This window comes from Chenopodium album, chromosome 26 (genome assembly GCF_948465745.1).
Source record: "Chenopodium album chromosome 26, dcCheAlbu1.1, whole genome shotgun sequence".
NCBI lineage: Eukaryota > Viridiplantae > Streptophyta > Magnoliopsida > Caryophyllales > Amaranthaceae > Chenopodium > Chenopodium album.
Window position 1 is genome coordinate 29,102,397 of NC_137859.1, and position 72,089 is coordinate 29,174,485.

At 33.2% G+C, this 72,089-nt stretch overlaps 3 protein-coding genes and 1 long non-coding RNA gene across 6 annotated transcripts; 2 read left to right on the plus strand and 2 right to left on the minus strand.

Annotated features, from left to right (window-relative positions):
• Nucleotides 1-8,062: 8,062 nt before the first annotated feature.
• On the minus strand, nucleotides 8,063-18,562 carry LOC145616621 (serine/threonine-protein kinase PCRK1-like). Of its 2 annotated transcripts, none has more exons than XM_081671375.1 (5): nucleotides 18,291-18,562; nucleotides 16,645-17,060; nucleotides 12,170-12,430; nucleotides 11,798-11,920; nucleotides 8,063-8,996 (listed from the first exon to the last, which is right to left on the minus strand). In XM_081671375.1, exons 2-5 carry the CDS (start codon nucleotides 17,026-17,028, stop codon nucleotides 8,493-8,495), a joined length of 1,272 nt encoding a protein of 423 aa, XP_081527501.1. In that variant the 5' UTR covers nucleotides 17,029-17,060; nucleotides 18,291-18,562; the 3' UTR covers nucleotides 8,063-8,492. The 2 variants fall into 2 exon arrangements, with proteins under 2 accessions (XP_081527501.1, XP_081527502.1); XM_081671376.1 differs by lacking the exon at nucleotides 18,291-18,562 and adding an exon at nucleotides 18,032-18,186.
• Nucleotides 18,563-23,103: 4,541 nt separating this feature from the next.
• LOC145618324 (ABC transporter G family member 28-like) lies at nucleotides 23,104-33,196 on the minus strand. The gene is made up of 14 exons (XM_081673102.1): nucleotides 32,952-33,196; nucleotides 32,801-32,877; nucleotides 31,838-32,110; nucleotides 31,210-31,273; nucleotides 30,977-31,123; nucleotides 30,759-30,793; nucleotides 30,345-30,418; nucleotides 28,454-29,331; nucleotides 27,424-27,720; nucleotides 25,942-26,421; nucleotides 25,495-25,643; nucleotides 23,788-24,077; nucleotides 23,436-23,569; nucleotides 23,104-23,284 (listed from the first exon to the last, which is right to left on the minus strand). The coding sequence occupies exons 1-14, from the start codon at nucleotides 33,194-33,196 to the stop codon at nucleotides 23,128-23,130; spliced, it is 3,300 nt and encodes a 1,099-aa protein (XP_081529228.1). The 3' UTR covers nucleotides 23,104-23,127.
• An 8,730-nt stretch (nucleotides 33,197-41,926) lies between these two features.
• Nucleotides 41,927-47,335, plus strand: LOC145617685 (uncharacterized). The gene is made up of 7 exons (XM_081672421.1): nucleotides 41,927-42,326; nucleotides 42,650-42,746; nucleotides 42,855-42,970; nucleotides 43,664-43,708; nucleotides 46,241-46,266; nucleotides 46,626-46,761; nucleotides 46,900-47,335. Exons 1-7 carry the CDS (start codon nucleotides 41,963-41,965, stop codon nucleotides 47,010-47,012), a joined length of 897 nt encoding a protein of 298 aa, XP_081528547.1. The 5' UTR covers nucleotides 41,927-41,962; the 3' UTR covers nucleotides 47,013-47,335.
• A 2,587-nt stretch (nucleotides 47,336-49,922) lies between these two features.
• On the plus strand, nucleotides 49,923-52,289 carry LOC145616245 (uncharacterized). 2 transcript variants are annotated; one of them, XR_014107609.1, is made up of 3 exons: nucleotides 49,923-50,207; nucleotides 50,295-50,502; nucleotides 52,195-52,289. It is a non-coding gene; the product is annotated as an uncharacterized LOC145616245 (long non-coding RNA). The 2 variants fall into 2 exon arrangements; XR_014107610.1 differs by having other exon boundaries at nucleotides 52,203-52,289.
• The last annotated feature ends 19,800 nt before the right edge of the window (nucleotides 52,290-72,089 follow it).

Genomic DNA, 72,089 nt, shown 5'->3' on the forward strand with positions numbered 1-72,089 from the left:
GATTGTTAGTGGCATCACTTGTAGCTTAAGTCAAGGAACGGTAAGCTATATATGTGAACCAAGATATTATGTAAGCCTAGAAGATTCATATGCTTCAAAATTTCTAGCGATCAAGTTATTAACTCTTGGAGTAAACATGCATATAGGGACTCGACCTATACAATTAAAATGGAAGGTAGTCTATAAGTTAGTAAACACTATAGATTCATCTTTCAAAAAACAAATAGTAGACGCTCAGAAGTATGAGCAAGGAGGAGGTCCTAAAAAGAAAATAAGCCCTATAAAGGTAAATCCTAATGATATAGAAATTGAAAAAACATGGGAAGAGTTCTTTATGAATCCTACGGTAAAAAATAGGTCAAGTAAGATGTTAATAGATGAATCAGGATACTCCATATTGGAATAACTACGAATCCTAAAATGCAGAGAAGTATGAGTCTTAGAACACCAAGTCTAAGCAGACAAAATTCAACTATAATAAGAATGGAAAAACAAGTCAATGAGAAACCCGAAGAAGATGAAGAAGAAATATTAGACTTAATTTTAAAGTTAAATGAAAAATATGAAGCTAAAAAGGCCCTAAAACAACCAGCAAGACATAGTATAGATATTGGTTCATGTTCTAATCTAGAAGTGCATGAAGATCCGAGTAATTCTATTATTGATAAAAGAAAAGTAATTGGATATAAGACTAAAACTGTGAGTGAACCAGTATATGAAGATGAAGTTAATATGCAAATGGAAGCTTGTAATGAAGTAACCAGTACTAATCCTAATAGCATTTATATTCCAATTGATATATGCATTGAAGACTATAATAAATATAAATTATGTGCGTATATTGATAGTGGTTGTTCTACGTGTTTTGGAAAAAGATCATTATTTCCAGAATTCTTATGGAAAAAGGCTAAAAATCCTATGCAAGTTAGAATTGCTAATAATAGTGTCATGATGCATATGGAGATAATTGAAGATTTAAAAATAGAAATTGGAGGAGTTCTATGTGTTATTCCTATTTTATGGGCAACTGATCAACCAAGTCATGATATGATAATAGGAAATAACTTTCAAAGGTTATACTCCCCATGCACTCAAACTATTGATTAGATAATCTTTACTATTAATGGTCATTCTGTTCCTATACAGAAAATATCAAAGGCTTATACCCATCAGACTATGGAATTTACGCGCAGCCAGCGTGGTGATAGAGTTACACCTACACAACGAGAGGTTGCACTTAGAATTTCTGAGTGTGAATCATCATTAATAGATCAAATTAATAAGCAACAAAAAAAGTTATGTGAAAAATTATATTCAACAAATCCTCTAGAGCATTGGGAAAGGGATAAAGCATTTGCTAAGATAACTTTAACAAATCCTAATAAGATTATCAGAGTAAGACAAATGGGTTATACCTACCAAGATATATTAGAATTCGATGAGCAAATAAAAGAATTGTTGAAATAGAAGTTAATTAGGAATAGCAAGAGTCCTCATAACAGTCCAGCATTCATGGTTAGAAACCATGCAGAAGAAAAACGAGGTAAAGCTAGAATGGTCATTAATTATAAACAACTAAATGACAATACTGTTTTTGATGGCTATTACATTCCTAATAAAACTGTGTTATTTAATAGAATACAAGGAGCCACATGGTTTTCTAAAATGGATTGTAAGAGTGGTTATTGGCAAATTAAAATGGAAGAAGAAAGCATTCCATTAACTGCATTTAGTGCTCCTCAAGGGCATTATGAATGGTTAGTCATGCCTTTTGGATTAAAAAATGCTCCACAAATATTTCAGAGAAGAATGGATAATATTTTTAGAGAACTTAATCATTGTTGTTTGGTTTACATAGATGATATTTTAATCTTCTCAAAGGATTTAGAACAGCATAAGAATGATCTTAAAGCTATAACTCAAAAATGTGCTGAACATGGAATAATCCTTGGAAAAGATAAATGTGTATATGCTAAACAAGAAATTGAGTTTTTAGGGTTAGAAATTAAAGCAGGACAAATAATATTGCAAAAGCATATCCTAGAAAAGATTGAAAAATTTCCTGATAAAATTGAAGATAGAAAACAACTAGAAAGATTTCTAGGATGTTTAACTTATGCTTCTGATTTCATAGAAAATCTTGCTCTATTAGGAAAACCATTACAACAAAAACTCAAGAAAAAATTAACTTGGAGCTGGAAGGATTGTGATTTTAAAATTGTTAAAAATTTAAAAACTATGTGTAAAGATCTTCCTGTACTAACACTACCTACCAGTGAAGATGATTTAATCCTTGAAACAGATGCTAGTAATGAGCACTGGAGCGTTGTCTTAAAAATAAAAGAAGGAGAAAAACTTTGCAGATATAGCAGTGGAAGTTTTAATAAAGCTGAGTTAAATTATCCTACAATGCAAAAGGAAATCCTTGCAGTCATTAGAGGGATCGAGAAGTTCTTAATCTTCTTAGCCCCTAAACAGTTCTTAATAAGAACAGATTGCAAAGGCATACTCGGTTTTGTTAAAAAGAATTTGTCTAATATGCAAGCGCAAGGGAGACTCCTGCGTTGGCAATTATGGCTTAACCAATTCTCTTTTACTGTTGAACATATACAGGGAACAAAGAATTCTTTAGCAGACAGCTTGACCAGAGAATTGACTAATGACGAAGAAGCACAAGACGTCGGAAAAACCTCCTGCCCATCAAATAGAAAAGATGGAGGCAGAGAGAAAAACTCTTATTGAAGAGACTAATAAAATAATGGAGCGGGTTTCACCCTCCACTTGGGCCTTGATGGAGGCCATGATCGTTTCATCAAAAAAGAGATCCCGAGATGGTTTGATTAAAAGTTGTCATGTAGCTGTTCGAAGATTCCTAATGTATGAAGTAATGATCATAATCCTGAGGCTCATTCCTGATATTCAGGATATTATACTAAATAAAATACAAGATAATAATTTTAAGTTCTGGTATGATCTAGTCGTATCAAGGTCATACAAGATGTATGATGTCTATGATTTATGGGGAAGTAGAATAATGTTCAACACCAATTCCAGAGTGGGTACTGTGTCAATTCATCCACATTCACCTAAATGGAGGGCACCTTATGTAGCAGAGCACTACAGAGCTTGGGATTACGGGATGGTCCATAGTATTGTGCCATTTCCAGGTAGTAATACCACGTTCTTTGAAAAACTCACAAAATTCCAGAAGTATGTCTTTAGGAGAATTTACGAAGCTATAAGATACAAAGGAAGAGTTGAACAAGTCCAAGTACAAAGTGCAAACATCGAAATGATTGAAGGAAAAATTAGCTCTCCTCATTTCCTGATCATGTTTGAAGAAGTTCATCGCAAACTCAAAGATCCAATCTGTATCCAGCAGAAACGAGTAAAAGATCCTACAGAAGCAAGAGCTTATGGATTTTTCTATATTGCTCAGTATCTTAACCAGTTCATAGCATTAAAGGAAGAACCACCAGTCATAATACATGTGGGAAATACTACTATAGTGGCACCAGAATGGTTAAAGAATTATCTAGAGGAAGGAGTATTACATGGCGAATCAGTGTATGATTATTTAGAACAAGTTGAAGCTGGGAGATATTTATCCTTAGAAGGAAAAGAGCACTTATTGGAGATCTTTGTCACATGGGATGAATCCTATACAGCTAAATATGTGATGGATCTAGGTATAGAAGAAGACAACCCAATGTATGTCCAATACGAAGAAAGTATGGACAACAAAGACAGTCTACAAAATATGATGGAAACCTGAGCCCACACCAGCAATAATGCAAGGAATCTTCACTGTAGCCACGTTTTACTAATGGTTTCTGTTTTAAAATATCTCTGTAAAAAGCAATGGTATAGAATTGCTTGGTAGGAATCCTATGTAACTTTGTTCCCCTATATAAAGGGCATTAGGCAAAGAAGTGAAGGCAGAGTTGGAAGAGTTAGCTAGAGAATTACTCTGAAAATAATAGAGAGTCCTCTAGAGAAAAATACTCACCTTAAGAGATAGATTGGTTCTCCATCTCTCTTAAAGTAGAGAAAACTCTAGTTCAGCTTATGTCTGTTTAAGCTTTCAGTTTGTGTGTGTGTGTGTGTGTTGTAATATATGAGTGTTGTAATCTTTTCAAATTAAATAAAAAGTTTCGTTCAAGAAGGGAACGTTATCCCCTTGAACCTTATATATCAAATGAGTTATCTTTCTGTTTAAATATTTCCATCACAAACACAGTAAGGATTGTTTAGTTAGAGATTACGGTCTAAGGTAGGAAACGAAATAGATCTGTGCTGAGCCTGATCTAAGGAAGACAGGGTTGAGGTTAGCTACCTTGGTAAAGCCGGAAGCTCAGAACGCCGGAGGTTCCATTGTCGACTAAGTTCAGGTATTGGTCAAAACTCTCTAGTTAAATAATAATTATTGCAAAGCATGGTGGGCTATTAAACTGTTAAAATAACTTATTTTGATGTATAAGTAGTAGAGTTGTGATAACTAGTACCGTTAAAAGTCATTAATCAAGAAACAAGTAAAAGTTAGTTGATATAATATTATATATAAGTTTGTAAGTACCAGTAAGGTGTTCGTTGGTATTAAAAAGGTATTAGATAGTATCAACTGTAGGTACCATCTAAGAGACTGAAGGTATTAAAAAGAAGTACCATCTAAGAGACTGAAGGTATTAAAAAGAAATACCATCTAAGAGTTCGTAGGTATCAAAGAAGAGTACCATCTAAGCTTAACTTGGCTATTGTTGGTATACCATCCACGTTGAAACCAGAACCAAACCACTAAAGACAAAAGTGTCGGCAAAAGCACACTTGGTCCCCACTTGGTAGAGACCAAAGTGGTATCAAGTAGGTAGAGGTTTAGAAATCCTCGATACCTGATACCCAACCCACTTCTCAATTTAGCAACTCATGTTAAGTCTAATTTCCAATGGTGAGACATTCTAAAGTATACTAATCTCACTTTCAAGTTTCAATTAATGGCCCACCAAATCATATAATAAGTTTTTTTACAAAAAAAAAATAAAACTAAAACTTAAATAAATTACAAAACATATTATAATATTAATATAGGCCCACACTTTTTGTCAAATGAGACTCAAAGTTGACTATTTAAGCAACTTTCTTTTGGAGTTGCTAAGTTTAGTAACCAACTTAGGCCCCGTTCTTTAGAGCTGCTCTGCTCTGCTGAAATCTGCTCTGCTGAAATCTGCTCTGCTTTGCTTTGCTCTGCTCTGCTGAAATCTACTCTGCTTCAATCTGCTCTGCCCTGCTTAAAATTAATACTTAATATTGAATTATTATAATAATAATGTATATTTAATAATAATAATAATAAATAATTAATACTTAATGATAATAATAATTAATATTTAATAATAATAAATAAACAAATAATATTTCATAATAATAATTAATGTTTAATAATAATATATAATTAATATTTAATAATGATAATATATAATTAATATTTCATAATAATAATAATTAATATTTAATAATAATACAATTAATATTTAATAATATTAATAATAATTAATATTTAATAATAAAATTTAATGATTATAATAGTAGTAGTAGTAGTGGTAGTAGTTGTTGTTGTTGTTGTTGTTGTTGTTGTAGTAGTAGTAGTAGTAGTAGTAGTAATAATAATAATAATATTTAATAACAATAATAAATCATTACTACTATTATTATAGTAGTAGTAGTAGTAGTAGTAGTAGTTGTAATAATAATGATAATAATAATGATAATACAAATAATAATAATAATAATAATAATATTAATAATAATAATAATAATAATAATAATAATAATAATAATAATAATAATAATACTGATGATGATGATGATGATGATAATAATAATAATAATAATAATAATAATAATAATAATAATAATAAAATCTGCTCTGCTCTGCTCGGCTCTGCTTTGCTCTGCTTCAATCTGCTCTGCTGTGCTCTGCTTTGCTGAAATCTGCTCTGCTCTGCTCTGCTGAAATCTGCTCTGCCCAGAAGCTCAAAAGAACAGGGCCTTATTGGTATACATTGCAAAAAATATTCTCTCTCCTAAGATACTCACTTGAGTCTCACCATTGGAGAGGGTCTTACACCATTATTCCCTAAAAAAAAAAAAAAATAAATAAATAAATAAAATAAGAAAAAAATTACAACATAATTGTATTATTTCATATTTGTACATTATAAATGTAATAAATTGCACTTGGCTTATTAGTTATTACGGGCTTGTTTGGCATCGTTTTGGTTTTAAGTTTCATGTTTTTATAAAAACTAAAAACCAAAATCAAGAAATAAGAAAAAAAAAGTAAATAATTTTTTATTCATTATTTGACATATACTCGTATCATATACTTTTAAAAAACAAAAAACCAAAAAACAAAAAATCACAGTGATGTCAAACGAACCCGTAATAACGGTTTTTCTAGCGTGTGCCCATGGACACATATTAAAAAACTGAAAATTTAGGGCTCGTTTGACATTGTTTTGGTTTTCTGTTTTTTGGTTTTTTGTTTATTAAAAATATTTAATATATGTCACATAATGAATAAAAAATTATTAAAAGTTATTAAAATCATAATAATTTTGAAAACTGACAATAGAAAAGTGGAAACACCTTTTTCTTGTTTCCTGTTTTTGGTTTTTAGTTTTAAAAAAAAAACAAGAAACTGAAAACCAAAAATGGTGCCAAACAAACCCTTACTTATTTGCTAACGAGAAATATCTACCGGCTAAAAAAAACATGTACTTGTAGGTTGTTATCATCTGGAAAAAAGAAATTAAATTCATTGTTTCTTATGTTACAAGATTTACCACATTTTTTCAAATATATTATTTAATATACATTAGTCAATTTCCCAATACAACAACATTTTAAAAAAAAAAATATTGGTTTCCAAGAAAAAGTTGATAGCCTCATACTAGTATAACATACGTACTACTCCATACAACTGTTCATTTTTTTTTCTTAATTAAACCACTAGACATTAGAAAATCATTTTGTACTGTTTTTTTTTTTTTTTTTTTTTTTTTTTTTTTTTTTTTTTTTTTTTTTTTTTTTGAAAAGATCATGTACTGTTAGACAAAATATATGTTGAAATAAAATACAATATGCATTTTATTAAAAAGAAAAAAAGAAATTTATGTTACAACTTAAAATGAAATATAGTACTCAATCCCTTGAAGTTCATTTTTTATTAGTGCACCATTTAAATTAGGGTTCTTCTCCATGTTCACCTAACAAGCAAGTATTTTGGTTTTAGGGCCTGTTCACATTTACTACTGAGCTGAATTGAACTGATTGGAGCTGAACTGAACTGAACTGAACTGATTGGAGCTGAACTGAATATTTTATAAGAGAGGAAAATTAGAAACTGAACTGAACTGAACTGAACTAAACTGGAATTAAATAAATATAAACAGGCCCTTAGAGTAGAAGTGAGTAAAAATTTAGAATTACCACTTTACAACTAAAATAATGATGAATTTGTCCAATGGTGAACAAGAAAAAGGGTGGGGCCCACAACAAATGCAAACTTGTCAAAATGCTCAACTCTTCCACTTGGAACATGATTTTAGTTATGTTAATTGTTTTTGCTAAATACTAGTATCTATTAATTTCATAATGGAATAAATTATGAAAGCTAAATATTTAGAAAAAACACAATAATACATATTAATAAGACTTCATTTGATTATAAATATATATATATATAAAAAAAAAGACTTCATTTGATAAATTGATCGGATCAACAAAACTACAAAACTAAAAGCCTGTTCATATTTACTGAACTGAGCTGAACTGAATTGAACTGAAGTGAACTGATTGGAACTGAACTGAACTGAACTGAAATGAATATTTTATGTGAGAGGGAAATTAAGAGCTGAACTGAACTGATTGGAATTGAACTGAACTGAACTGATTGGAGCTGAACTGAACTGAACTGAAATTAAGTAAATGTGAACAGGCCCTAAGGTAAACTAAACATGTAAACGACGACAATAACGACGCTTGAATTAAGATTGGAAGAAAGTTAAAGAGTAACAATAAATTTCTCAATTATATTACACAGATTTGTAACGTACAAGCATACAACAGTAGTAGTACTTGCTAAAAACCTCCCAAAACTGCTACCTGCTGCGGCACCTAATTAGCTCTTCAAACTACAAAAGGGAGGAAAATTCATCGCCGTCCCCAATATTACAACCAATTTACAATTTACACTCATCAATGAATCTTTAGTTCCTCAAAATACAATACAAACAATAATTACTATCACTTCCAATATACACAATTGTTTTCCAATGCACGAATGATTCCTCAAAATGGCAATTCTTGCTTGTTTTACGCTATTCAGAAGACACAGGTTAGGGAAGGTACTGCCAATTGGCAAAGTGATCTATGTCTCAGACGTGTAAGTTTACACAAGAACAAGTTCGTAGCGAAGGCTATTACCAATGCTGTCAAAAAGCCTTCCTAAAGGCGTGTCTCCACAAACGGGCAAGCCAACTATCATCATAACATTTTGAGCCAGTAGTTCTTTGCTCACGGTTATCTTTGGATGCTTCATGTGTGTCTGAAGTCATGATTGGTAGGGGAACCGCTAATTCAGCTGATGCCCCTACAATATTATTCACCATTTCTAGGACATCACTCATCTTAGGGCGTGATTTTGGTTGTCGAACTAGGCATCTGTTTGCAACAACTGAAAGCTTATGTATGGATTTGAGAGGATAGTTTCTACCCAGCCTTGGGTCTACAATCAGCTCAAACTTTTTCAAGTCTGAAAGGTATGGTCTCACCCAATCTATAAGTCTTTGCTCACTCTTAGGGCGGTTTTTGTCTATAGGACGTCGTCCTGTGATAAGTTCATAAAGGAAAACCCCATAACTCCAAACATCATTCTTGCATGTTAGGCGTCCTGTTCGGATGTATTCAGGAGCAGCGTATCCCAATGTTCCTACAATCTGACAAAAACAATAATCATAAACAAAGAATTCGTCAAAAACAGGTCAGTAGGTCATTTAAGAATGACAGTACAGCTAGAATGACACCATACAATATTCCATTAGTTGCCCTACAGCAAAAGTATTCTGAAATGGTCTTTTGCACAAGCCAATATGAGACATCACTACATCAAACTTTTTGTCATCATTCTAAGTTCTAACTAAAAGATCATCCTCTAAAAGGATGACTGGAAGAAATCAATGAAAGTGATCAGATTTATTGTGAAGAACAGTCCATATGTAATATAGAGGCATATGCCCTGTTCTTGCCACCTTATTTCCACTTTTTCAAGAAAGTATGTCTGAATAAGTATAAAATAAGTTCAGCTCATGTATGTTCACAATAGGGTAAATAAGGAAGATAAGTTCAAATAAGTTCACTTTAGGAAAAATAAGAGCTACACCAGAAAAATAAGTTCAAATATACATTAAGTTCAGAAAAAAAAAATACCCACCAGTTCAAACTACTTCAGAAAAATAAGTTCCAGTATGATTTCATTGCAATGCTGGAGACTGAGAAAAAAGAAAAAAAAAAAAAAAAAAAAAAGCCTTGTAGTGTATGGGAAAATGAACCTGGACATGTACACCTGGTTGTTGAGTGGGTTAGGTTGGTGGCGGTGCGGTTCGATAGGGAATGGTCAAAAGAGGGTCACATTTCATTGGACCAACACGGGTTGGGTCAACGTGGATTGCGGGTTGCTAATGGGTGGGCTAGAATAGGCAAGAAAAAAAGATGGAGAAAGATAAAAGTGAGTACATGTAAATTCTATAAATAAAATTATTTTACATTGCCTATTTTCTCTTTCAATTTCGTATAAAACTGGGCTAACATGCTGGCCCTCAACAATTTAATGGTCATATCCAGAAACCCTTTCACGTTGGCCGAAAACCTATACCATTAGGCTACCATTTCCAACAACTAGCAGTCCCTTTTGGGCACTCCCTCCGTTGCAGAATAATTGACACACAGTTTGACTTTTTTCACTATTCATACATGAACTTTGACTATAGCTTTATAGTAACGTATGTAAAGCACTGTTATCATGTAAAATTTTTTAGATAGGTATTAATACGAAGTTTCATAATAATAATATCTTTTTCATAGTTTTTACTAATGTTTAATTACATATATTAATGATCAAACTCATGCATTGACATGTGTGTCAAGTTTGACTATGTCTTTGGAATGGAGAGGGTATCCATCTTTTAAGCATATTTTCTTTCTTTGCTTTTTCAATGAGGGTGAAAAGTCTAGTAGCAAGGAAGACTGAGAAGGAATATAAGCAAATATATCTAGCTATTGGTAAGGAAGTTATACATATATTTGTAAGGATTGTTTCTGATGCGGGAGCAATAGACCAAAATGGGTATTATTGAAAATTCATGGAATTTTAAAAAAGCCTACACTATCTTTTAGTCATTATTAATTATTAGGATTTTTGCCTATGGGTTTTTACCTTTCACTTGAAAGGATTTTTCCTATTTTTAGGCTTTAAGAGTTTTAGTCATTAGGATATTTATTTATTTAATTTATTTATGTTGGGATTGTAGTTGGTTAAAATATGATTAGTAGATATATTAGGATTAGGATTCTTATATTTTATCTTAATTTAGGATAAAATTATTAGTTTTCTATCTTATCATTGTACGATTTGTCACCCTATAAATATGGGTGTATATCAATAATAGTTTAAGAATGAGAGAGATTTGTTATGGGAATTAATCCTTTGAGCGTTGCTCGTTTGATTGTTAATCAAAAACATCACTTGTTGCGACTTGTGATCATTTTCTAGTTGCGACTAGTAAGAGACCCTTTATTCCTGCGAGAATTAGGCTACTATCCTTTTAATTTTAGTGTAATTTCTTTAGTCCTTATTAAAATCCGAAGATCCAATGTTATTATAGCTTGCGAGCCTTGTGAGAGTCTTGAGAGATCCAAATCAGTTTCAAAACACACTCTACAGTAATACTTTCATTTTCAAGTATTCAATTATTCCCAGTTATCCATTACCACTCAAAAACCTTTATAGTAATATTTTTCACCTTTAAGTATTCATTAATTCCTATTACCACTCAATATCACGTCTAAAATGGTCATGATTTGTAATATAATAAATTAAGAAAAACACATGCGTGGGAATAAAGTTGCATTACCATGGACATTAGCATGTCTTTTTAAATTCACATATAAGGTCTTTACTATTACCAGTGCCACCATTTACCTACCAAACTAGAAGTGGCAGTAAAGTCTGTCAAACAAAAACAATTTAAAAGCACATACTTTGGATTCCAGCCCTTAAATGTGAATTAAATCAGATAGTATTTATAAGGATACCGATACTCCCACTCTATCGAAATATGTCCTCTTTAATCATTTTCTAAAAACACCTTAGAATTCGGGTCAAACACATACATAAATGGTTTGAGTAGTTTGAAAAACCATCGTAAATACCATCATTTTATTTATTTATTTATTTGTTTTTTTTTATTTTTTTATTTTTTTATTTTTGTAAAAAAAAAAAAAAGTATTGCTACAGAGAATCAGATATTCTAAGTGGGATGATCGGATGGGTTAACAAGAATAAATGGCGTGATGATTTAGATTACATGCTAAAATTTAGTATTTAGAAAGAAGCTGAAGGATCCTAAGAATCCTGTTGCGTACGGGTGTCATACAATGCATTGAAATGTGCAATTTTATATCACAAATTCAGAGAGGTCAAGAAATGAGTAGCAAACACATGAAAGAATCAATAACATACCGCAGTTGAGACGTGGGTCAGCCCATCAGGAGGGCCCAACCTGGCAAGCCCAAAATCAGACAATTTTGCATTCCATTGCTCATCCAATAGGATATTTGAGGATTTAAAGTCTCTAAAGATTATCTGTTTGCAGAAAACTGATTAGAGAAAATGAAGATGAAAAGATTGATTTAAGAAAGCAACATTGGCTTCATATCCACATACTCCATATATGATATACAACAATACTAACGATGGAGAAATTTTGTCATATACAGTTAAAATAAGGGCCAAGCAAATAACAATTCTAGAATAGCAAATACTTTGATTTAAGAAAAGTTAAAGTGAAAAGGCACTACTTTGATTACTTGTTGATTTGGAATACACATTTACCTGAATATCCATCTCTTCATGAAGGTAGGTTAAACCACGAGCGGCATCCCTGGCTATTCTTAGTCTCATAGCCCATGGTAGAAGTGTCCTAGACCTAGAAGATAAATGATCTTCCACACTTCCATTAGGCATGTATTCATATATCAGAAGCCGCTGAATGCCTCTCTCGTCATCGTCGGCACAAAAACCCAACAATTTGACGAGGTTAGGATGCTCCACTACTCCTAGAACACTAACTTCTGTAACCCATTCTTTATGGCCCTGTAAGACAGACATAACACAAAATGAGCAGCTGTTTTATGTCTGGATAGAACATGAAATTTAGCATCATGTTAACCAGCCATGATCTTCGTCAAATATTTGTAAATTATCTATGTATTAGATTTTTTTTGAGGAATCTATGTATTAGATTTTGATGGCATAAAAGTATTAAAATCGTGCATTTTTCTGACAAAGGCAAGTTCTCGTCATAGTTGTAAAAAAAAATACTTTACTTAGCCAGTAATGCAGTACTTCTATATGGATCTCATTGAGTACAAACAAATAAAGTTCACCATGTCACTGAAAATGTCCATATAATCACACTACCTGGAGGCTCTTCAGTTTACTCAAATATCCATAGGGTTTATGCAATTCTTGCTGCAAGCATTATTGTTTCTCTTTTTTTTGAAGGGCTGTTTCAACTATTGACAAATATCTTAATCATCATCAGAGTTAAAAGTCTTAACGCATCCCAAACAAACTTCTAATAAAATACTATAGCATGAACATAAGAACTTCATTTCAAGAAAATTTAAAAGGCTTCAGATTGCCAAGGTTAAAGCCTCACAAATGGATTCCACAGTCAAAGGATATATGTAAAATGTATAAAGAAGAAGAACAAAGAAATAAAGATGATTCGGAGGGCAAGAGACTACCCATGATATCATACTTGTGGATATCATCCTGCTAAAGGCAATCTAATATCTTCTAAAAGGAGATTATTCTTCATCTAAGGAAACCATAGAATCACCTGACACCTGGACAAAACTAGCAACAGCCTAACCTTAATACCAGGACAAATTTAGAACTTTTAACCAATTTCACTGCTCCCTGAAGGACTTAAAAAAACTGTTTCCATGACAAGAACTTGCCTTCTATACCTTACATATCAGGATGCTAGTTCACCAAAGTATGAGGTTAGCTCAGCAAAGCAGACTGTAAGTTCTGCTGTAGGGTTGATATTGAGATTTTGCTCAACAAACTAACAAAGTATGTGCTTAGCTCTTCGTACCAGATTACACATCTTATTTTTCTTCAAAGAAATCTCTATGCCTTCTTTTCCTTTCAGTATGTTCTCACAATCACTTTTGCTTCTACCAACCTTTGCCAATACAGTACTTTCCCTGGGCTTCAACATGGTAACACAGAGGGAACCACGAACTCTAACTCTTTGATCAGTTTCTTTATCAATTCCTTAATACTTCTATATGCTTAAATTCACATTTAGCCATTTCCATCTTACTGAATTCTTCTGTTCGGTTTTCTCATTGTCAAAATATATCATTTTTCTGTTAATTTAACCAAGAGCAAGGTCCAACTCTTAAATAAATGGCAATTATACAATGCAAATTCCATCATCTTGATCCATGACATAATCAAACTTTATGATTTTTTTAAAAAAATTTGAATTAAAGTATGTGAACTCAGAAGTTAAAGTCCAAGGATATCAAGATATGATAATTTCATGGCTTATTGTTTGTGTAAAGAGGGATAATGCAGAAATCAGCTGAGATTTGGATTAAACTACATAGAGTTCGGGACACATGCACACTTTAAGGAACTAATTCTAAAGGCATTATGGTTAGCAATGTTATTTCCCAAAGATATGTAAAAAAAATCTTTTGCTTATTTTACGACAATTAAAAGGCTGTAGGTAGCAGATAATGCTCTTGCATGTGTTACAGATTGCACATGTGGCTTAATTGTAACACCATAACTCATCACTGCAAAATCAATATTCAACACAGCCTCTTACCAGTTTGAAGAAGTGTATTGTTATGTGAGATATGATGACGTGGTCAATTCTAGCTTAAGGTCAGGCTTACCTCATGATTGGCTAAAAAAAAGATGCAAGAGAGTAGCATAACAATTCTAAATTGTAACTGATCTAGGTGCATCAAAAGTAATTTCACTCATTTTATCTAATAGTGATTCATTTGACATCTTCAAAATGTTTAGTGATCCACTAATCTGCTGATTCGGTTATACACAAGCAGAATTCTTTCCTACACAATAAAAACATTGAGATTGACTACCATTTCTATTAAAGTGAGGTCTTGAAAGTTCTGGATAAATTGCAGTCATAGTTGTCATTAAGTTTCTAATATCCAACCTTGGGAATTACCTTATGCTTTATAAAGTAACAAACAACCAGCTTTCAGGACAGTAATGCTGAATAATGTTAAATCCAATGTTAAAGCACATCATATGCTACATCAACTGATGGTTTACAATATGTTGGCCCAAGGTAACATTGAGTGTATGAATGTAACAAGAAGTATAAATTATATGCATGGGTTGACATATACTTATTGTATGCAGTTTATGTAGGCTCACTGTACATATTGTATAACGCATTTCCTCTTAATAAACTAGTCATGGTCCTTTCTTCTCCTTCCATATTCCATACTTCATATTCTCGTGTTGTTCATTAATTCTTGTTAAGTTAGTCCTCACAAGCCTTATGAATTTCCTTCTGAGGTTATTGACCACATTGTGATCTGTGCAGAATTTGTTTTTTTAATTATAATCCAGTCAGACAAAATTTTATCTTTTGATGAATTAATGCAAATTAACAACTCAGATTCAAAGATTTAGTGAGATCACTCCAACTCATTCATTAAGGTGAGGATGTGACATTGGGATGGAGAATAATTGCTCTTAAAATACTAGCAAAACCTCCAATGAACAACAGCTTCATAATTAAGAAGAAAAGAAAGAATAGGTAATTCAACAACTTAATAAAAAAAATCCTTCAATACAATTATTCACTGTAGGAGTAAATATAATGTATCCTTTTTACTGCTTGATTTACACAAATCACAATTCTAGTTCCTTATTGATAAAGAAGACTTCTTTTTTATCGTTAGATATTACCCAATAAATTGCCTATCTTTAGCCATGGAGGGATACAAGCTACTAAGTCAACCTTCATAATGAGAAGCGGCAAACTACCCAAAGCTGAAAAACCTATATCAAAAGGCATAAATGACACGTATTTTAATCTAAAGTTTTAAACTTGAATTTTAGTTTCGCAAGAGTATATCCATTTCATCACATTAGTAATGAACAGTTGCACACTAATTATCAAAAAATCAAAATTATATCAGGAACGAAGAATTCTGAGTGATATAGGTTGTATATTGTCACGGATCCAAGTAACCCAAATCTCAATGCGGGTCAACCCTCGATCAAGGTCTATGCAAGGAGGAGGAAAGTCAATCAAGTGCAACCAAGGGCTGCAACAGGGGAGGACACTCCATGCTTTGACAACTCCAAATGATAAGATGACAAAAGTAATTAAAGATCAAAGAAGGAAAGGAAGGCAACTAGTTTCTTTGTGCTTTATCTATGTTTTTCTTAATTTAGCTTTAAGTAATCACATGTATCCTTAAGGTCAGCTTGACCATCTTAGTTAAATATTGTAGTAGTAGCAAGAGAGAGATTATCCAGAAATTGAGTGAAAACATTTGGAGAGAGTTGTAGCCTCAAGCTGCTAAGGAGAGTGATAGCCTCAAGTTATCAATTGTAATCTTCTCTTTCGTGATCAATCAAGCTTAAGCCTTCCTTCTCATTAAATTATTGCCAAATTGCTAGTATTAATCGATTGCCGTAGGTAGTACATTACACTACAAGGTATGTTATTCATGAAAAGGATCCCTCCACCTCCCGCACACCCCCTCCCCCAAACACACACACACACACACACACAAAGAAAATTTGATAATGAAATTCCCTTATTTCAGCACATTCATAAGAATTCTAAGAGACATCTGGGATACAAAAGTAAGATACTATTTAGATAGAGTGGCACTTGTAGTAGTTCTATTATGTAGTATGTTATAGTAGATGTCAACTTTCAACTAATGGTTCGATGTTATTGTTTAAGGTTGGCCGATGTTCAGCACAACTTGTTGGAGTGGTAAAATAAAAACAATAAAAGTTAAATACTAGACTAAAGGCTAATTTTGGTAGTTTTTAGGCAAGTTTTTCAAAACACTATCCTAGAATTAAAAGCTAGTGCTCACTAGACACTACAACTTTGCAGAACACTATATTCAGAGTTGACAATGTTTAGACTAAGTCAAACCACTTTAAACTAGATGTTATTGGTCCCAGAGTTAGAAAGTTTATCATCGGGAAGAATTTATATATGTTCTAGAAGCAAGAAAAAAGATGATCTAGAGAAGTGAGTGTTGAGATAAATTACTTGCCTGCAGACCTCTTTTTCCTAGCTGTTTTACAGCAACATCTACCTTCACAGACGAATCCTCTACACTCTTAATCATACCCTTATAGACACATCCAAATCCTCCCTCTCCAATTCTAACAGATCGACTAAAACCTTTGGTAGCAGACTTTAGCTCTTGAAATGTGAAGACTCTCAAATTGGATGTTGATCTCTGAGACATGCTAAAAAATGAGTTTTTCCTGATGGAATCTGTGCTTGTATCAGATACATTCTGTGAATTGAATTCGGAGCCTGATCTATTTACTTCTTCATCACCAAGGGCTGAATTTGAAGACAAATTAGATACGACCTTCATTGCCTTTGGCTCCCCTTTCTTGGCTACTTCAGAGAAGGGAAAACACCCCATGGCTTCTTATTAAGTAAAATGTTGTGCAAACACTGCGCAAAAGAAATACAAGAGAAAGAGCAGGTTAGAATGATAAACTGGAGAACATGATTCAGGTATATAAAGAAAGAGAATCAAACTAAAAAAAAAAATGTAAGAAGAACAGTCATTAATTAGCAAAAGCATACTAATCCAGAAAGATTAAGGTCCAGCATTGGCAGCTACCTAAGAACTGATTAGCTAAAGATTCAATTTTACAACCTAAAATGCGATTATTATACACACCAAGGAGCAAGAGAATTGTAACTTGCTAGAAAATGCCATTAAAAAATGGTATAGGTAGTACAATTCACACTTTGTAAGAGAATTTATACTTGCTTTTACTTCCTCAATGTTCTGCCTTTGCTACCAAGGAACAATTCATCTCAACAACATTTTCTATGAGGGGAACACATCTATGGAGAAGACGGCACCTCCGACCAAGGTAGGATGTATAAAAAACAAACAAATACAGACAATTTACTTAACCAATAGTTTTATCATTTATAGGAAGATTTCTTTCCTTTTCTTCTCCATTTTGAGACAAACTTAAACCGTAACTTCACTATCATACAGTCGAGTACGAATTATATACAAGCAGGTGAAGAAATCAATCACATTCATTAAGATTAGAGGTCAAACAAGCTCCTATCCATAGGAAAACATTACTCAAATTGGTTGTTACTATTTTGAACATGTCAAGTTTGCTAGACTATCCCCATACCCAAATGAAATCCATCATAAACACAATTGGCAATGATCTCCAAAATCATATATCCTTCCCCGCTTTTCCATATCGAACATAATACAAGCAATTATCTAAAATACCCCCAAAATCAAAACTCATTACCAACAACATAGAACTTCCTAATTGAATTTTTCATCAAACAAACTAAAAATTCTAAAAATAACCAAAAAACTTATAATCCAAATGCAAACAAAACTTACATAAAAGGAAACATACAAACAAGTAAGTATTTATTACCTAAAATAGAATCATAAACCAGAATTTAAACCACCCAAAAGCAACAAGATATAAAGTGATCAAACCCCTTAATTACCCAGAAAGCAACTAAAAAAATGCAAACCCAACAAAAAAAAATACGGAGTAGTGATCATATTAAAACCTCAACAAATTCAAGCCCCCATTTTTTTTTTTTTTTCCATATTTCAATCTTCAATACCCAAAAAAAAAAAAAAAAAAAAAAAAAAAAAAAACCCAGAAAATTGAGCTCGAATTTTACCTTGTGCTGAGTTTGTAAGAGTAAAAGATAGATTAATTTAGAGAAGAAGGATCATATTCAAAGAATGGAGCAAGTTGAGAGATAATTCATGAGAAAAGGAAAGAGCGCAGAAAAATCAGAGGAGATGACAAGCGATCTTCGTAATTCAGAAAAAACACGAGAAAGAGAGAAAGAAACAAAGAAAGAGAGAGAGAAAAGAGAGTGTTTAAAAGTCTTCACACGGCAGGTGGAAGTCAGCTTGAAGTACCAACCCAAATGAGACTCTCGCTTGGAAAAGACATCTCTATCTCCGAGGATTGTGCTTTTCATTTTTTTTATTTCCAAAACTTTTTCTTTTGCCAATATTTTGTCTGCTATCTTTTTTATATTGGATACTAGGTTAACCCCGTGCAATGCACGATTTTATAATAAGAATAGAATTAACTACTTCCTCCACTTTCCTAATTAATTTCTATTAAATATGAATATACAATTTCAAAAGTGCACAATTTCATATTTAATTAGAAAATTTCAATTAAATTATATTATTAACTATTGTTAACAACTCATAAATAACTAAGGGCCGGTTCACATTTACTTAATTTCAGTTCAGTTCAGCTCTAATCAGTTCAGTTCAGTTCATTTCCAATCAGTTCAGTTCAGATCAGTTCAGCTCTTAATTTCCCTCTCACATAAAATATTCATTTCAGCTCAATTGAGTTCAGTTCAGTTCAGTTCAGTTTCAATCAGTTCAGTTCAGTTCAATTCAGCTCCAATCAGTTCAGTTCAGTTCAGTCCAGCTCAGTTTAGTAAATGTGAATAGGCCCTAAATAACATATATAATATGTGTAGAAAACCCAAAATTTAAAATTTCAAATGGAATTTAATTTTCAAAGTAGTTAAATAGGGTAGCTTAAAAAAAATAACATGACATCATCCTTGCATTTTGGAGGGAAAAAAATTAAATAAGAAAGTGACACGTATACAGTAATGACATCAGCGGTTGTTATTTTAGTGTGTGTGTGTGTATATATAAATATATATATAGATGTTTTGCTCAAATTAGAGGTGTTAATTCGGATGTTTAGAACGGATTTGGTGAAATCAGGTCAGGTCGAGTCTAATTTAACACTTGAGTCATGCTTAATTATGTCCAATTGTCCACGCAAGTCAAAATCCAGATCAGATATTTTTAGAGTCGATTTCAGATCAAGTCGGGTCAGATTGGGTGTGGTTTTGTTTGCTATCTAATCTATATTGAATATGTATGTGTTGCTAAAAGTAAAGGTGTTAATTTAGGTGCTGGGAATGGGTTCAGTGAGGTTGGAACTGGTCGAGTCTAATTTCAAACTTGGGTCATGGATAGTTATTGTGCTCATGTAAGTCAATATCTGAATAATATATTTTTCGAGTCGAATTCGGATCGAGTCAGATGTGGTTTTGACACCTCTAGCTAAAACAAGTCATTGTTCATGTTATTGATGGACACGTGCTTAATCTAATAAGTTTACAATAAGATTATCCGTGATCTTTTTATCACGCTAATTAGCAAGAACTTCTCCCTCTAGCCGAGAGCATATCTCACTAAAACGTGTGTTTTGTGTTATCCGTGGTGTTTTCTAAATTCAAACGTGAGGCTTTTCAACTTCTTCCTCCAATTCAAATCATTTTCTATTCAACTTTCAAAGCAATTATTTTACATGCAACCAATCAGTGTTCAAGGTTGCCCCCTGTGTCAGTTTTATCCAAGAAATCTTTCTATCTTCCTTTTGTTCTGTTCCCTCAACCAATGCTGTGAAAGCTATCTTTACACTCTTCTGCTCCAAAATCTTACTTGATGAATCTTGGTAAATCATTGCAAGTACTATCAGAAGTAATCTAGCTACTGATTTAAATTTAATTTCATCCCTTTTGCCACTTGGAAGATATGCAATTGCTGCTCCTTACTATTTCAGATACACCGGAGCAGTATAAATAGCCATTGAAACCCTCCCTGCTCTTTCATCTCCCTCTTCCCCCTTCCTTCTCTTTTCTTCTAAAATGGCAAACTCTCCTCCCTATAGGCACCCAAATTACCAGGGTGAAGCACCTTCTGCTAAATCTCTCCGTTTGGGTGGACTAGCCGTAGCTCCACAAAACTTTAATTTTCTTGGCCTAATTAATTATAATATGAGTGTTGTGGGCATGTTCATAGGGTCGAACCCTCCCTCAGTTAAATATGTCCAAGATATTGTCAACAATCGTTGGAGAAGGCGAGGTGAAATCAGAGCACACATGTCTGGCTTGTATTACATCTTTGAATGCGCCAGGCCATCAGATCTAGCTGCTATCATCAGGATGCGTACAACAATTTTCAATGGGAGAATTATTAATCTCCGAAGGTAACATCGCTCTCTAACCCCTCAATATCTTAATTTTGATTCTATAAGCATGTGGGTTCGAATTCATGGACTTCCATTTCTTTATTTGACTCGTGAATGGGCTACTCAAATTCTCTCCCATGTGGGTTATATTGAGGAATTCGAATTCTCTAAGCAAGGTCTACCACCATCTGCTGATATGTGGGTGAAAATAGTGATTGACCTTCGCCAATCTATTATACCTGGTTGTTTTTTTCCCCTGGAAAACGACCGTATTATCTGGGTCCACTTCGGCTATGAGGGGCTCTTTCGCTTTTGCAAGAACTGTGGTTTTGCAGGTCATTCTGAACAGCGATGCAAAGTTCGTGAGGATGTTGCAAAAAGACGGCTAAAGTGTCGTGTTGCAGCACTTGAGAAACAGGGTATGAGGGTCCTTTATGGCCCTCGTGAGCACTCTTACTACTCGAATCTTGTTAGAGGTTTGCCCAATTACAGACGATACAGGGATCAAAAAGCTAATCTGGTGAGGCCGGAGGAACCGGAGGATGTGCTCATGGAAGATAGAAATCTGGGCGGAGATGGTGGTTCGGACTCTGACAGCTCCTCTGATGCTAATGGGGGAAGCGACAACTCTGAAAACTTCTATACTGGGTCAGAGCACAATTCTGACTCTTCTCAGGAGCAGGACCACAATTACTCTCTTGCACCACAAATTGGCAGCCCGCCAGGAACCCGATTGGGCCTCAACAGTGACCCATATGCGGCGTTTTACCCTTCTGCTCAGGGCCGTCAAAACGGGCCAGCTCGGGCTCTCTCTTTCTCTGAATGTGTGGTAAATCCTACCCCTAATGTTTGTTTATTTCAAACTGTTAATTCTATTTCTTCTATGGATGCTATTCCAAATTCTGGCAATGGATTTGTGACTCCTCAACACGATCTCTCCTTACATCTCAACTCTATGCCGAGGCAAAATATGGTATAGTGATAAGGGATGGGCCAGTTTGCTCTACTCCTCTACAAAACTCATCGGTGCCGGAAAATAATCAATGAATTATTATAGTAATAATAATTATAATTAATGTTTAATAATAATAATAAATAATCAATAATTAATAATTATCATAATAATAATTAATATTTATAATAATAATAATAATAATACTAATAATAATAGTAATAGTAGTAACAATAATAATAATAATAATAATAATAATAATAATAATTATTATTATTATTATTATTACTGCAATTATTATTATTATTAATGTTAATAATAATAATTGATTTTTTATAATTAAAATTAATATTTAAATATGATAACTAATTTTTAAAGATAATAATAATTAGTAATAATAATATATAATAATAATAATTATTATTATTATTATTATTATTATGTGGTAATAACAATAATAACGATAACAATAATAATAATAACAATAATAATAATTATAATAATAATAATAATAACAATAACAATAATAATAATGATAATAATAATAATAATAATAATAAAATTTGCTCTGCTGCAATCTGCTCTGCTCTGCTGAGATTTGCTTTGCTCTGCTCGGAAGTTCAAAAGAATAGGGCATAAGAAGGCTAGGAAAGATTTTGATAGCCTTTCGAACCTAAAATTAAATTTAAACATCCTCCAAATACTAAAAAAGTATCTATAGGCACACATAGGAATATATACTTCCAGTTTTAACACCCAGTGCAAGGGCCATGTGCTTAAGCAAAATTGGTGTTAGTCTCTAGAATTGCCAAGCAAACGAGATGAAGAATGCGGCAGACAAAATCTTTAAATCTGGCGAGTGGCGCAATGGGTTGTGCCTAGCCATTTTTGCGCTCATCACGAGACCTTGATTTCCTATTTGGAGATCAAATGGTTTTGTTTCCTTATCCCTTAAGGCATCAAATAGTTATCCTGCTCAGCTTACAAAAGGACATGATTAACAACATCTTTAGTTCGGTGAGTGGCTCAATGGCTTACGTTTGGCGCATGTTTAACGCTCATAGGTAGAACTTGATTTCTTATTGGGATACATCATGGTTTAGTTTCCTTAGCCCACAAGGCATCAATTAGTTGTCCTCCAAGACTTAAAGAGGGTCAACTAGCTTAAAGAAAGGCATGTTGCGTTTTCAAAAAGGTTTTGGTTCTGAAAAGTGGTTTTGGGCTTTGAAAGTCAGTGTTGGGCCCCATTAAACAATTTTCACTTTAGAAAAGTGATTTGGGGGATTTTCAAAAGTGATTTTGAAGTTTCAAAAGAACTATTTGAATTGCATAAACATATCTTGAGCTTTAAAGAGCGCTTCGTAGTTTTTTGAAAGGCTATTTAGATTACTAGCAATTACATGCTAGATATTATTTCTTACAATTATGAAAGCATTAAAATTCTAGATACTACTCCACAATTCAATGTTGTTAAAAAAGAATAACTAAAGGTACTCATATTTTAATGCTTATACACTAACTAACATTAAAACTGTTATTGGTTTCATTTCTTTTGGACTACAATCATAAAGATAAAAGCTATTATCCGACTAATAACCCCGCTTATAATAAGAAATATTAGACAACGATTCCAATGATTAAGACTATATCCACTTTGCATCAAAGATCCACAACGAGTTATTAGCCACACTCCATCATACCTACATTTATAGAATGAAACATGGTCATTTTCAATATAACATTATGTCACAACCAAATTTTGTCACTTAATTAAATGTACTTAAATCTCTACAAAATTAATGAGTTACCAAACTTTTTTTTTTTTGGTATACTTAAGCGTGAAAAACGTACTTTTCAGCATTTGCAATGACAAAAGCCTCTAAAGCCCATTTTGAGTAGGTAAATTTTCCTACTTCAAACATAATTTTGCTTTCTTTGTCTTGGCTTGCAATGAGTGATAATACTACTGGAAGAAGCACACTCCACTGCAATGTACATCAAAAATAAATATTAAAATTTGTAAAAATAAAAGGAAAGGTAATCCCTCCATCTTTTTTATTTGCTACATTTTTATGCAATTTTGTTCTCTTTGGGTTTTTCTTCATCAATTAATGTATCAAAATTGAATATAGAAAATTAAAAAAAATTATAGGGAGTGCTAAGAAATGGTGTGTTTTTTAAGAAGCTAATTTATATAATTTACCAGTTGTGCAGGCCCTGGCTGGAGAAGTATCGCTAAGCCGTAAGCTACCCCAGTCACACAATACACAAGACAAACCAGGACTATGTAATTGGCTAAGAAGCTTGATCTTGGATTGTTAGAAAAGTAAAACACTGAGAGGTAAACCAAAGGCTTAAAAAGAGTGTTAAATTGATCTATTGTATCTTTAGAGAGAAAATATGCCAAACTACTCATTCCGGACGAACTTTCTCTCCAATATTGTAATCTATCAAGCGTGAATGATCTCAAAGCTGAAATCTTGCATAATAGCGCTGCCAACAAACAAGATACACAAGTATTAGAAACATTTTTTCTTATTAATTAAAAAGTGTATATGTGGAGGTCAACTGGAAATAACTACATTTTCCGTGTCCTGTTGTTGTTCTTGTTTTCCTTTTTAGGTGTATTAAAATGATATTTATGATTAGAAGATTTCATTCATGATCTTACTTTTTGTACCTAAAGAGCCCCTACAATTTAACGAAACTACATATAGTTCCCTCATATTGTACTAAAAGTTGTGCCACCATTCATTTAATATTTAATAACCCATCTTTTTTTTTTGTTTAGTTTCTCAATTACCAATCATACTCAATTCATACCCTTTCCTTTTATTTGTTTCATTTCTCAATTTTCACCATTACTCAATTAATAATTTTTCATTTTTTTTTTTAAACTTCTAAAAAAAAACCTTGTCAAAATACCCCATCACTATTTTCAAAAAGTGACAAAGTAAGTATAAATTAATGGACTTGAAAAAAAATTTAATTAATTTCACATTAAATACTTTAGATTTATGTTTAACCAAAAAAGTTTGAAAATTCAATTTTGCTATGAATTTGTAATTATTATGAAGCAATTAATGGTGAAAACAATCTATGTATCTAATAGATTACTAATTCTATTATATTAATCAAATTCGATGCTACGTATATTGTGTAACTCATTAGAAATTCAATTAACAATGATTTATTGAAATATGTTCTTTTGGGAAATATGTGTTTCATTATATAACAAGTTTATTTTTTTTCTTTGATTACTACTCTTATTCTTTAGCTCATACTATTTGTTTCTCTATGACAAGCTTTGTACACATGTAGTAGTTAAATTAGAATTAATATTGAATTTCAATGCAAGTATAAAAAAGAAAAGTCATTTTAGCCATATTACTAATTTATTCCACGTTTTTAATAAAATATTAGTTGATTGTTGGTTGAACTCTACTGGTCATATCTAATAAAAAAAAATTTGAATACATTTTTATTATCAAGGAGATGATTATTTTAAATATAATTTGAAACTATGCCATGAAATACATTGTAAACTCTTTTTAATAATGATATCTTGTTATGGACTTATTCATTTTTTTTTAAGAAAAAAGAATTATTACCTTAGAAAAATAGTTACACATTTTCTAGTTCATCATGTTGCAATATATAAATCTTAAGAGATGACTATATGTAGGATAACAAATTTAGCGGAGATGAATTAATAATTTCTTGATTCAAAGATATGTATTTTAATAGTAGTCTAATCATAGGTTTGTTATTGCTTAGACCTGCATATGACAAAGAGATTTAAAATATGTGAAATCCCTATAGTATATAGAAAAATTTTAAATACATAAAGCCATATTGTCTAGGTTAATGGTGTAAATTTATGGGTTTTGGGGCATCAAAAAATACTTACATACGGCAATAACAGTGTAGTTATAACCAATTGCACCAAATGTTTCATCGCTCACTTTAGCAAGAGTTCCTAAACAAGCTCCGGCAAGTAAAAGAATTAAATAATCCACAGCTTGTAATTTAGCTTCACGAAGTCTTTGCTTTCCAACCCTAAAAAATAAGTCAAAAAATTAATCATCTAATGAAATAATTTGAATAACATGGATAAATATAACTTAGGTTAGGTAGAGTACAATTATATATGAAGGAATAATGCAAGTTCTTTAATCAACCTTGAGAATTTTTTTGCTAAAATATTTAATATTCTTTTTTTACAAATATGACCAATCCATTAATATTGTTCATCAATTTAAGTTTAATACATTAATAGTATTACATATGGTGATTGGAATTATAGATTCACAATTTTGATTATTTTTTATAATAAAGAATTAGAAACATAACATACCTTCCAAGAAAATATCTATATTGTCGCATTATCCCAGGGGTTATGCGATTTGACAAATCTTGTTTTTTTAAGAAGTTGTGCTTAAGGTGCTCTCGTCTTAATACAAGTGCACACTTAATTTCTTGAATAAGATCTCCAATAAAAGATTTATCATGTCGTTTATCAACATGAGGTTTTAGAGAGCTGTCAGGGGAAGAAGTGCTAGAAATTTCATCACAAAGATGCAACATATCTTGAGGTACTGGATAACCATTATGAAGCATCCATCTTACAGGAAGTTGTTCACGTGTAACATTAGATCCTGACTTAATTATTCCCTCTAAAATATCAATATAATGATCTGGAGGAGTAACTCGTTCAGGTACAATGATCCCTAGACCTGCAAAATATTCTTCGACTTTCTTTGTTGGGCCATGGTACACTGTTAGACCTCCTTTGGCAAGTAATATGAAGTCGTCGAACATTTTAAACAATGCATAGCTGGATAACACATGAAACATATGTTACCATACAACAAATCTTCATATTAAAATTTGATTATAATAATAACTTGGTGATAAAGAAATCTACAAGTTCTATAATACTTCACTAGGAAAAATACATTATCAACAATCAACCTAATTTTACTTTCCATCATGGAGAAACCGACTTATTTATAAATTTGTTATTGTAATTATATTCTTCTTCATGTGAATCCCCACCTTTATAATGTATGATACAACTCTTATGAATAACGTTTGAACAATCATACCCTCTAAAATTTTTATTTACTTATTTGCCCTTATTAATGTTTATTGCCTTTTTTTAACTCTTAAGAATAGTGTGTGGACATTTAAATCCGTAAAATATGTGTTTATGCATTTTCATCGTCAATACTATCAATAACTAAAGTTGGAAGGCCAAACCGAAAGAGCTTCTTGGACTTAGCTAACAATGATGCTCGCGTTAGCCGCCCTAGTATAAGAAAATTTATGTTCTTTAATAAGTAGAAATTTATGATATTAACACAAAAAAAAAAGTTTATCTTATTTGAGTAATCATTAAAAACCTACTCCCTTCCCTTAAAAAAATAAATAAATAATAACTAAAATAAATAAAAAAACCCTACTCCCTCTATCTTAGAATAATTGATATTGTCAAACTAAACACACACGTCAATGCATAAATTTGACCTTAATATATGTAATTAAATACCTGTATTAGTAAAAAAATCAAAAAAAAAAAAAAAAAATCCAAAAAGTAGATATTATGAAATTACTCAATTTTTTTTTTAAGTTAAGAGCATATTCCTAACCTTACTGTTGTTGGCTTGTAGTCTAACAACTTTTAACTTGCTTTTGTGTAAGTATTCACTAATAATGCTAATAACTAAGATCAAATGAAAAAAAAGGCTCTTAGAATTCGCTTAAAAAGGTTGTGGAGCTATATCATCATGATGATGATAAAATCCCAATAAATGAAATGGTAATAATTTTAAATTACCTTGGTTGGTGGATGACCATGCATATGTTTACTCCTTCAAGAGCTTCACGTCTAAGAGCTCTTAGAAGTAAAAGAGACGAAGAACTGTCTAAACCAGAAGTTGGCTCATCTAATATTAATAATGAAGGTTCCATGACCATTTCTAATCCTACGTTTACTCGTTTTCTTTGTCCTCCAGATATCCCTCTTTTCTCAACTGTTCCCACTAAAGAATCACGTATTGCTTGTAGCCCTAAAGCTTCTATTACTCTTTCTACAACCAGAACCTTATCGGCCTTTGGAAGATCACCAGGTAACCTGCATATTAAGATATACATGGACTCTTAATATGTTAAACAGTCATTTAATTTGTATTACACATAGACTTATCAATTAATTAAGCTAAACAAATTGAGCATTATAATAAGTTTTATATATGCTTTCTTTTATACAAGTTTACTTTTTAAATTAAATATTTTAATTACTATTTTAACATTTCTAATGAACTTATTTAATAACATGTAGAAAATAAGTAATAGCTTCGTACAGAAAAGTAAACATACAAATAACATATATATTTTATTGAAAATTTAGATATGAGATTGCCTATAATAATAATAATAATAATAATAATAATAATAATAATAATAATGTTTATTAAATAACTCAAATTTTAACTATTTTATAAACACTCAAACATATTGTTTATAGATAATATGTTTCCTTTTACAAAAATCAAATTCAAGTGATATTTACTTTAAAAATTAATTGTCTTGAATGTGCATATATTATATTTTTATAAATTTATTAATAGTTAAATTTAAAGTCACATAATGATTTGAAACTCTGTAAAGCAAACTAACTAACAAGATTATATTTTAGTAATATATCGATCCTTAATAATATATGGTGTGCTAATTACAGTATTATACTTCTAACTTTTACAGTACGTTGTTTATATGCAATTCACCACAACATAATATTTTTAGCTTGATTTGTCAATAAAAGAGTTTTTTTTTTTTAAAAAAAAAAAAATTATCATTTAGCTTACCTACAACGAGCACTGAATCTTAAATTTTCTTCTACAGTTAGGTTCCCGTGCACAATATCATCTTGTGGGACAAACCCAATGATCCTTTTGTAAGAGTGAACTGATTCATTTTTCCCATTGATGAGAATTTGTCCCCTTACATTACATCCTGTGGCTTTTCCCGTGACAGCCGAAAGAAAAGTAGTCTTCCCGGCACCAGAAGGACCCATGACTGCGGAAACTCGACCTGGCATTAGTTTTCCTGTAATGCACCGTAATAAATGTTTGTGTTTTCCTTTTAATGTTAAAGTTAAATCTTTAAAAGCAACCTCCAATAAAGGCCTTTTTCGGATTTCGGTATCAGTAGCCATAGAAATTATTCCAGAAAATGTAAGGTTCTTATTTTCTTGTTGCATGGCCTTCTCTTTTTCAAGTTGCCCATATGCATACTTAAAAATTTGGCTTCGTGTGTGTAATTCTTTAGCTTTGAATTGTTTTTTAATATTTTTATCCCCAATCTCCATATTAAAACCCTCATTACTATCCGGATCATCCTCAATTTGTTGCATCATTTTCGTAAGTTTGCTATGTCCTTTATTTTTTGATTTTGAATCTGAAGAACCTGTAACATCATTACTTGTAGATTTTGGTTGAAACCCTTTCGATGGGTCTTGCCTTGTAGATTTTTTCTTAGAAAAAGTGCGCGATAATTGTTGTTGTAACCCAATAGCGCGATTTCTAGCATTTTCCTTTGCTACTTTCCACCTTTCACGAGCTTGTGCAGTTTCTTTTGCACTTCTTATTGCACGCTCTCTAGATCTAGCTAACCTTCTTTCTCGAGTAGTAAGTACTTGGTCTGAACAATTATATACAAGAAGTAGACTGGTACTTAAAATAGCCTAAAAAATAAAAATTAATGCATTAGTGAATATGCATATGCTACGATAAAAAAAAACAAAAAATAAAGATACAATCATGATGTATATATGTAGTAATAATTAAGTCATCCATCTAGCTTCACCTTTTCACCCTTATTCTATCATATACTACCTCCGTTTCTTTTTAGTTGACACGTTTTGACTTTAGCACTATTCATACACCTTCCTTTGACCGTATTTTGTGCTTTATACGTAATGAAAAATATAGTCACGTGGGATCTTGTTAGATTCATCATGTCATATACTTTCAAAATATAAACTTTTCATAATTTTTGCTTATCTATAATTAAAGATATTGATGATTGAATAAGTGCATTGGCAAACGTGACTAAAGAAACGTGTCAACTAAAAAGAAACGGAGGAAGTACTTCTTATGCTCTCCAAATTCATCTCACTTTTGTATTGGTCTTTCTTCAGTATTCTTTCAATTTTGCCTATTTTCATATATTCTTAAATTAGATAATTGTGGTTTTCCCTTTCTTTCTTAAGCACATTCTCTTTTATATTACAAAAAGAGCTCAATTATCTCTTTTTTCTTTTTCTTCGTAAGCGTTGTTATAGAAAGTGAAGTAATATAGAGAATAGAGGAGGTGATAACTTCAACGTTTTTTTTATTATTATAAAATGTTGGATTTATCTCAATGTACAACTTTATTATCAATTATTTATCAATTTTACTAAAGGAATTAAATTATATGTATATTAGTGATTACTGTAGTGTGTTGATTGAAGTCAAAATAGAGTAACTAAATTGCTATATAAGGAATAAGGTTTTTGTACAAATTACCATAGTTTTGTTTTATTTCTTATTTTCCATGCACTTTGTACAAATCATATAAAGTGCTTAATCTCTTTATGTGTCAACCTTCGTATCAAAATAATATCAATTCAACATTTACATAAGTATATTTCCACATGGAGTATAATAGTAATATTTCTATGACAAAATGATAAAATGAATATCGAACACTTACAATGAGTAATATGCCGTAGGCATGTATATTTTGATTAGCAACTTTATCGTTACAACTAGCCAATTTGAAGCATGCTGTCATGAAAAGTTATGAATGATGAGGCTTTACAATAAGGTCATCAATCATGTTCTCACAATCGTTATGATTTGAATTCAAATCATTAAGTTATATAGATAGCTACATGGAAAATTATGAATATAAAATGCCAAAACAATTTTTGCGTTACTTAAAGTCAGTTGGTTACAAAAAAACTAAATAACAGATTAATTAATTTAAAATTTAAAAAAAAAGTGATTGAAGCTCTAAGAGTTATAAGAATCTGTGAAATCAAAGTGATTATGAAATATTCCATAATTAAAGCATAGTAACAATGCACCTGTAAATTGTTTGATATTTAAATAATTTAAAACTTACGTTTTTCTTGAGTTGAACCCTTTCTACAATAATGCCTGAAAATTCAAAAAATTATATAGTAAGCTCATAAAGATATTAGTATAAGGCATGTTAAACTTATTTTACACAAATAAGAGCACATCACAATTAAAAAAAAAGTTAATATCCTAATATATATTGCATTTATGAAACGAGTTCAAATTAAAATTATGACAAAGTTTTTGAACTATATACAATACCCGACACTACATGGAAGTTCTTCAACCGTAGATGGACAGTATGATCCTGGTGCGCAAAATATTTCATCACTACTAATGACATCGGACCATACATCAGCTCCACCACATGTATGATTAGGTTTTCCTGGCGGTATTTGGTATGTATAACTGTAAAACAATGTTTAATATAAAATCTAAAATAAAATCAATAATTTAGAGATGTATCATAAAACTTTAAATTTATTATGACTTACGGATCACATCTGCCTGTAGTTTTATTGAGGGTAGCAAATGGACAATAAGCACCTAGTGGACACGCTACATAAAAATTGAACACAAAAGTTATATTATTAGGGTGAAAAAAATATTGAATATCAAAATTAGTTATCAAATATTTAAAAAGGCTATTTTATTTATGAAAAATATGACCCTAAACTCAATTTGGAATATTCAAAGATAGTATTATATTCAATGGTGTAAACATTACAATTCTATATTGCTTTAATATTAATAATCTCTTCATTCCTATAATTTCCAATATAACTTTATTTCATATTTGGTAAAATGAAAATTATTCTATCATTTCTTGCCCTATTTAATTTGTTTGATCCGCTTTATTCTACACTATCTTTCAATCTAATGACCTGTTTTTTTTACTTTTCCTTTTTTTTTTTTTGAAAAGCACTTCTAATATACTATGAGAAGGTTAACAAATTTTAGGCGATACACTAAATATCACATCAATTTTAAAATTATTAATTAATTGATCAACACTCTAGGAATATCACCTTATTATAAGTTATCTAGGAGAAAAAAATGATAATAATATATCAACACTCTATATGTATATAAAATATGTCTTGGCTATAAGAATTTACTTACGAATCATGCAAGTGACACCCTTGGGGCAAAAAAAGCCAGCACAACAAGGTTGACAATCTTCGGTCCTATCTGGAATGATTTTTGTGTTTTTAATATCAGCTTTGCGATCTTTACCAACACTGCATGCCCACCCCGGCTCACATCCATCAATCCAAGAGCTTAAGTTGCAATTGTTATTTGGCTTAACATAACTTGAACTCATTTGGCCTCCACCAATTAAACTGATCATGTAAATCTTAACTTCTGCCGCAGTGCATACTCGTTTTGGAACATCTATTTACATACATTAAGAATTTTTTTTTAATAAAACATAATAAGAGATTTCATAAACAATATAAACCCTTTAATGAGTTTAAAGAGCATAATTACATGATGTAGAGCCGCAAAGTGTATTGAATTATAGTGGGATTGCATTTGACTTGGATTATTTCCGATCCCAATTTATAAAATGAATTAATGAAGATTAACCAATACTTTAACAATCCTAAAATATAGTGTGTAATTCATTTAGCACAATTTTCAAGACTTACCTTTAACCATCAAGGTCTTAAAATACACATGACGAAAAGCTATATAAAAAAATATATCATAAAACTTCATTTTGAGACCAATCTAACAATAACTTACATGATTATGGATTTTTTATACAATTTTTGCACAATTTAATTAATGTTTGATAATTAAAAAAAAAATAGACGCTAATTATAAAATGTTGGGAGTAGTATAGAATATAGATTTCACTTGACAAAAATGACTTGATTATCAAGAACCCCCTTATAGATTAGTATAATGTGTCATACATATTGCTATTGAAATGATTTATAGAATGTGACCATCATATCCATCATCATAATTTAGTTATGATTTTATGTATGCCAAATTATTTTTTGTATAGATATAGCTCCTAATCATAATTATAATGTAAAAAGCATGTAAAAAGAATTATGAATTTGGATGTTTCACCTTTAATTTTCTGCATGCAAGATGTTAAAAATCCAAGATCATTTGAGAAATTAAAAGCTGATTTCCAATCAGCTTGCCTGAAATGGAAAAAAAAATCATCTCAAAACCTTCAAATAACTGAATAAAAAAATAATAATTCAAAATCACGTACACGTCCTTTATACAGAAGCCCAAATGTCTTTTGATATCTGGTTCAAAAACATGAGTGATATTGGCTAGTTGATTATATAACATCTGCGCAACAACTTGAAGAGCTGCTGGATTTTTAGCTTGATTATTATCTTCATCTAAATCATCTTGAGAATAAACAACACTTGAAGATAAAATGATTGCAAAAATGATTACCAACATAAGCAATTGCAAAAGGGAATATTGACAAAATCTTACTTTTGTCATATTATATATGATTGTACAACTTTCAATGATAAAGATTTTTAGATTGAAATCAGATTGGAAAATGATCTAAAAAGTAATGATAAAGATGACATTCTATGAAAGTCTTGTTATTGGTAAGAATAAAGAAAACATATTCAATATATACAAAAGCAATGTATTAATAGAGTTTGAGGCATGTATAACTTTTTTCATAAAGCCTAAATCATTTTGGTAAGAATCAATCATTGGAAAAAAAAAAAAAAGAATAATGCGGTTTTAAAGATTCTTATCTTGTGATGAAAACCAAGATGAGTTAGTGTGTAAAAATGGATGAAAATGACATAAAATTTTATTTTATTTTATTACTTATTTAGTTTTTGGTTGAAGATAACTTTCTAACATGTGAATTGATGATGTAACTGGTAGGGAGTAATGATTGCCTATATTAAAGGAAGTTATATAGGAAAAATATGCACCTCTTTTTTTATAGGCATGAAGAAATATCTAATACACTAAATTTCTAATAGGTACAATTCTTACATACCATTCCCACAAAAAGATTATATAGTTTCAACTTCCTTAAAATGTGAATAATGGCTTGTTAAAAAAATGGCTTTTAAATTTTATTTCATTTGATTTTTATGTTGTACCTTACATAAAAATTTGGAGAATAACTTTATATAGATTTAGATGAATTGTTGTAATGTAGCATGTTTTTATAAGAGAATATCTAAACAAAGTTTCTATAATTCTATTACTTTTATTTAGTTTTGCTTACTTTTAAATGAAAAGAATATGACATCATCTCACCGTTAAACAAATATAATAAAAATTATAAAATGGTTTTTTTAAACATAAAACAAGCTGGCCGTCATTTTATACATGAGATTCAACCATATCATCAAAGAAAAAAAACTCATTACAATTATCAATTTCAAGTTTACCAAACGTGCAATTAAGTATGGTTATGAATATGCAATGTTTGCTAATACCTTTTTTTTAAACAATTTAAGTAAGTTTGCTAATAATTTTTGTAGTGGATTATAGTGTTTTGATTGGTCGAAAAAAGTTATAATAAATCACTACTTTATCATAGCATTTCGGGATTTGTTGGTAACTATACTGTGATTCTCTATCAACCAATAATAATAATGTGGGATCATTACCATAACATGGTTAAAACTTAAATTGTTTGAAGTCCAGATACAGCAGGGTATTCTTTCTACCACTCTGTTAATACTTAATCCAAATACCGAGACATTTATGTGTAAGAAATATGTGTGCTCATATATAAAAATAAAATTCAGTAAAATAGTATTAAACATACTCATGTATCATTGCACATTTCGTAAGCCTACAAGCACAAACAATGAAACTTATCTTTAAAATACAACTCGTGACACTTTTTTTTTTTCTGATGAAAACAACTCGTGATACTTTTAAGTTGTGATGTGTGCATAAGTATTTTTATTTAAAAGGCATGACGTGTATCGTAAGTTGACTAACAAATTAGTTTTTGTGAAAAATCCTTGACTAAGGGGCTAGAGTTATATAACACCTTCCACCACAAACGTTAGATAAATAAAATTATGTAAATGACTAAAAGATTTAGGTGATTCAACCGTATGATTTTTTTATCAATTAAAATCTTAGTAATATCATTAATGACATTATTTTTCATTATTTATCAAGTTTTTAAGAGAAAATAAATATTATTAGCATCATATTCAATTATAGGTTTCACCTTATTCTTTCATTAAACTTTATGCATGCGTACTCAGCTAAAAATTAATATGCTTCATCAAGGTTGGCTATAAGGAGAAGCAACCAGTGTGACAAATCAGGGGCCCCCTTGTAATGGGCCTTGCATTTATGAGATTCAAAGGTTGAATAGAACAAACTCTATCAACGCTAAACATTGAGCCATGTGTCACCCTTCCCTTGACATATTTGGCGCCACATGAGCAATGGCATGTCAACACTTATCAATCAATCAATACTATATACTAAAGTAATCACCATGAATATTCTATAATTACACGTGTCATGTTTACATTTAAAAATTTCCTGCCAAAATTTTTTATTTTTATTTTTTTTCTTAAAAAATAATAAGATAATTGATTGAAAAAAAAAAGAGAATATACAACCTAAATAATACAACAATAATAAACAACTTTAAATAAATAAAATATTAAATATATACACAATCTATAAGCAAATAAAAACTTATAATAATATATAAATATAATTTATTTTTTTTCTTGTGAATATGGAAGCATTGCACGGGTAATTTGAACCATTTACCATCAAAATATCAATGCCTCTTTATACTTATTGTGTTTAATAGAATGATTTAAATTATGCGTTGCAGCTTTCTAATTTGATTGTAACACTCCTTATTTTGCAACTTTGTATTAACTACTCAATATATTAGTAATGCTATATGTTTCGAGGTTTTTTGGAATCCCTTGGGATATTGGTCATCTTGAACACGGCCAGATGGATGCGGACAACTGCAAAACAACGAATATCCCGGTTGATGGAATATTCACGCTCCGACGATCATGTTAGTAACCAGCTGGAACTAACATGCATAGAGAGAAAGTAGAGATAAGTTGGAGCTATTTAGTGCTCTTTTTGATATGTCTCAATTTACCCCTCCTAACATAAATGATTAGGGTTTAGGGATGGGAAAGTGTGCTCCTCTAAGGTTAGGCCTAGGATGGCGTGCTCTGATAGGCGGTGCAATCAGGTGAAGGCACGTGTCCAAAGGGGGCGCCATTTTGCAGCTTTCTTGGGATTTGAGCCTCCTGGTGTGAAGAGGCCCTTTTCTCTTTTTTCAGATGCTCCTTATGTTTGACACCCGTCAATTCCCTATTGGGACAACACATGTCGCCTTTTAATTGGGCCACGTGTCACTATGGGATTGGACCATGTGTCTGGGTATTTTTTTTTACCCTAAACATTATCATGTAAGTATTAAATATCTTTCCTTATTTGGTATTAGTTTAAAATCACGCACAAATCAATATAATTGATGAATATATTTCACTAATTCTTTTCCCTTTTAGCTTCTTATTCATAGTCTTTAGGGCATGTATAGGCGTATATCATTTTTCTATTATTTATTATTCAATTAATAAGAAAGAGAGGTTTTAAAAAAAATTATATATATATATATATATATATATATATAATTGCAACTTTAATTCGCTATTGAAATTTTGTAATAGCTGATAGGCATCAAATATTAACACCATAAAACTCTTAGTTTTACATTCAATATTGAATTTACATAAAAATAACTATAATCAAAATACAAGCAATGACCTGCGACATCGTCTAGGCCAAAAACTAGTTCTTAAGTAAATAAATAGCTTAAGATTCAAGGGTAGAAACTTCGTTGTTAATTCCTCCATTACACCACCATAAACCATGAAGGTCTCCTTTGGATCAATACTGTCATTAACAAAGAGAAAATTGAAAAACCTTGCTCATCAATGATATTGCCATGTAATGTCATAACACTAACAATATGTTAAACCCGAATCTAAATTTACCATGAAAGAGTGTTTCAATGGCATAAATCGAAAACATTGCTCATCAACTCCTCAAATTAAATCTCTAATCAAGGTAAGTCGACATCAAAATTGATCGACCGCTACTATTGTTAAACCATGTATCTCCCTCTCTTCCCTTACTAATTTAGGAAACTTTAAATTGAGAGATTGAGAAAACTTTCATCGTATTTTTTACTTGCATCTCACTGAATTTTTGGAACACTTTGTTGAATAAATAACTAGCAAATAGAGATACATGAGATTATTTGTACAACAATTGTCCTTTTAGAATTTAGATCTAGATAAGGTAGAGATACATAGACCATGACCCGCCTAAAAATTTGCACCTAATACTCCCTCTTTCATAGAATCACTTAGAGCATGGGCATTGGTGAGTCACAAGCCTACTCACAACACTATCTCTCTTCTTCTGAGCTACCTTACCATTGCATACGGTGACTCGTTACATACTCACAAAGAGGGGAAGCAACGTCTGCTGATGCTCTGATGAGTAACTGACATATGCATGGGCTTTGCTGACTCTTTTATAAAGGAATCTCATATTTATTTGTTGGTCCAATTACCACATGACAACTCATCCAAATTGCTGAACATTTGCATGAGATGTTGTTTTAGTCCAACAGCTCTCCAACGGCTCTATTATTTGGAGCCTTTCGTGTTGATATTATTACTCTAACGGTAATTTTTCACTTCATTTAAACATATTTCCAAAAAATAATTTCACCAACGGTATAATTATAATTTTATCTATAAATAGAGCCTAATATTGATATAGTTTTTCACCCTTAAAATTTCACTCTTCTTTTTTTCATTATAAAAATATTTTGTGATTATGGATCTTAATAATCCTAATTACGGAAGTGGTTCCTCTCAAAATAATCCAAATAACCAATCTTCCAATTCTCCAAATTTTCAAAGTAATTTTCATTTTGATCCAAATAACCCTAATAATCCAAATGCTCAAAGGATGTTATATTATAACATTCCTAACCAACCAACGCATCCAAACCAACAATTTGTACAACAATTCCCAAATCAATTTCCAAACCAAAATTACACCCAACAATTCTCAAACCAATTTTTAAACCAAAATTTGCAACAAATTCCCCAAAATTATCCTTCCGGTTTTATGTTCCCAATGTCGCAACATTATGGTGTGAACCAAATAATTCAAAACAGTCCAGCAACTCCCGAGGGAGAAAGAAGCCGTAACTTAGCCCCACCCGATGATCCAAGGGTTCCACAACAAGCCAATGATGATGCTGATGGTGTTGGTGATGATCATGATGATGTTGTTCAAGGTCCCCACGGGAGCAACACTAATGTTAGGGCAGAAAAATGGGGTGCAAAAGAAGATGATGCCCTCGTTTCGGCTTGGGTAGAATGTGCAGTTGAAGATCCAGAGACGGCAACTGATCAAAGTTTGGCCATAATGTGGAGGAACATAAAATCCCTTTATGATCAAGCCAGAGAAGAAAATTCATCCACCATGCGCCCTAGAACTTTAAGATCTATTAAAAGTTGGTGGGCAAGAATAAATAAAGATGTGAGTATATGGGTTGGTTGCTATAGTGAAGCGAAAAAAAGGTATAGGAGTGGTACCAACACTCATGATGAAATGACCGAAGCTCATGAAATATATAGAGGTACGTGTAATGGTTCACGCTTTGGTTTAATTGGTTGTTGGGAGATGTTGAGAGAGTTAGACAAATGGAAGCCAATGGACCTGGATTTACCTTCTAGTGATGGTTGCAATTCAAAAGGATCAGAACCAGATACTCCAACTGATGAAGGTCCAAAAACTCATACTCGTCGCCGCCGTCCTGACGGGGTGAAATCATCTAAAAGAAAAGGTAAATCTGTTGTCAATTCTGGAATTCAAATTGGGGGTAGTTCTGAAATTAAAAATTTAGAGTCGTTTACTCAAGCCCTATCAGAGATGAATGTAATGAAAGGTCAACACAAAGATGTTGATGAAAGGCGAATTGATGTAGCAGAACGTATGCTAGAGTATCAGAAGGAGCGAGATGCCATCAAAGCTCGGAAGAAACAAGAAGAAAAAAGGTTCAAGCTATTTAGTGTCCTTCTTGCAAAACCAATTCTATCTGAAGAAGAAAAAGAAATATATCTAAAATTAAAGCAAGAATTTGCACATCTTCTAGGCTAGTTTAAATATCAATTAAGGTAGTCAAACTACATGATGCTCTTTGTTTATTACCCAATAAATTTTATCTTATAAATAATAATAATATAAAATTAGCTCAATAATGAGAAATGTTGTAAAATATGACCGACATGCAATGCTACATTGAAATGTCACATGTTGACAAGAAATCTATAAGCAATAATATCAGAGAATCTCATCTTTTACTATTTTGCGTACCCATACATTGAATTGTCATACAAAAGAAATCTACAAACCTTAGAAATGTAATATTTTTGAGTTGTTTATCCATTCAATGAATTACCAATGTAAAAAAATCTGTAAACCTTATCGAAAATCATATCTCATATACTTGTGTGCCCATATATCATAATAATTACCAGCCATTTTTTTGAATAATTTTAGAAGTTATAAATAAGGGGGCTACACTTCATATTTCAATACATAAATATAAGTATTATTTCTACAAAAAAAAAAAATAGTCTCTCTTCCTCTCTACCAAAAAATATTACAAAATGAACTCTGATTCAAATTCTTCTAGTTCATCTAGTTCTGGGTTATTTGATTACATGGTGAACGACTATGTAGAGTGGCATGAATCAATTACCCAAAGGCGAAAAGAAGATGAATTGATCGAGGAAGAGATCAATACAGCTGTTGTTCCCTTTGTAACATCAACTTATCAGACCCCTTTCACTCTTGAACCTACGTACCAAAGGTGGTATGTACCAAGAGATCGAGAATATGCTGATATTCAGTTATATAACGATTACTTTAGTCCCCAACCATTGTACCCTGCTAACATGTTTCGTCGACGGTTTCGCATGCGTAAGAATGTGTTCACACGCATTGTTAATCAACTAAGCGAAAGTGATGTTTACTTTCAACAAAGGCCGGATGCCACCGGAAGACTAGGTGCATCCCCCCTCCAAAAATGCACTGCAGCAATTCGAATGTTAGCATACGGTACATCTGCCGATGCAGTTGACGAGTATCTTAAAATCGCGTCAAGTACTGCAAGAGAAGGTCTGGCTCACTTTGTTGAAGGGGTCGTAGCTCAATTTGGATCAGAGTAATTGAGGAGGGCAAATACTATGGATACTGAACGACTCCTCTGTGAAAGTTATGCTCGTGGATTTCCTGGTATGATGGGCAGCATTGATTGCATGCATTGGGAGTGGAAAATTGTCCGCGTGCATGGAAAGGAATGTATCAAGGTAGAAGTAAAACAGCAACGGTGATCTTGGAGGCTGTTGCTTCGCAAGACTTGTGGATATGGCACGCTTTTTTTGGAACCCCGGGTTCTTGTAATGATATAAATGTCCTCCAACGGTCGCCGGTGTTCTCTGATATATGTGAGGGAAAAGCTCCAGAGGTTACCTTCAATGTCAACGGAAATACATACAATATGGGTTATTATCTTACAGACGGTATCTATCCGAAATGGGCAACATTTATCCCAGCAATCAAACATCCACAAACTGGTAAGCACAAATTATTTACCAAGAAGCAAGAGAGTTATCGAAAGGACGTTGAACGTGCCTTTGGAGTGTTACAAGCTCGATTTGCAATAATACGTCAACCAAGTCTAGCATGGTCGACCGAAATTTTATGGAAAATTGTAATGGCTTGTATTATCATGCATAATATGATTGTTGAAGATGAGCGAGATGGATATTTGCATTATGATGCAACTGAATTTATCAATGATCAACTGCAAAATGTAGCTGAATCATCAACTAGTAACAACAACCAACCATTTACTGTGATATAAAATAAAACAAGAGTGAGAAAGATAAAATGATGGGGTAGTTAGGAGAGAGAATGGTGAGTAACCTCATTAGGGATGGCAACGGGTCGGATCTGGACCGGGTCTGGATGGACCCGGATCCAGATCCGTTTTTGTATGAAGGATCCAGATCCGACCCGAATCCGTCGGGTCTAGAAACTGAAGACCCGGATCCAGATCCGACGGGTCCAACGGATCCGGGTCCAAAACGGGTCCAATATATTTTGCCTAATTTTTTGCAAAAATTTAATATTTGGGTCAAAAGATGCATTTAAAACTTCCGTCGGGGATTATTAAGTTCAACCTAAATTATAATTATACAACTAATCTAAAAACACAAAGTAACCAACTAATACACTTACATTTTGAAATAAAAATTATAAATAACGATAAAAGTACGATTTTCCAAATGAGCTAGTAAATTTGATATGAGGCATCCAAAATTCATCTCTTGAAAGGGGTTTATCAATATTAACATTATCAACATTTTTAATAAGGAAACAAACAATTATAGATTTTTTTAAAATAGGAAAAATAAAAAAACGGGTAAACGGATCTGGATCCGGGTTTGGGGGCCAGACCCGGATCCAGATCCGTTTTTTCAGCAGGACCCGGATCCGACCCGGATCCGTCGGGTCCAAAATTTGAAGACCCAGATTCGTGAAAAACGGATCTGGATCCACGGATCCGGACCGGGTCCAGATCCACTGCCATCCCTAAACCTCACCATTGTAGATAAATAAATAAGGTGACTCACACTAGTAGCTTAAGATAGTGGAAGGTGAGGTGGAAGATGATTTGGAAAAAAGATAAATAAAAAAGATAGTTAAAAGTGAGGTGGAGAATGGTGAGTAACCTCACCAATGCCCATGCTCTTATACAATCAACTTTACACACATGTCGATGCATTAGTTTGACTCTATTTTGTTTAATTAAACATTAATAAAAATTATTTTAAAAATCATGGAGTATTATAAAACTTTATATATATATCTTACATTCTAACAACATATTTTATCGTAAAATATATTTTTATTATGTTTGTAAATTTTTTTGATAAAAACTAGGAGTAATACATAAATAATGAAAAAAAATCCAGCGTTTCAATTATTATGGGACGGAGAATACTAATGTGGTCAATTAGCCGTTGTCCACCACATGCCCTCTTAGATGTGAATATCATCAGAATATGTGATTATATGAACAAGGAATGGGACTCCAACTCAATAGTCCCTAACTCACTACCGCGCAAAATGAAGGCGTTTCGAATCATACCCCAATTTTTGCCAAAGACCTTAAACCCTAACCTTTTCCCAATATTCCCTATTTCTTTCCCAAAACCCCTTCATATTCCTGTCTTTCTCTCTCCTCTAAGCTCAACAATCTCAGCGTTTCGCGTTTTTTCAAGCTCTTCTTCTACATCTTCAATGGCGGAAACTGGGAATCTTACCCCTTTTGATGGTACATTAGGCACCCAGTTCGAAAGCTTCCGAACCCAACTCGATGAGTCTAGCAATTTGCGTGAAAGAATTCGAAATGTTGCCCTGGAAATTGAGTCTGTCACTAGAATCATGCATGCAAATCTTCTTCTTGTTCATCAGTCTCGCCCTGTTGCCGGTATTTATTGCATTGCGTTTTTTTTTTTTTTTTCCTTACTTCTCAATTTTCCTTGATTTTTTCTGGGTATTCTTCTGTTTGACGAAATTATGGAATTTTGAGTTTGTTTTGTGTATTTTATTGTTAAATTGCTATAATTATGGTTGATTTTGTATCACATTTTAATTGGAATATTTCTATTCAATGATAATGTGAAGACTTTTGAGTTAATCTCAGAATGAACTATACTAGTTTATGAATTTGAGTCATATAAGCTGCATTTAGTTCTTATATCAATAATTGATTATATTTGTTAATTGGGTTCTTTTCAATTTAAAAAATAGAGGTGTTAGAGAAAGCCACGTCACAAATTGGTCCGCTTAAGGAGCACTTTAACCGGCTTGCAGAGATCATTCGAGACTGTCCTGGTCAGTATTATAGGTAAGTGAATATGAAGTAAAAATGTGGACTTTTCATTATCTATCATATATTTTGTGGTTCGGCGTTGTTTTGATTGTTTCTGGTGCTAATCATTTGCTTCTTTCTCAGGTATCATAATGATTGGAAGAATGAAACTCAGACAGTAGTTTCATTGCTTGCTTTTATGCATTGGTTGGAGACTGGAAATCTTCTTTTGCATCCTGAAGCACAAGAGAAGCTTGGATGTGAGCTTAATACTCGACCTTTCATGTTAGCAATCAATTTGCATTGTTGTTAATGTGTCATATCCAGATGTTGTTTAAGATGCCAGTCTAGGTTTGCTGTGGAATTTCGGAAAGATTTTCACTTAAAATGTAGTACCTTATATAGCTTGGGGTTATTATAAATTTGTTCTGAGTTAGGATTACTATATTAGTAATTCCTATATGGAAATTTAGGTACATGTGACTAGAAGATGGACAACATTGGGAACAACAGCATTATCTTTTTCCATGTTGGATTAAGCATAGCATTATTGTGCTGTGTAGCAGTGAAATAGTAGTAGGAAATATGGGTTTTACATAAATATTCATGATATATTTGTGTTCAGGTTTGGTCTTGTTCACTTGTGTCACAATGGATAATATGGCCCGTTATCGTTAACTTTTAATAGTAAATTTTGTTGATTAGCACATTTTTCTTGCATATAAATATGGTGATGGAAATTGACTAGCTTTAGAAATTGGAGTGTTGTTGATCAGTTTGGAGATAATTAGAATTTGATCTTCTTGGAGAGTTGGAAGTTGTTTGGAGTCTTTACAAAACTGTCTGGAAAACCATGATATGCTCTCTTACTGTTGGGCGTGTTGCCCAAATTTCTGGTATACATAGCACTCCCTAATACTAATTGAAACACTTGTTTTATTGGTGGTTTGCAGTGAATTCTCCTGATTTTGGTCTGGATGTTGAAGATTATTTAGTAGGTGAGTAATAATAACTGTACCTTGTGTGCACAAATGCCCTTCTAATTCCTTTTTTCTCTCTCTCTCTCTCTCTCTCTCTGGGTAAAACGATGTGCCTGCTACTGTCACCTTATTCCTTGATTATATTTTTCATGTTCTTTGAACAAAACTTCCATTGGTAATGAATTGCTGGTGCGTTTTCTAATGCATATGTTATAGCTTTAGGTGTGAATTGGCATGTTTTATCTTGTTCTTATACTTGGGTCTGGATGCTACAGGGGATGTTGATTGCAGAGTACTGAATACATTTTTAGTTTATTATTGATAAGTATTCCTTTTGTAATCATGTCCTGGTATACTGTTTAATTCATATGATATCTGATATACTCTATCTGGTGCCAAGTAACAAATGTCATTTAGTATATTATGCTCTTTAAGATAACTTGTATACTATTCCTGGTTTGATTTTTTATTATAAATCTGGGATTTAATAGCTACTACAACACATACTATTAAAATGCGACCAGATATATATTAAACAAAAAGAGAAAACTTAAGAAGTATGTTACTTCTTTTTAGCTAAGGATTTTTTTGCTTTAGTATTGTACTTTGGTTTGCTTAAATTCTCCCATTGTCGTATTCCTTATCTCTGTGTTGTGCCTTTTTCTCAGAGCACTTTGCATGTTTTACATTTTTCCAGCGTGTGATAGTTTGAAGCCGAAATATTAACCAATAGAGTACAGTTTGCTTTAGTTAATACTATTTGGAGTTGTATTCTATCTCCAATTTCTACCTTAAAAAAGGTTGTGGTGTCCAAGTTAGTCCTAGAGGCTAGAACCAACTTGTTGACACTAGTTCTGTGAAGCTTGGTCCCGAAAGTTGAATTGTAGCAATGACCCAAAAATCAATCAATCAATCAAAAGCCTTAATCCCATAAGTGGGGGCTGATGTCATGGGATGTGACAAAAAATAGTCTACAAAAATAAATGAGGAAAAGGGAAAAACATTGTAGCTTAATTTTTGTTTTTCCGGGGGGGGGGGGGAGAGAAGGTAGGGAAGGAGTACAGGGAAGATGGGGAACGCTACTGTGGTTTGCGGACCCATGCCTGCTGTACGACTTCTCATCATCTGGCCCCTCACTCGCTTAAAATTCTTGGTTGAACCTTAGTGTGACTCCTGCAGTTGTGAATAATTTTTTCTTAGCCTACAAAGCTTTGAGGTAAACACAGGTTTTAATGTTATATCATCAAAAGAATACACCAAACCTACTCCATGTTGACGTGGTCTATCTGACAGCTCTTGGATATGCCTTTTGATTGTATGAGAGCAGTGTCTTGCATGCATGAGACTCCAAACACACTTTAACACCTCATTTGCATAGTATATCTTAGTCATTGTTCTTGGTTCAAAATAATAATAAATTTCTGGAATTACATTGAAATTACTCGTAACATAACAAACATTAGCACCGTAATTCAATCCATTGGCCCTTGTACCACCTCCAAACACACTGTCACACCTCATATCTTTAATTTATCAGTCATTCTTCTTGGTTTAAATTAATAATAAACTTCAGGAATTAAGTTGAAATTACTTGTACATTAACAAACACTAGCACCCTGATCCAATCTATTGGACCTGCCACAATCTCCGATTCTCAAAAGTGGAATTATCAATAAAGATTAGTGTAGTCCTCACATTACCAATATAATCACCATTAATTCTTATGTTTTCTGCCATTACTAGTGCTGTCCACTGGATATTTCCATCTTTAGTTATAGGGAGAGAGTAAGGCTCTCGAAAGCTCATACTTGGGAGAGAATCCACCTTTCAAAAGTGGAATTATCATTCAAGATTAGTGTAGTCCTCATATTCCCAATATAATCACCATTAATTCTTATGTTTTCTGCCAATACTAGTGCTGTAATGATGTCAATTCCTACTGATAAATCCCTTATCATGCTCTGCTCTTATCTCATCTACATATTGTTCTTTCAGTAATACCACTTACTCTCACTTTGGCCAAGTTATAAACAAGCTGATACTTTTTCAAGCCAATATATTGGAACAGATGCTCTCTGTATATTGAAAAATAACTTGCAAAGGAAATTTCAAAAGTAAAATTGATGGCTTTGACCATTTGAAAACATGAGATTGGATAGACTTTACTTTAAGATGTGGGAAAATCCGAAGGTTAAAAATCAGTTTTGCACTTTTCCCTTTTCGTTAATAGACTCACAATTTTAGGTATATAATCATTTGTGAAGTTTACTCTCTAGAATACTTTTAGAACCCCATTTCCTTTATGTATTCTGCTCTAACACTGTTACTGGACATGCAATTTTTGGCTTTTAACATTAAAACTTTCAAGTACTAATAAAAGGAATAAAAAGAAATTTTCAAAGAGCTTTTTCGTTAAAAGTATGTTAAGCTTTTTAATGTTTCACTTATGTTTGCCAGTTTTGTGCTAAAAATAACCTTGTTATTCTTAAATTAGCTGATTAACAGCTTGCTGATTATGTTTACTGATGTAATATAAATTACTTTCTGCAGGAATCTGTTTCATGTCCAACGAACTGGTAATATTTCTGCTTCAAGTTGTTTTTTCAATATGTTCTTGTTAACATGTGCATGACTGTGCTTGAAAGAAAGCAATATAGCGCAATTGCCTGGAAACTTGTTTCGTGTCAAGTTTGCTAAATAGGCATTAATGATTTCTGAGGTGCTCTTTACTGTTGGTATATACTTATCAGATAATTTTTATTGATTGTTTCAATGGGACACTGACCTCTACTATTAATGAAGTGTAATTTGCTTTAGTCTTGGCTGTTACAATGGTCTGACAAGGTCTGGCTTGTATAGATGGTGCCTACTTCTGTTCTTTTTGTTTGCATTATGTATGATGATGGTGGCCACTGACATAGTCTGTTTACTGCAGCCTAGGTATGTGATCAATAGAGTGACTTACGGAGACTATGATTCTCCAAGGAAGGTGTTGAACTTCTTGACTGATCTCCATGCTGCCTTTCGGATGCTAAACCTTCGTAATGACTTTTTGCGCAAAAAGTTTGATGGTGTGTACACCTGAACTTTCCTTTTGTCTCATCTGTGCCTGCATTTTGTATAAGAGTCTGTTAATAGAGTCCAAAGTTTGTAATTGTTTGCATCAATATTGACCTGTCTAAGCATTGTCCCCTTTTTTCTCATCACAGGTATGAAGTATGACTTGAAAAGAGTTGAAGAGGTATTCTATGATGTTAAGATTCGAGGCTTGATAGATAATGAGGACTCAAAAGGAGATCAAGGAAGCAAGGAACAACCTTGAGTAGAAGATTTCTAGGGTTGGCTTTTTGGTCACTATCCTTGCCTATGCATGTTGTAGGTGTTCGATGCTGCTTGCTGCAGGACGGTGAAAATATAGAAATGAATATGCTGATAGTGGTGTAGTGAAATCTGTATGCTAATTTAGTAATTAATGACTTGTGGAAAGATCTGAGGTGCTATCAGTTATCATGCAACGGATAACATTTTTAGTTGCATGTGCACATGTAGCTATCAAAGAGGAACAGGAGGCACCAGGACTTTGCACTAATTCTGTAATTTATGAGTCAAGACATGTTTTTAGCCTTCAGTTGACCCATTTCTCTCTTTGCTGGCTTGTGATTTACGCATAGAGTAGCACCTTGGGAAGTTAGGATAATTCAAGGTAGTTTCTGGAATGGCACGTGAAGACACTTGCTCTATCATAAATGATTTTCTGCACTGCTTATTAAGGAGGCATTTGTGATTATTACAAAACGAATTTCTGTGAGTGTATCAAAGCCACCAATTGCAGTAATTGTCGATGATACTTGAAAGTTGTTGATAGAGCATGTGATGAATTGGCTTGCAATTGGTACACTTAACTTTGTGTGCGTGTAACTTAAATACAAGAAAAAGAGAGACAAATTACTTGAGTCGTGTTAAATATTTTTACCAATAGAAAGGATATTGGAGAGTAAAAAGTGAAGAAGTGACTGGTTATTTTTCCTTGTGTAGTTCAAAATAGTGAACTTGCCTTTTTATAGGCAAATTTTCTTATTAAAATATTTTGCATGATTATACTTTGTTACAAATTATTGTACTAGTTTACATGCATGCTCATGTGAACTTCACTTGTAATTTTTCTCAACACTCTCCCTTGAATATTCACATGAAATTAGGGGTGGCAATTCGGGTCAGTGGGTCGGGTTCGGGTTAGATTTCGAGTTATGCTTAGAAACAATCAAAATTAGTGTAAAACTTAATATTATTACAAATATGAAATTTTGGTCAAATCAGGTCGGATTCGGGTTTATTCGGATTCGGGTTTTTCTCAATAACCTCGGGTCGGGTTCGTTTGGGTTATCAGGTCGGGTCAGGTATTGCCAGCCCTACATGAAATGGGGTGTGAGATGCCTCGTTAAAACCTTACTAGGTAAGTAGGTAAAACCCTCGTTAACTATATACGTATATATGTATATATACATATATATGTACATATATAATATGTATATACATATATATGTACATATATAATATGTATATACATATATATAATATGTATATGTATATATAATATGTATATATATATATATATATATATATATATATATATATATATATATATATATATATATATATATATATATATATATATATATATATATATATATATATATATATATATATATATCAAACTAAGCACAAGGTATACCCATGATTAGAGGCACCCCTTGTAGCCATATTATACCTTTTACCCTTCAAAAATACAATCACCTTTCTTGATAAACTACTTTGAGCCTCATCTAACGACTGACCTTTCTTTCTTCAACTCACATCTACCTAACCTTGTGATGCGATGGTGTGCAATTTAGGCAATTTTCAGAGAACAAAAGCTTGAGTGAATAAAATAGCAAAAAATAAGCAAATAAAAATAAATGAAAGTGTGTAAAAGGGCAAGTGTTCCAATGTCTTTGATATGAAAATATCTTTGATAAGTACACGTCTTAGATTGCGTCTCTTATCGAGTGCTTGGTACCGTGCCTGAGAAACATGAATGCCAGTGAGTGATAGACCGCATGATCGATATTGCCCACACTTAGTAAAAAAGATATTCAAATATATCATAATAAAAATGCAAAAAATAAGGAGAGCAAGTATAAAACCTCAAGCATGAAAATAGTAAGATTCAAAAGCAAAGTTGCACACCTTGGGGCTTATCTAGGGTCTTGAGCCTTTATCCCCTTTTTCTTCAACCTTTATCCTAACTACATTACAACCCTTAAAAAGACCTTTTTGAGGTATACACACACTTGTGCGAGATTTGGCTAGAGCTACGTTCGGCCTGATTCCTAACGGATACGTAGGCAACCTACAAAGAGGTGCGGCCGTAATAAAAATGCATTCATATTCACATTCACACACCCACACCATGATCATATCAAGGGATCTCCTATGTCATCCCTATCTACTTAGAGCTAGACTTGGGGGCTTGATCCCTACATTGTTAGCTTACTCAACCTAAGAGTCACCATCTTTTGACTTTTTTCAAAATACTTTTCTATACACTTAGCCTTCGCAGCATAACTTTAGTGTCATTTTCACACACTGCACAGATACATGACCAAATAGTCCTTCCCTTAGGAACCCTTTGTCATGAAATCTTAACACAACGTCAAAGCATGCCTTGTTATATCAACATCACTCATCAATCATAATCATCATTGCATCACAAAGTATGAAGTATTTAGCCTCCGCGCCTAGGTTACCTAAATACTTTCAACTAAGATTGTCTAGGATGGATTAATCCTTCCACCTTGAGAGATAGCATCAAACGCATATACTTGATTAAGCTCATTCAACATGCACCATCAAACACTTTGAATTTATTTATTTATTTATTTATTTCGCGTCTTTCTTTTTCGGGAGAAACACTACAAGAAAATGGCTTATTTCCGATGGAACAATTCCGATGTCCTATAAAAACCGTCGGAAAATTTTGAAATTCCGATGGTTTAGAAACCCATCGTATTTTTCCGATGGAAAAAAAAGTTTCCGATGGATTTAGCCATCGGAAACTTACGATGGTTTAATAAGCCGTAGGAACTAATTTTTTGCGATGGTTTTTTTCCATAGGAAATGTGTTTTTTAAAATTTAAAATTCGAAAAAATATTTCCGATGGATAATTAGCCATAGGAAATTTCCGACGGCTTTTATCCATAGGAATAGCCGTCGGAAATAGAATTTCCGATGGATTATGTCCATAGGAAATATAATTTCCGATGGCTTTTATCCATAGGAATAGCCATCGGAAATCGTTTGGACTTAAAGAAAAAAAAAACCTCAGAAACATTTGGGCATTTTCGAACAAAAGGAGAAGGAGAGAGAGAGAAGGGGAAGGAGAGAGAATCAGCCGCCCTCTGCCGCTGCTCCCCCTCCGCCGCAGCTCCACCGACGACACTCCTCCTCCCCCTCAACTCGTCGACCGTCGGCCACCAGGTACTCCTTCTTTCGACTTTTTTTTTTTTTTTGAATTTCGTTTTCCGGCCCACCACCTCATGGCTAACCGACAATCTTCCACCTCAGATCCACCGCCGGCCGCCACAAGCTCACCTTCTCCCTCCAGCACACCTTCGTTCATAGGCCCAGGTAATTCTATTTTTGTTTTTTTTTCAGTTTTAATTAATTACCCATAAACCCTAAGTTTTGTAATTTTAATTTTTTAATTCACTCTTTTTTTTAGGATTTGTAGATCTACTGTGTTTGCTCCTCAAAAAATAGGTCAAATTCAAAGGTTAGTGGTTATTATTTCCAATGTACTTATAGTTTTATATGTATGTTAGTTATTAGTAGCAAAAATGGTACAAATTAATTTATTTTTTGGTGTGTTTTGGGGATGAAACAAATTAATTGTGTAGAAACAAATTAATTGTGTAGAAATTCAGTGGTGAGGAAGGTGACAGAGACAGGGGCAGGGCTGAGGGATAGAATGAGATCGGCTAGTTTAAGCATACAGTTGACTGGAGCTTGGATTGGTAAAGGGAAGATCACTACATGTGGTGATGGAGATGGTGTATTGATGTTAGGACTAGGATTAGTATATTATGTTAGATGATCTTCCATTATGTCTAGGAAATGTTTGGTTTTTAAATTGGTATGATCACTAACTCTTTACACTACCGTAGTATTGTCTAACTAATGGTTAAATGTTCAATGAGTCATACAAGTATATAAGATCCCAATCCCAGTGTTTTTTATATTATGACTAGCAATTGGCAATCATTGCTTATTAGTATATTACTCCTTAATTAACAAATGACTAGTTGATTTATACTGTATTAATGATTATCACACAATTATAGGGCAGGTAACCTAATGTCAAAAAGCGGAAAATTTTGCCTCTAGAGTGGAAACTGGAATCTATAATTGGACTCTATAATGGCCTTATTAGCATATTAGTTTTTTTTTTTTTTTTTTTTTTTTTTTTTTTTTTTTTTTTTTGATTAGGCATAAATTTTAGTATATTACTCCTTAATTAATAAATGAATAGTTGATTTATACTGTATTAAAGATTATCACACAATTATAGCCTATAGGGCAGGTAACCTAATGTCAAAAAGCGGAAAATTTTGTCTCTAATGTGGAAACTGGAATCTATAACTGGACTCTATGATGGCTAATAGTCTAATACAGCTTTTATATATGGGCCAGGAGTTAATAAGAGAATTTGTAGCACTAGTTTATATAAGATCACAAAACAATGCCATGGACTCGAAAAAAAACAAGATAACATTAGCTACAATTCCTACATAACTTGGGGGATTGTGGATGATATGCTTATATTCCCTCTCTGAATCTGCATCTGAATGCAATGCGCAATGCAGCTAAACATGGATGAAAATGGGTAATTAATTAAAACTGAAACAACTATTGAAATTAATTGTGGATGATATGCTTATATTCCCTCTCTGTACATTATGAAATTGTCATATTGATAAGCTGTTGCATTCAAGCTTTAATAAATCCATGTGAACGCTAAACTGGAACAGCTTCCAATAAGGGACGCGAAATTAGAAAGCAGGAAGCATAATGAAATTTGGCATAACTGGTCAACAAGCTAAATCAACCATGAGTGAAGGTGTGAAAACACAAATTTTCACATACAGATATTGACATCTAATAATAGAATTCCATATTTATAAACAGAAAAGATTATGACAACATTATTTGTTAGAAGATTGTTGAGTTTATATATCTAGCTATGTATGCTAGTCTAGTTTAAATATGTTGTTATATATAGTAGTTTAATTTTTACTATATGTTATTAATTTTATAGTATATGTATTTAGTATAGTTCATATACACATATATAATTATACATGTAAGTAACTTGTTTATATGCATTTTAAGTGTCATTTTGGATCCTTGTTATCATTTTTTGCACTATTGTTAGTTGTTTTGTGACTAATGTGATTACATGCATAAGCTGTGTAGAAGTTGTAACCATGAAAAGAAGGGAGCGTAGTTGGATGTATGACAGGTTGGATGGGCATAAGCTTAAGCCTGAGTTTTTGAAAGGGGCTGATGAATTCATGAAGTATTGCAAAGATCATCCCGAGAGCAGTAACCCCAATGAAGTTAGATGCCCTTGTGTCAAATGCAAGAACTTACGTCTCCATGATCCGGACACGGTTAAAGTTCATTTATATGGCAAGGGTTTTGTAGATGATTACCATGAGTGGATGTGTCACGGTGAAGGGTTTCCCGATCCCCCCCAAGACCATTCTAATACATATCGTGAAATGGTTGTGGATGCTCTTGGTCATGATCAAGACCAACTAGGTACGGGAGAGCCGAGTGATCAAGAGGAAGAGCCAAACACACAAGCTAAGCAATTTTTGGACATGTTGAAGGCAGCTGATCAACCTCTATACGAAGGGAGTTCTATGTCTGTGTTAGAGATGGCCTCTAGAATTACTAGCCTAAAGTGTGAGTATAACTTGCCGCACAGGTGTGTTGATGGATTTGCTTCTTTGATGAGTGAAGCAATTCCTAACAACAACCACATGGGCCAAACATTCTATGAGGTGAAGAAGATTGTTAAGGGATTAGAGCTTCCTCATAAGAAGATTCATGCATGTCCGAAAGGTTGTATGTTGTTTTGGAAGGAGGATGCAGAGTTGTCTACGTGCAAGGTGTGTGGTACCGATCGATACAAGAGGACTTCTAAAGGGAGTTTAGTGCCTTTGAATGTCCTAATATATTTCCCAATCACACCAAGATTGCAAAGGATATTTGCAACTATAAACATTTCTGAGGAAATGACTTGGCACTCTAAGAATCCTCGAGTCCAAGGCACAATGGCACACCCCAGTGACAGTGAAGCATGGAAACACCTAGATAGGTCTTTTCCTGAGTTTGCCTCTGAACCTCGAAATGTTCGTCTTGGGATGTGTACAGACGGGTTTGCTCCCCATGGTAAGTTTGGGGGTCAATATTCTTGCTGGCCGGTCATTTTGACCCCTTATAACTTGCCTCCATCTATGTGTATGAAAAGACAATTCATGTTCCTTTCCTTGCTTGTTCCCGGTCCTAGAAATCCGAAGGGGAATTTAGATGTGTATATGCAACCACTTATTGAAGTGTTGAAACAATTGTGGGAAGTGGGTGTAAATACTTATGATATTTCAAGGAAACAAAATTTCAACCTTCGAGCAGCCGTTTTATGGACTATTAGTGACTTCCCTGCTTATGGTATGTTGTCTGGATGGTCTACAGCCGGTAAGAAAGCTTGCCCGTATTGCATGGAAAAGAGCAAAGCGTTTTGGCTTAATCATGGTGGAAAAGTTTCTTGGTTTGATTGCCACCGGCAATTTCTTTCTTCCGATCACCCATTTCGAAAGAGTAAATCTGCATTTTGTAGAAACAAAGTGGAAAATGGAGAACCTCCACACATCATGTCAGGGGAAGAGTTGTGGGAATGTGTCAAAAATCTTCCTAAGGCAACTGATGGCCCAGAAGCACTTAAAAGGTTGAAAAAGGCAAAAAAGGGTTGGTTTAAGCAAAGCACTCTTTGGGAACTTCCGTATTGGAAGCATCTGCTCGTTCGTCACAACTTAGATGTCATGCACATTGAAAAGAATTTTTTCGATCAACTCATTCACACTATTATGGATGTGAAAAAGCATACTTGTGACACTCCAGCCGCTAGAAAAGACATTGCCAAGTATTGCAAACGGCCACAACTCCATCTTGAGGAGGATGATAGAGGGAAAGAGACCATGCCAAAGGCTCCATTCTCTCTTGACAAGGCTCAGAGAAAGGTTTTGTGTGAGTGGGTTCGTCAACTAAGGTTTCCCGATGGTTATGCTTCGAACCTTAGTAGATGTGTTGATTTGCAAGCATGTAAGCTCCATGGGATGAAAAGCCATGATTGTCATGTGTTTATGGAAAGGTTGTTGCCAATTTCTTTGAAAGAGTTGTTGCCTACCCATGTTTGGAATGCAATTACTGAGATTAGTCAATTCTTTCGCGACTTATGTTGCTATACAATCAAAGTTAGTGATATGGAGCGATTAGAGGAAAACATTGCTGAGATTCTTTGCAAGCTTGAAAAGATTTTTCCACCCTCATTCTTTAACTCCATGGAGCACTTACCAATGCATTTGCCGTTAGAGGGCAAGTTATGTGGTCCTGTTCAATATCGATGGATGTATCCATTCGAAAGGTAACATTATCTTATTTTCAAAGTGCTTCCTTTTAAACATTATCAACTCATTTCTCTATAAATTTATACTCTTAACCAGTTTACACTTTTATAATTGCAAATTTAGATTCCTCAATCATATAAAAAGGAAGATCGGTAACAAGGGCCGTGTTGAAGGTTCAATATGCAACGCCTACCTTACCGAAGAGATCGCAAACTTCTGCTCACATTACTTTCAAGAAACCATTGACACCAAAACAAGAGATCTTGGCCGAAATGTCAATGCCGATGTTGAGCCCATCTTCAATGAAGATGAAGTCCCTGAACTATTCTCGGTTGATAGTGGTCGAGTGCCAGATGAGGGTAAAACTCGTTTTCTAGATGACAATGAACTTGAGCGGGCTCACTTGTTTGTGTTATCAAACAGCGGCATTTTAGGTGATTATGAAAGGTAACTCCATTATTAACACAATAATTTACAAACAAATGATTGACTTAACAAAGCCTAACACTTGATATCCACCTAACAGAAGGTTTGAGGACCACATTCTTAGTACTCGACCTTCTTTGCGTAGAGAAGAAGTAATGGAAAAATTCGAAGTTGATTTTCCGGATTGGTTTCATAAAAAGGTGATTGATTTATTTCTAAACTACACTTATTACGATAAGTTGATTTTCCACCGTAATTTCAATAACACTTTGTTATGTTCATTCATCATACATTGATAGGTGGTTGAAGAAAAACCAAGATCCGATGTCTTGCAAGCTTTGGCTATGCGTCCTTTCAAGCGTGTACGCACTTGGAGTCAAATATTTGTCAACGGATTCAATTTTCATACTCATGACTATGGCAAATTCAAATCCACTATGAATTATGGTGTTAGTGTGTCAAGTGCGGATGGAGGCGAGTATTTTGGTATGTTAGATGACATAATAGAACTTGTGTATACAGGCCCCGAGAAAGAATACAAGACTATGTTGCTCAAGTGCAAATGGATGGACTCTATTAGGGGTATGAACATACATGAACACTACAAACTTGTGGAGGTAAATCATACTAAGAAATACCCGAAATACGACCCATTCGTCTTGACTTACTAAGTAAGTCAGGTGTACTTTTCATCATACCCGAGCCTGAAAAGGGATCGACTTCAATGGTGGGCTGTTTTTAAGACACATGCAAGGTCGGTTGTTGATGCTCCAGTGGACTTATCCTTTTTGCAGGAAACCACGGTTGAAGAATCTTCAACATTATGTCCACCATATGATATTCCCGACTACGACTTGCTAATTGATGATGAGGATGAATTAGAGGATGATGACATGGTATCCGATCATGAAGATGAATCTAGCGTCGGTTCTAGTGATAGCGAGGAAGAAGAGATCGATGATTTATTTTTTGATGATAGTTCTGATGATGTTAGTAGTGATAGTGATCTTAATGATAGTGATGATGAAAGTCATTATTAGGATCCTAATGATGTATTTCCACTTGTGTTTTGTTTTTGACGACTCAAACTTTAATGGAAATGTAACTTAAGTATGATGTTCAAATGCCTTGAAATGTTATCGAATTTGATTATTACTATTGGTATTATTATTGGATTTTGTTACTAATGTCAGTTTCAGGTATGGCTGGTGGCAAGCAAGTGAAAGGGACCAAGAAGCGAAATTCACGTGAACACCCTCCTTATCATTTGGTTGATAGTCAGTTGGTTCCTACTTCAGCAACTCAAGAGGACGATAGTAATGAGGAGGAGGAGGCAGTGAACTTGGGTGACAATGGTGTTCCCAACACCCAGACCCAATCTCAAACCCAAACTCAATTGCAGCATACGTCGACAGTTTTGCAGGGGCAAACCTCTAACCCGTCTGGTAGGTTGGCCTTGGATCCTTCTCTGTTGTGGTAAGTAGTAATACTAAACTTGTAGCATGTTATTATTAATTCAAAAGAATTTGATTATTTATGTGCATCATTATCTCATATTACTTTACATACATGATATTTGTGTATCGTAGGTTCGAAGATGGTGGTCCTGTGCTGAAGGCCATCACTCGTTCAATACAGGGCTACTACCGAGAACCATGGAGGAATTACGGGGAGGTTGATGCTGGCACCAAGAAACATTGGTGGAACTTGTTTAGTGTACGATAATTTTTTATAAACTAAGTATTTATACACATACATATATAACTACTTTTTTCTATTAAATTGTGTTAACCAAATGGTAGTGCTAATTGCAGAAACATTTCACATGGGCACCGGAGCTAGAGGACCAAGTGCAAAGGAAATTCAACATGAAGGCGTGTGAGCGATTGCAAGACATGTTCTACACGGTCACAAAGAAGATGAAAGGAGCAAAGCCTTACTGGGTGAATGAAGAACTTCACAAGAGAATGATGGCTATTCCAGAGGAAAATGAAACTCATAAAATGAGGTCGAAGCAGAACAAGTTGAATAGAAGAGGTGGTTCTATGTCAAATGTGGTTGAGCCATCCCACTATCAAGGTTCTATCTCGGCGGCACAACATGCAAAGAGGATGGTGAGTCACAAACAAATTTGGTTTCTTTGTTTTTTCGGATCTGGTGGCTATATACAGCAATGCAGTGTCCTTACATTGAAATGTTTGTTTCCTTTTAGTTCTATTTTATTAGTGCTACTCCTCAAAATTACTTTGAAATATTTCCTGCATTTGTTTCTGAGAGAAGATGGCTGCAAATGATTATGTTGTTGAAGCATTTCTTATTCTCTTAAAAAAGTAACTGAGGTAATGTGTCGCCGACTTACAAACTCAGTAATTCAAGTAAACTATCTTCCTAATTCATCAGTGAACACCCTTCAGTTTCCTGAAAATCTGATCCTAGGGTTGAAATGTTCGACTACAGTAGCATATTAATTGAAACAGTAAAACCTGACTGTTAACAACTACACAGGTCAGAGGCTGTAAGCACTAATCTACTTTCATCAAATTGCAATCCCAACCAGAATATGGTCTAAACTAGTGATTAGTTCTTGTTGGTATACTGATTAAACTTACTGTCAAACAAAATTTAGCTGTTTAAGATCATGAATCTGGCATTCAATAAGATTTACCTGTGTTGAGACACATAGAGTATGTGCTAGCTGAGTATATATATTTTAGCTTCTGTCTTTGCTGATCTTGACATTCATGTTAGAAGATTTGTAGATATTTTTATTAATAGGTGTTATTCCTGGTGTTATTTTGATTATAATTGTTGGGTTTTTGACTGAGGCCTCAATTGAGTTCTTTATTCAGTTCAGTGATGCATCTGATTCATTTTCTGGTCTGATCACTTCTTTATTTTTTGGTTATTTCAAAGGCTTTGAAAGATGGAGGAAAGATGCCATCTTCCCCTGAAGTTTTCTTGAAGACTCACTTCAAGGATATACCTGGGAAAGGAAGGGTGCCTGCTAATGCCAAGTCCAAGTTGATTGCGGTAAGAACTTATACACACTAAGAATGAGCCAAGTCCAAGTTGATTGCGGTAAGAACTTATACTGTCACACTAAGCATTTTTTTTTTGTTGTTGTTGTTAAGAAATGAACTATAACTATTGACAAATTGTTACAGACATGTAGTTTTATACTAAAGTAATTAACCTAGAAAAATGGATTAGGATTTAAGGCAATGGTTATATCAGTTGATTGTAATTGGACTTTAAGAACTTGTTGCATCCTTGACCATGAACATAATCTATTAACCAGACATATAGAGGATATAAATGAGACCATACAGGGTATCTCTGATGGAAAACCATGCAATAGCTTTCAATTCTTGTAGTTGGTGTCCCATGGCCTTAGTAGACTAGAAAAAAAAGAAAGTCCATATTAGATTTTTAAATCTTTAATCTTACAGCAACAAGAACAATCATTCAGTATGTGCACATTAAGCAGGGTGTTGAATTCATCTCTACAGCCTAAAGAACTTATACACACTAAGAATGAGCCTAAAGAACTTATACACACTAAGAATGAGCCTAAAGTCAGTCATCTCTACATTTGATGTGCCTTGTTGCTTACTTGCATGTACTGCATCATATAACATGTATTTTTGTAATACTCGTAGTATATTAATTGTATCACATATGATAATTTTCAATACAGGACACCTACCAGAAGAAACTGGAGGAAGCAACTAGTCAAGGGGTTGAAAAGAGTCCGAACCAGCTGTATTGGGAGACCGTTGGTGGGCGCAAGAAGGGTCTTGTTAAGGGTCTTGGTCGAAGTGGAGAGTTCTACTACGGCACCCCTCAAGGTCGAGGTCTCAGTTCTTCCCAGCTGTACACGCCATCCATTGTCACTCAGATGCAGGAACAATTTGAACAGAGGGTGCAAAACATGCGGACTGAAATGGAGTCTGAGATCAAGTCCCGGGTTGAGTCTCAAGTGCAAGAGCAAGTTGCGGCCCAGGTCCAAGCCCAGGTTTCTGCCCAGATTGCTGCCATGGAGAGAAGGAACAAGGAGATTATGGACGAGATGATGAACCGTATAACTGGATTCAACAACGACACTTGTTCTACGTTGCAACCTCAGCATCGAGACCCTCGAGACGACTCGGGCAGTGGTGGAGGTCATGCTACGGAAGCTTGTGTCTAACTTCTAGTTGTGCGTATTTTGTTTTTTGTATATATAACTAATCCAGCAACATTAGTATTAGCACTTTGTATATATAACTAATCTACTCTTATCTAATCTAATATATGAACCTATTATGCATATTTACAGTTTTCTATATGAAATTATTATTCCAGACAAATACACAGGTTTGCCAAAAACAGGTTGGTGCAGGTTACAAAATAAAATAAAAACGGTTAAGTACAACAAGCTATTAGAGTTACAAAAATTTTCCTATGGCATTTCCGATGGTTTCATTCCATCGGAAAGTTTTAAATTTTCCGATGGTTTAATACCATAGGAAATTTTAAACATTTCCGATGGCTTTAAGCCATAGGAAATTTCCTATGGCCCAAAAGCCATAGGAAAATACAGAATTTCCGACGGCTAAAGCCATAGGAAATTTCCTACGGTTATAAACCATCGGAAATTTCCAAGGGCTTTAACCGTCGGAAAATCCTGTATTTTCCTATGGTTTTTGGGCCATAGGAAATTTCCTATGGCTTAAAGCCATCGGAAATTATTAAACTCCGTTGGCTAAAGATCCATCGGAAAATCCATCGGAAAACTGATTTCCGACGGTTTTTTCATCGGAAATCTTGGAATTTCCGACAAAGGTATTTCCGACAGACATTTTCCGATGGAAAACCGTCGGAAACCAGTTTTCCGATGGATTTTGTGATATTTCCGATGGAAAAATACCATCGGAAATTAGCCATTTTCTTGTAGTGAAAGTTGGTACCCTCCACAAAAATGACGGAAAATTTTTGCTTTTTTGCATTTTTGAGTCAAGCACATCACAATACTATGCACACACGAGTCATGCACATTTGAGTCATGTCATGTCATATCACATCGATCGAGTTGAGTCTAACACATGTGTCAAAACACATTAAGTCACAAAGAGTCACAAATGTGTCAAAATACATTGAGTCAACCTCAACCTCAAGTCAGTCAATCACCGTAGGTCAACCCTAAGAAACACATCAGGCCTTAGGTCAACCCTAAGAAAAACACCAGCAAAGTCTTTTGGCAATTCTTTTGATTTTTAAAGGAATACAACAATTCAACAAAGCTCTTGTTCGCAGCCAACCGAACGATCTCAACAAACATTCAAGCATTCAAAGCTCTTTTCCTCAGAGACACGTGGGCATCCTATTAAGCTCTTTTGTTCATAGACGCGTGGACATATCATCAAGCTCTTTTGCTCAGAGACGAGTGGGCATCCTATCAAGCTCTTTTGTTCAGAGACGCGTGAACATATCGTCAAGCTCTTTTGCTCAGAGACGCGTGGGCATCCTATCAAGCTCTTTTGTTCAGAGACGCGTGGACATATCATCAAGCTCTTTTGCTTAGAGACGCGTGGGCATCCTATCAAGCTCTTTTGTTCAGAGACCCGTGGACATATCCTATCAAAGCTCTTTTACTCAGAGACACGTGGGCATCCTATCAAGCTCTTTTATTCAGAGACGCGTAGACATATCATCAATCTCTTTTGCTCAAAGACGCGTGGGCATCCTATCAAAGCTCTTTTGTTCAGAGACGCGTGGACATATCCTATCAAAGCTCTTTTGTTTAGAGACGCGTGGACATATCCTACAAAGCTCTTTTATTCAGAGACGAGTGAACAATCCTCAAGAAAGCTCCATTGTTCAGATACAACTGAAAAATCCTCAAAAAAGCTCCGTTGCTCAGTGACGAGTGAACATCAAGAATAGCAAGATGGCGTTCCTTAGCTTGTGGAAGGTTGTCACAACAACAAAGATGCAGCAACAACAACGATTACTACAGAGACATGTACTTGACGGTGCAAGATACGCGTTTCTTAACTCTTTTATCTGTAACTAACTCTAGTTTGTAGGTATCGGCGTTACAAGAATGATTTGGGATCGTAGAACGTTCTGAATCATTCTCCGTCCCTATCGATACTTTGACTTTTGTTTTCGAAACATGCATTTCTCCAAACTCGGTCAAAGTGGGGGCTTCTGTAGACACCATTTGTGTCTCCCCCAAAACCAAACCCAGTGATGAATAACTTTTACGTCAAATTATAATCGAATGAAGTGAATGTGTGAAAAGTCTAGTGTTACGGTAGTTTTTATTAAAAATCTTTCCATTTGTTTTCGAAAACATGCTCTATTTTATGAAAACGTCCAATCCAATTTAGGTTGGTCCATGATAAGGGTCCAATAATAGTGTAGTTGGATGGGGCTTGAAAAGACATTTCCAACGATATATTGTAAGCCCAATTCCGATGAGTAATGAGGAAGTTATGGCCAAAATACTAAATTGGGCCCAAACCGGATTTTACCTACGACCCAATGATCATGTGGAGGGTCCAAAGGTTTAATTCTAATCCTAAACTAATTAGGATTGATTAGAATCTTCTATAAGATTCTAAAAGATCTTAATTATCCTTTTTTGAAAAGATAAGATCATAGAGTTTGAATTTGAATAAAACTTTCTTTTTTTAAGTCCTAATTCTATTCGAATTTTAAGGATGTTCAAAGATGATTCTGATATTATTTTCGTGCCTCATATTCTTTATCCAAATTTTATAGGGTTGGATAGATCTTGAAATTATCTTTCCAATGATATATTATAATATTAATTCCGAGCTATAACGAAAAAGATATGAAAGAAATACGAAACTCTATCCAAAACTAACATCCTTCCACTATTTCGGACATAAATTTTTATCTACAAAAGATTTTAATCTGATTCTAATTGGGTTAAAAAGTAGACTCCAAGAGTTTTCCGACGACACATTATATGCCTTATTTGGACTTTTGGATCAAAAGATATGATAAAAACAAAATCCGCAAAAAACTGTCTTTGTCGCAAAACGACAGACCTTGTCGCCTGGCGACAATCTTGTCGTCTGGAGACAAGGTTGATTGTTGGCGACAGAGTGGAGTTTTATTCCTCTTCAAATTCTGACTGTTTTCAATCGATTGCATGCTAGTCATAAAGCGCACATGAGTACGAGTAGAATAAAGCAGAGGCCTATTTTATAGGGTGGGTTCTTTCTCTTTTAGATTGGATTCGTACCCTCATCCCCGAACCCTGATTGGTTCTAGACCTTCTGGAGTTGACAACATCATGGATCGTTAAGGGGTGTAACCTTTACCCTGTGAACGGTTTACAAGTTCCTAAAACTTGTTGGCGACTCTTTTGCTCTTGTTCCCTTCCATTTGGACGCCACCATACTTAAGTGTATGATTACAGTGGGGTTCAAGTTTGGGGTGATGCTTGAAATATTCCCTACAACGGTTATACCATAAAGTGACCTTTTTAATTTTAAGGAAAGTAACTGTGTAGGCGTGTGGTTTTCTGGTAGTTTAGTCCTTCGGGGACTTTCATGTAAATGTCTGTATCGAGTGACCCACACAAATACGCAGTCACTACATCCATTAATCGCATTTGCAGTCCTTTTATGACTGTCAAACTTACCAGAAATATTAATGTAGTTGCATCAATTACTGGAGAATATGTTTCTTCATAATCAGTCCCTGGAATTTGATAAAATCCTTGGGCTACAAGCCTTGCCTTGTCTCTAACTATCTCATTTTTCTCATTACCTTTTCTCACAAATACCCATTTGTATCCAACAGGTTTACAGTTGCTAGTACAAGAGTTATTTTTCCGAAAACTTCTCGTTTTTCAAGTGACATTAACTCATCCAGCATTGCCTCTTTCCACTCTGGCGAGTCACTCATGTGTCGACATTCTTCCATCGTTCTTGGTTCAACATCATTTTCATCAGACACAATTTCGATTGTGATGGAATTTGCAAATATTTCATCCACGATAACATCTTTCCTATTCCACGAGTCTTGGTAGAGATGTAACTCAATGAAATTTCATTGTTATCAATGTTTTGAACGTCTTGTTCATTCCCCGTAAGGTTGTTTTCTTGTTTGTCTCCTTTTGGATTATCATCGTTTTCTTTACTGTCATCCACTTTTGGTCTTTCTTGACCTTCTGACGGGGGAACATCATTAGTCTCATTTTCTATTCCATCCAATCTTTTCAATTTCCTTGGCTTAGAATCTTTTGAACCATGCAAGTGGTCTCCCACGCTTTTGGCGTGCTTGAGATTCATTTTCAATAGCCTTATTACCAGTTGGGATTTCATGACATGCAAGGGCATTTTCTGCTGGTATATGTGATTTTTTCATCTTCTTTGTGTCTACAAATGCATCTGGTAATTGATTTGCAACACTTTGTAAATGAACAATTTTTTGAATTCTAGTTCACACATATTTGTTCGTGGGGTCTTACATCAACAGTTGTTTTGCATTCCAAATAAGTTCTATTTCTTTCTTGCGTGGCTCCTCTTTCTCTCCCCCTAAGATTGGGAATACTATTTCATTAAAGTGACAGTCGGCAAATCTAGCCGTAAATAAGTCACTAGTCAATGGTTCAAGATATTTAATTATAGAGGGGGATTCAAACCCGACATAAATTCCCAGCCTTCTTTGTCGACGCATTTTTGTTCGTTGGGGTGGAGCAACGGGAACATATACAACACAACCAAAGATTTTTAGATGTGAGATACTTGGTTCTCGACCACAAACAAGTTGTAGTGGTGAGAATTTATGATAAGTTGTAGGTCTCAATTTAATTAGTGTTGTTGCATGTATTAAAGCATGCCCTCAAGCACATGATAGCATTTTTACCTCAATAATGGTCTTGCAATTAATTGTAATCTCTTAATTAGTGATTTAACTAGACCATCTTGTGCATGGACATGAGCTACCGGGTATTCAACATCAATTCCAATTAACATACAATAATCATTAAATATTTGAGATGTAAATATTCCCCAGCATTGTCAAGTCTTATTTTCTTTATTGTATGATCCGGGAATTGAGCTCTTAATTTGATAATTTGGGCAAGTAATTTTGCAAAGGCAACATTTCTACTTGAGAGTAGATTAACATGTGACCATCATGTAGAAGCATCAATTAAGACCATGAAATATCGAAATGGTCCACATGCCGTATTAATTTACCCACAAATATCTCCATGAATTCTTTTAGGGAATTTTGGAGATTCAGTAGCAATTTTGTTCATAGATGGCCTTATTATCAATTTGCCAAGTGATCATGTAGAGCATGTGAGGAATTTTGACATTTCTTATTGAATGTCCAACTGAATGTGTTATTGTTCATTGCATCATCCCATTTGCTGGATGTCCCACACGATCATGCCATAAAATAATCAAATGTTTGTCATTTAACTTCTAATTAGATATCATATTGATTTCCACGGGTCATGTTTATACAATATAACCCCGAACCATATGCTGATATTATCTCAAAAACGTGTTTCTTGCCAAATCTTCCTTCCGTGAGGCATAAATACTCCTTTTGATCTGTTATCATTGTTTCTAAATGATAGTCATTTTGGCATACATCTTTAAAGCCTGTGAGATTTCTTCGAGATTTACTCGAATACTAGATCCTTCAATTAATTTAGCTGACCCGCAAAAAGTGTTTATATTTTTCTGAAACAACTTCAGTTGTGAAAAATATTTTCAATCCTTCAAGATCGTGTGTGTTGTTCCACTGTCCAAAAGACATTAATATTCGGAACCAACTTCAGGCAAATCCATATCTCTATAAAATAAATATGAGATTAGTTTAAAATAATATCTGTAGACACCTAAAAATGTCTCCCCAAAACCAAACCCGATGATGAACATCTTTCACTGCCATTATTGGCCGGGTTGAGTATTTAATCTTTGGAGTGCTTAAATCCATGTTCTATCCAATACATTTCATAAACCAATCTATTTCCTAGCTCATTTCCCTAAACCATAACCTATTTTCCACTTTTCGTATCCATGTCACAAACCGAGCTGAACTGATTTTATGGCTATATAATTTTGATCCAATTATTATTTAGTTGGGTAGGCCTTGAAATAAGCTTTCCAACCATATATCATAATCCCAATTTTGAGCTATAACGAAAAAGATATGAGCAAAACACTAAACTCGGCCCAAAACCGACACCCTTCCACTAAAACGATCATATCTTAAAATTTACAAATGATTTTGACCTGATTCTAATTGGGTTAAAAATTAGACTTGATAAGCTTTCTAATGATATATTATATGCCAAAATTATGATACATTTAAAAACTCACAAGAGTGACAAAAAAAAAAAAAAAAAAAAAAAGAAACCACTTTTCCTTATTTCTTATTTTTGGTTATTTGTTAAAAAAATCTAGGATAAAAAAACAATAACGAGTAGATCCTCATCAATGATCTAAAGAAAAAAAATCATTAAGGTGTAATTTAGTTACATGAATCATAAAATTACCAATGAATTCCCAATATTTAAAAATAATATCATCTCATATGGTTAAATGTACAATTTTAAATTACTTAATTACAAATAGTAAATAGGGAGTAAAATGATGCCAATTTGTTGGAGTAAAGACCAAATACAGTCCCTAAACTCTTGATTTTGTGCACTTTTAGTCTCTCTAAACTTTTTTGTGCATTTTTAGTCCCTCCTCCACCTTGTTTGGTGTTTTCCAGCCAAAAGTTGAGGGACTTTGCTGACAAGGCATTAGTTTAGGGACTTGCAGTCAGAAATAGTTTAGGGACCTTAATTTATTATTTGTCATTTTTCTTTTTTTTGACACATTAATTTTCTCATTAAGATTAATTTAAAAAACAAAAGTAATTAAAAATTACAAATAAAAAAACAAAAAAAGAAGATAATAAATTTTAGCTATGATTTTATAAATAAATTAATTTTTTTTTTTTAAAAAAAAAACCCAGCAACCACCACACCCTCACAACCCCACCACAACCCAACCCCACTCCCCCACCGACGAAAACCATTGCAACTCATCCACGATCCCTCAGCCCCACCGAAACCACAATTACAAACCCCGGTCCTACCTATTACCCATTGAAACCACCGTCGACCCACCCGCAAAACCTTTTAATTACTTGCTGCAATCCAATCGAAAAGCTAGGGAGAGGAGAAAAATGACGGGCATGCACTTTGAGAATTCAATTGATGGCAAGAACACAAGAATTCTTTAACCAAGAACGGAAATTGGAAGAAAAAGATTGACCCTTTTCATTTGCTTGGGTTTCTTACAAAATGAGCATATACCCATTTCAAATCTCCCCAAAATACCCCGACCCGACTCATATAAAATCTGCCACATTTTGGGGTGAATTTGCTGAGAAAATCATAGCTTAACAATGGAGGCGACCTCTGGTAAAGTTGTTGGATCTTACAATAGAAATGAAATTGTAAGGATTCAACGTGATAATACTGTTAGTGGAGTTAGTTTCCTTAGTCAAAATTAATCTTGATTTGATATGTTTGAGACTTTGCATCTTTCTAATTCGTAATAATTATAAGGTGATTGAAGGTTGTGAGTTGTTTATTTATGATTAGATTAGTGGTTTTTTTTTAAAATTAATTAATAATTCAGATTAGTTGATACTTGATGTAAAAGTGACTATATGATTTCTGAAATTGAGATTAATCAGTATTTTAATTTTGAGGAGTGATATTGTAATAACTTACTATTTATAGCTCAATTATGATTATGGGATTTTGTTTCTCAAAAATTAAAAAATTGATTATTATGGGATCAGTTAAGTAACTGAGTTGTTGAGTTAGACTTAATAAACCAAATAATTAATTGAGCTTTCTAAACAACTAATTGTTGACTCATCGTCCCTCAACTTTTTGCTGACTCATAGTCTCTAAACTAATGCTTTATCAGCAAAGTCCCTTAACTTTTGGGTGGAAAATACTAAACAATGTGGAGGAGGGACTAAAAGTGCACAAAAGAGTTTAGAGGGACTAAAACTGCACAAATACAAGAGTGCAGGGATTGTATACGGTCTTTACTCCAATTTGTTGGTGAAACTGTCAAACAAACTTATAGGGTCAAATTTGTTATTTTAAAATGTTCTTTTGGCAAATAGACATTTTCATATTAATACATGTTTACGTAAAATAAGTAGAAAATAAATGTATATTGAAGATATTTTGTGCACAATATTATTTGACAATTTTTCTCCAATTAAATATACTTGTAAAATTGTTATATTCTCTATTTATTTTCAAGCAAAACATTTCTCTTATGCACGTATGCCAATGCCGCAAAATTTTGACCAATGATATCTTTAATTACCAATAACATTAGTCAAAGTAGACTAGATAACAAGTGCAAACAGTTAAAACATTTCACTTAAAAATTATAATACGAGGGAGTAATATTGACAATAACCATGTGTGACACGGGACCTAAACTAGTTACCTGGCCTATTTGCACATGCTTCTTTATCTTTTTCCTCATTGCATAGTAGGTCCTAAATTTTTTTATTAATTAAAAAATCACTAACATCAAAGATCCAAAAAGGGATAAAATCACAAAATTGTTTAGGCTAAGATCATGTTCTCCTCATCACCTTATAAATTACAATACTGAAATGTTTCCCTACCTTATAAAAAGTGGGAGAATACTCTTATGAATAATGCCTGGACATTTATATCCCTAAAAATGTTCTTTTACATATTTACCCCCATTGAATTCAAAAGTCTTTATGTCTCTTGAATCACCAAAATTGATTATTATTTGTGCTTATTTCAATATTCAAAGCATTTTTTAGACTCTCCATTTTTTAAAAAAATATATAATTATATGATGACTTGTTTAATTTATTTAATTCGTCTCATCAATAAGTACGGAGTACTTAAAAATTACTATGCAAATAGATATAATAAAATACCATGCAAATATGCATTAGACGTAAAGATCACCAATAATAATTCTCCTTAAAAGGCTAGCCATATGCGCGCATCGCGCACGTAAGAATCCCTAGTTTAGTGAAGATTGTTAATAATTTAATCCTTTTTTTTTTATTGATTTGCACTTATTTTTCTAAACTTAACTTGTTTTTACTAAACTAAAATTATATTTCACTAAACTTAAATTATTTTTTTGAATATAAGGTGAAGAGAATAGGGCTTTGTCTCCTTTTTTTTGTTCGACCCACTGTAGATATTTAGTTTAAGAAAGCTATATAAATATGAATGATGAGTTTAAGTAAGAGTGAGTGTGTTAATAAGTTGGAGGTTGTAAGATGAAATAAGAAAGAACACATAAAAAGGCGTATGAATGTGTAGGCGTCGCTCGAAGTGCGCCTACGTAAAAGCATGTTGTGAATATGCTTGGCACTCATAGGAAGTGAGAATTGACATATACGACTAGGGACAACGATTAGGGACATAGCAAAGTAGGGAGCCGCCAATAAGTTTTTAAGGAACTTGTAAACCGTTCACGGATCATTTAAGACAACCACGATTAAGGGACAACGATAGGCAACAACAATTGACCCGTGAAGGTTACACCCCATTCATAATCCATGAGATTACTAACTCCATATGGTTCGGAACCACGAAAGGAGGATCGGGGATGATGGTACGAAGTGAGTCATGGAGTCACATTCGCCCGTATTGGCCTCTACTCGATTCTTATAATGAAAAGTATTCCTGTGATCTCAAAGGCATGCAAACAAAATATTCAATTTGCTCCAAACTATTATTATGCTAAATTGGTTGAATATAGTGATCACTTAATTAAACAACAAGATTAAAAAGGAACCTAAACCGGTTGTCCAAATCATCTTATTAGGCGTGATTTTCAAATACATATTCCCTTTAAACATGCAATATAGTGATCATAATAAATAATAGAACAAACATTAATATTGGAAGCAATTTAACAATAATAGCGTTAGTCAAATCAAATAATAATAATAATCATGATATTAGCAATATAAAATAATTTAAGTAAGTAAATTAATTACTCACACTCCACGCGTTCCTTTAAATTGCTACATCATGAATAAATTGTTAGTAACTTCAATAAAAATATAAATCAAATGGAAATTAAATTAAATAAAAGGTAGAGTTGATTTGGTCCAAACCCTCAGTTAATTCTGCCTTTCACGCCTTGGTTTAAGTATAGAACTTGAGGTATTGTATGGACTCCTTAGAGTGCTTAAGGGATATAAAATGAGAGAATAGGGTGGCTAGAGTTTAGGCTAGAGCAAGAGAGAGAGGAGAGAATATTTTTGGTGTAGGGAGAGAGGATGATTTTTAGTGTGGAAGAGAGGAAGAGAGAATGATTTGGTGATCAAGCTTGTTGATGATTGAAAAAGGGGAGATATGACCTCTATTTATAGGGGAAAAAGAGGGGTCGAATCAAGAAAAGATAAGAATTCGAATCGGATAAAACTCTTGCGATAGACAACAGTTTTTGCGGTTTTTGTTTTTATCATATCTTTTGATCCAGAAATCGGAATAAGAGGAATAAGATATCGTTGGATAGCTCTTGAAGTCTACTTTCTAATTAAATTAGAATTAAATTAAAATATTTTGTAGAATAAAAGATATGGCCGAAATAGTGGGGCAGTGTCAGTTTTGGATAGAGTTTCGTATTTCTTTTATATCGTTTTCGTTATAGCTCAGAATTAATATTATAATATAGCATTGGAAAGATAATTTCAAGAGCTATCCAACCATATAAAAATCAGATAAAAACTATGAAGCACGAAAATAATATCTGACCATCTTTGAACGTCTTTCAATTCGAATAGAATTAGGACTTTCAAAAAGAGAAGTTTTATTCAATTTCAAACTCTTTAATCTTATCTTTTCAAAAAGGATAATTAAGATCTTTTAGAAACTTATAGAAGCTTCCAATTAATCCTAACTAGATGAAGCCCGTGCGATGCACGGTTTGTTTAATTTTATTTATTTATTTTTTGTATTTATGAGCTAAAATTTGTTATATATTTAGATTAAATTTCTAATATTAAAAGATAATATTTAATATTTAATTAATTTTTCTTACGTTGTATTTGAATTATTTTATTCTAAATGAAATTAATAATCTCTTATTTAATTGGCTACTACTAAGATTTATAATCCTATATATTTAGATAAAATTCTTAATATTAAAAGATAACATTTAATATTTAATTAATTTAAATTTAAAAATCTCATTTGCCAATTTTGTTGACGTGGCATTTGAATTATTTAATTATAAAAGAAATTAATAATCTCTTATTTAATTGGCTACTACTAAGATTTATAATCCTACATGGCGCGCTGAGAAAATTAGATCTTACGTGGCTTTCTAAAATATCGGGAAAAAACTCCCCTTTATATATATATATATATATATATTATATTGGATTAGGAATGAGATTAAATCTTTTGGACCCTCCACATGATCATTGGGTCGTAGGTAAGGTGGGCTTAGGTTCGATTTAGACCCTGTTTAGTATTTTGGACATAACTTATTCGTTATAACTCGGATTTGGGCGTATAATACATCGTTGGAAAGCTCTTTTCAAGCCCCATCCAAATATGTTATGGTTTGGGAAAATGGTTATGGTTTGGTTTGGGAAGAAAAGAGGAAAATAAGGTTATGGTTTGGGAAAATGGTCTTCGAATTGAATTGTTTATGAAATGTATTGAATGGAATTATGAACATGGATTTAAGCACTCTAAAGATTACATACTCAACCCGACCAATAATGACGGTGAAAGATTGTTCATCATCGGGTTTGGTTTTAGGGAGACATTTTTAGGTGTCTATAGAATGTAATATAAGTTAATAACGAAATCGTGAAATGTGTAAATATTATGGAGTAAGAGAGATATGATGGTAAGTGGAATATCCCAAAAGATGATATATATATTGATCCTAATCTAACAAAACCTCAAATAATTATTATTTTCATCATCATATATAAATCACAAAAGATAAACAAAAGTGATTATGTGAAATGTGCTAAAGTCAAGCCGTGCTAACAAAAGAGAAATGGAAAAAAAAAAATTACTACCAATTGCATCAATTCCAGGCGAAGGTTGCAGAATGTAATTATTTGGTGGATGGAATAGAGATGAAAAATGTAAAGGTAAATGGCATGGTGAAGGGATAATATAAGTTAGGTTTGCAATTATTTAGCATATATACTTACATGTGATACCTCACCTGCATCTACTAGCATACTCTAAAACACCCCCCCCTTTTTTTTTGATAAAGAGAATCACAAGTGCAATGATGTAAAAGAGATTCAACCTCATAATTTTGATATCAATCTCAAGGCTTTAACCAACTAAGTTACTTGATATTCACATACTTCAAGTCTTATGATAATCACACATTATGACAAGTACTTCTCATTCTATAGCGGTATAGCTTATATCCATATCTTCTCTTTTAAAAAGTTCAACAAAACTTTTATGAATAATGTATGTATATTTATACCCCTGAAAATATTCATTTATTTATTTTTCCTGATTAATGTTAACTTCCTCTTTTTTGATTTGTAAAAAATAATGTGAGGATATTTGTATCCTAAAAATATTTTCCCACATTAATGCAACAAATAAATTTGTAGCCAAATCTAAAGAGCTTCATAGACATAACAAGCTATTGGCGCACACGATACCCTAGTAACAAAAACAATTTTATATCAATAAGCTTTGAACCGGATGACTACAATGAGTAAAACATGCATTAGGTTATATGTATTCCTAGGTAGGTTATTTGACAAAAATGATTTGAGAGTTTGTGCTTTGCCACAAGTGATAAAAATTGTACTAGTAAATTATTAAATTAACTTTACTTTACATCAGCAAAAATACAATAAGTAAGACTCATCTCATTTGATATAAGTTTTTACTTTAGGTTTTGAATTTTGAATTATACAAAGTGAGGACGCTTAGGTATAGGGATTCCTTTACCCTTCTCATTCCTAACTTTCAAATTATGTGGCCTATAAATAATGGACCATAAAAAAATCAATGAGGGTTAAGGTCTGTCAATACTTAATAGTCTATCTACTAATAGTTACTCCGTATCAAATTCTAGTTTGTTACATGTAAGAGAATGCCGGACTAAGTTAAGTTTTTTTTTTTTTTTTTTTTTTTTTTTTTTAAATGTTTGTTTAAGCTACAAGGGCACTGGTGATG

Coding starts and splice junctions, on each gene's coding strand:
- LOC145616621 (XM_081671375.1), bottom strand. CDS start 17,028: ATGGGGTGTTTTCCCTTCTCTGAAGTAGCCAAGAAAGGGGAGCCAAAG. Junction 12,431..16,644: donor TAGGAAAAAGAGGTCTGCAG/GCAAGTAATTTA, acceptor TCTGTCTTACAG/GGCCATAAAGAATGGGTTAC. Junction 11,921..12,169: donor ATGAAGAGATGGATATTCAG/GTAAATGTGTAT, acceptor TTCTGCAAACAG/ATAATCTTTAGAGACTTTAA.
- LOC145618324 (XM_081673102.1), bottom strand. CDS start 33,196: ATGACAAAAGTAAGATTTTGTCAATATTCCCTTTTGCAATTGCTTATG. Junction 32,111..32,800: donor TTGCATGCAGAAAATTAAAG/GTGAAACATCCA, acceptor GTATGTAAATAG/ATGTTCCAAAACGAGTATGC. Junction 29,332..30,344: donor CCTACGGCATATTACTCATT/GTAAGTGTTCGA, acceptor TTTATTTTTTAG/GCTATTTTAAGTACCAGTCT.
- LOC145617685 (XM_081672421.1), top strand. CDS start 41,963: ATGAAGGCGTTTCGAATCATACCCCAATTTTTGCCAAAGACCTTAAAC. Junction 42,747..42,854: donor TGTCCTGGTCAGTATTATAG/GTAAGTGAATAT, acceptor CTTCTTTCTCAG/GTATCATAATGATTGGAAGA. Junction 46,267..46,625: donor GTTTCATGTCCAACGAACTG/GTAATATTTCTG, acceptor TGTTTACTGCAG/CCTAGGTATGTGATCAATAG.